Raw genomic sequence first — 72,089 nt, 5'->3', positions numbered from 1 at the left:
CTTTTCCTTGGCTTCTTTCTCCTCCACCATCTAGGGTGGTTGATCAAGTACCTACAACACATCAGATCGTGTCCGAAGCAACTCACGTGCAATGATTTTATTTTATTGTCATAATCTTAAAAAGGAAGAAAAAATAATTAAATGTTAGCCGTTCTTAGCACTTATTGGTAAGAAAATTGAGGAAGAGTTCGCGAAGCCATCCCACTTTTTCTCAGCTTCTACCCCTCCCCCCCATGTTGTGCACATCCAGAACAGCACCCTCCTTCCTTATCTCTCTCTGACCCCAGCCCAGTGGACATGTTCCTCTTAGCCCTCTCATCACACTGTATGGCAATGTGCCAGGTTCCTTTTTTGTATTATATGGAACTTGGCAAGAAAGAGGATGGATTCTTTTCCCACAGGACATGAAAGCAGAAGCAATTATTACCTATGTAATTTGGCCATAAATGTGTGCTTTCTTTCATGGGAAAGGCTGGAGTAGTTTAGCTGGTTTACCTGGGCCTAAGAAAAATATTGTGAGGTTATTTCTTCTTACACAATACATTTTCTCTCCTTCCTTTTTCTACTGCCATCATTACCCCATATAAACGAAGCAGCCTGCTATTTGCCCAAATTATTAATTTAAACAAGACAAAAGTGTGTCTCATATGTGTCTTCCTTTCAATATCCCCAGCTTAGCCTCCAAACTCTACATGTAGCAGCTGGATTCCCAGAGATCAGAGGGAGCCAGGGAAGCCGATCCTACCTAAAACTCCAGCCTCTGCAAAGGAACACACACAAGCCTGCACACACAGAGACATAGACAGCAGCCTCCTGCCACGCAGCTGTGCATGATTTATAACCAAGGCTCTCCCAGAAACATGCAGGTTGCAATTTAAAGGAGGGTTCTAAGTATCTGCAAACATTATTATCTTCTAGATGGGTGGGGAGCAGGGGTGTCTCTTGGAATTGGGCAGTGAATGCTCTGAGCTAAGCTCTTTTGCCTATAGGTTCCCAAGATGCTCACTCTTGCTGGTGGGCAGGGGGCATGGAAGAACCATTAGGGAACACCGAGATCCATTAACTATAGCAGGTGATGATATTATTATTAACTACACTGTAAATAATCTGTGGGAAAAGTGCTCCAACTTGAATGAAATATTATTCATATTTTCAATTTAGACCAAATGGTAAGGGTGATGGGTCAGATACTGCGGGTGAGCATACAAGGCTAAGATGATACTTACAAAGCCTACCAGGGCTCTGTGCCACCAGTGTCCTGTTGCACCCTCTAAACCATTTTGTACAGCTTCACTAGATTAGTCTCCGTCTCTGAAAACCCCCTTCAAGAACCTCAGTGTATTCCCCACAACCTGGAAGACAAACTTTTAGTCTGGTCTTCAGGGAGGGTAATTTTCCCTGCTTGTAGGCTTTATATCCTGCAACCTTGGTAGACTCACGTATTAGTTCTAGGAATCTTCTTTTGTAAATTTCTTGGGATTTTCTGCGTAGAAAAACATATAAATAATATGGTGAGTGTTGAGAATGGACATCCTTATCTTGTTCACAATATTAGAAAGAGAGCATTCAGTTTTTCACCATTAGGTGTGATTTTAACTGTAGGTTTTTAGAATATATTCTCTATTAGATTTATCAGTTTCATTGATCTCTGTTCCTATTTTTCTTCCTTCTTTCCTTCCACTCACTCTTGGTAATATTTTGCTCTTATTTTCCTAGATTCATAAGGTAAAAGCTTAAACGACTAATGTGAAACGTTTTTGTTTTGATATATAAGCCCTTAATCACATATATTTCCCTGTGAGCACTGCTTCTTCTCACAGATTTGGTATCTTGTATTTTCATTTTCATTTGGTTCAAGTATTTTCTAATTTCCCTTGAGACTTCCTCTTTGACCTATGGAGTATTAAGAAGTGTTTTGTTTAAGTTCTAAGTGTTCGGAGATTTTCCTGTTAGGTTTCTGTTATTAAATTCTATTCTAATTCTATGACGGTCAGAGAATATACTTTATATTATTTCAAATCTTTCAAATTTGTCGAGGTTTGTTTTATGACTCAGGATGGGATATATCTTGGTGAATTTTCTATGTGTACTTGAAAAGAATGTGTAGTCAGCTGTTTTGGGGTTGAATGTTCCATAAATATCAATTAGGTCAAGTTGGTGCATGGTCATGTTCATTTTTTCTACATTCTTGCTGATTTTCTATCTTCTAGTTGCTTTACTGAGACAGGAATGTAATAGGCTGACTATAATAGTGGATTTGTCTATTTCTCCTGTCAGTTCTTTCAGTGTTTGCTTGGTGTATTTTGGTGCTCTGTTGTTAGGTGCATACACATGTAGAATTCTCATCCTTTCTTGGTGAATTGACCTTTAATCTCTGTGTAATATCCTTCTTTATCCATGGTAATTTTGTTTGCTCTGAAGTCTGCTTCCTCTGATATTAATTAGCCATTCTAACTTTCTTTGGATTAGTGTTTACATGGTGTAAAGGTTAATTTTATGTGTCAACTTGGTTGGGCCATGGTATCAAGATATGCAGTTAAATATTATTCTGGATGTTTCTATGAGGATATTTTGATGAGATTAAAACTTAAACTAGTGAACTTCCATGTTAGAGGACTGAGGGAAGCGAAATTGAATAGCTCCATGATGCAGAAGACAAGATCTGGGAGGATGAGACCTGATGTGTTCCATAAATCTCTCTGTTGACCTCATTTCCTTCTACTTCATCTTCATCCAGAGTGGAATGGAGAGAGACTCAGATGCCTCTGGTACCTCTACTGCCTCTGTCCATCACTATGCTCCCTCCCCAACTTCCACACTCATTGGCTTTGGTGGGATAGACCAGAGGCTGGGTCCTGGAAGACTCTCCTTTGGGACTTTCCAAGACTATAAAACTCTTGCTTTCCTTATTTCATTTGCATAAAGTGAACAGATGAAGCTTGTATAAGGAACCGTCTTTCCTGTTCATTTCCCTTTCATATCTGATCTGTTGACGAAAATAATCCATAACCAATCTATAAATGAAAATTTGGGAGAGTTTTTCTGAGCTAAAATGTGAGGACCATGGCCTGGGGCCTTCCTTCCTGAAGGAAGAAAGGGCACCAAAGAAGTGGGGTATACAGAGTGGTTATATACCCCCAAACAGGATGTTTCACATATGATTGAAATGTCCCTTTTACAATAGTCACGAGACTGCTCTGTTGGCACAGCGATTGATGGACACAGCAGGTAGTGAGTCTGCTATCTTGGCGGGCATAGCAGGAAGCAAGTCTGTTGTCTGGAGCTGGGTGGTCACAGGTGAGCGCAGCAATCAGTTTCTAGCCTAAGGAAAGATGCTTAATCTTTAAGGAAATGCCAATGCTGGGAGGGGGAGGGAAGTTGCACCTTTATCTCAAGGGCCTTTGTTCTTGCCATAGGAAATGTTTTAAAGCAGATATGCAATGCGTGCTCAATGGCCACAGTCAGGTCCTTTTGGAACAAACAAAGTCAGGCCAAATTAGGTTTATACCAAATGGCTTCCTCATATACTCCAATATATCCTATTGCTTGCCATTTCTATTTGTCAGATCCCTGTTACTGTTCACAAATGCTAGTTGTGCTATTAGCATCCTTAGTTTTAGTGTTATTTCTTGCTCACTAGATTGTAGGCAATTTGAAGGAAGAAGCTTCTTCTTGTTCTCTGCTACATCACCTGTATCTAGTGTTAAAAGACAAAATTCAACCTAGTAAACTTGAAGATATATTTGGCTTATTAAATGATTCATAAATTGAGCAGCATCCATCTAGCAACTAGAAGGGTGCTCCAAGGGATTGCACAAAAAATCCCACCTTTATAGGAAGAAGGGTGGGGCAAAGGATCTATTAGCAAAAGAAAAGAAAGGATTGTTTTCAGGCCAGGACATCTTTCATGGGGGGCAGGAGGAAGGGAAAGGCAAGTGTTTTATCATGTAAATTGCCTTTTCTCCTCCTGGGAGATGGAGAGGACCCACATGAGGGATTAGCTCACTGACGCTGACCCGAAAATTCCAGACTGGTGAATCAAGATTTACATTTTTGGGAGAGATTGAAACCAGTTAGGTTAGGTATTAAATCGAGGTTTGGTATTTACAGGCTTTAATACCAGTGACGTCATTTGGGGCTTGTGGTTTACTCTTTAACATTGGAACAAGAGTCGTTTCATTGTAGTTGTTCAAAAACTGTTGGTGAAGATATGAAACATTTGCTCAAAACCAATTTGCTCCTCCTTTGGGCTCGGGGCTGCTAGGGGAGCTCATCCAAGCACACATGTCAGATCACCTGAAGTTAAATGTCATTGTCTCTGGACTTGCTCAGAGTTGCCCACTCAGTTCTTCCAAAGAGAACTGCCAGGGTCTCCTGTGAATGGATCTATCCAGTTTGCATCCAGCTTTGAGAACTAAGCTGTTTTGTACATTATATGCTGTTAGGCTCGTATCCCATCCCATCTGCCATCATGCTGATTTACCATAAGGATTAAGTCATGTTGATTTGATCTAGTGAGAGGGAAGTAGCAGGTACCCTAGATGCCCTGGTGCAACAGAAAAGCACCAGAAAATGGATTATAAATGCCATGAAAATTAAGGGTCCTGACATCTCTTTCTAGGAGTCCCATCATTTGGGGGAATATCGGTATATCCCCTCAAAGTTAAAAGCAAATTCGTTTCAGTTTAATGTCCTGTCATGAGGAGAGAGACACTAGGTGTTCTAGGCCTTTTTGTATTTGGAGGCAAATGCATCACAACTGGGTGTACTATGACAGTACTTTTACCAAGTAGTCCATAAGACAACCAACTTTGAATGGGCCCAGAGCAAGAGAAGACTCTTTTGCTGGTGCAGGCTGCAATGTAAGCAGCTCTGCTACTGACCTTCATGGTCCTGGAGACCCAAAGCTGTTTGCCGTGATCTTGAGCCATCTAATTGCTCCTTGGGGCCTGTGCCAGACTGTGAAAGAAGAAAAGACATAGAGGTTCCTCTGATATTATGCAGAACCACATCTTTGGAAAGTAACTCTCCTCTCATATAGTTATAGGTTTATATTGGACTCTAGTAGAGTCTTAATATCTGACCATAGGACACACCCAATGACCACACAACCCGAACTGATCGTCCACAACTGGGTATTTTCTGACCCACAAAATCATACAGTCAGGCATGTCCAATAACATTTCATTATCAAGTGGAAGTTATGTACAAGAGTAGGCTCAAGCAGGACCCAAAGACAATTAAATTGCATAAGCAGTTCCCTTACAGTCGCAATGTACCTACTCCTGCTGCCAAGACCATCTCTAACATTAGCGGAACCCTGGGCAAGAGGACAAATGGAGATCCACACGGCATATGTCTACGTGTGGTTAAACGTTAAATAAAATATGTACAACCATCCTACCTTGAAATATCGCCCTCTGAGGATACTTGACTGAGTAAATTCTAACAAATTACTCATGAAACTGCAAGCTGGAAGTTGGTGTTAACCTAATGGAACCACAATTCCTTAAGAAATTGGAAACATTCCTAGAAGGGAGGGGAGGTCTGTGGCCAATACTGGGCTAACGTGGGCCTCCTGCCTGTTTCACTTGAAGCAAAGTTTCCTGAAGACTACTGTTGCAGCTAAGGGGACAATTGTCAGGCAGGCTCTAGTACCGCTGCTGAAGGCAGCCTGTTGCCAGAAACAAGAGACGCTTGCAAGAAGTGCGGTGTCAGTGACTGAAGGCGTACCAACCAAAAGGAAGGAAAGGCCTCTATCCATGTGTTGAGATTAGAGAGATATACTCAGTGAGACATCAAAAGTGACAATGGGATTGCCCACTAGGCCATGATATTGCAGGAGGATCTATAGTGAAGTCTTACAGACAGAGGCTTGAACTTTACCGGACAGGCCTCCAAATTATTATTTTTGATGAAGCTATTTGAAGAGGAAGAAGAAACAGTGGTCATATTTGTCAAACACACCAAATGACTCGGTTGGATGGGAGACATCAGTTCAGGTTTAGGGATCTGAAGGCAATGAGGTATGTTGTGCCCCTCAAGTTAGATTTCTACAAACTAACCTTCTGGGTAGGAGGATAAAGAGATCCCTCCTCTAGCCACAGAAAGGACCTCAGATCAGATCTGTAGGAAGCCTTATCATGCACAGTGTTCACTAATTAACGTTCATGTATGTGGGATAGGGGCAAGTAGTTATCATAGCTGTGACCACCGGTCCTTAGTATCTAGCAGTTCTAGTGTGTGTAGTGTAGATTCAGATAACTCAAAGCATTGCCTGGAAACTGGGAGGCAAAAAATCCCACCCGCTTCTTTCAGTTAAGATAAGAAAGAGTATTGTGTAACAGACTGCACCAGAAGCAAACTCCACCCTAGGAGTCCAGAAAATAAGGTCAGGAAATGAAGGGAGTGTCAGAGTGATGAGTAGTTTTAGCTCTAGAGGTAAAAGACATTAGCAGGTACACTATTCTGCTCCTCTTGTAACAGGAAGGGCATCCGCCAAAGGATGCTCTCTTCCAGGGAACAGGAGCATACCAGGGTGATCCCTGACTCTGACAGGGAGGCTGTGTGGCAGAAGATCAGTTCTAAATCCAAATGCTACCATATTTGATCAAACTTACAGTTGCGCATTTCCCAGCTTGAGCTCCCTAGCACCTCCTGCTGATGCAGGGGAATGCCTGAATGGCTGGGTTGGATAGATACAGCCAGATTTGATGAGCTGGTGCCCCCACAGGAGAGGTCCAGAGACATAAAGGACCATAAAGTAACAGGACTATTAAAAGTGTCCCCGGGGGCTGGCCCCGTGGCCGAGTGGTTAAGTTCACGCGCTCCACTGCAGGCGGCCCAGTGTTTCGTCAGTTAGAATCCTGGGCGCAGACATGGCACTGCTCATCAAACCACACTGAGGCAGCGTCCCACGTGCCACAACTAGAAGGACCCACAACTAAGAATATACAACTGTGTACCGGGGGGCCTTTGGGGGAGAAAAAGGAAAAAAAATAAAATCTTTAAAAAAAAAAAAGTGTCCCCGGAGAGGTCGGCCTGGTGGCGCAGTGGTTAAGTTCGCATGTTCCGCTTCGGCGGCCCAGGGTTTGCTGGTTTGGATCCCAGGTGTGGACATGGCACCGCTTGGCAAGCCATGCTATGGTAGGTGTCCCACATATAAAGTAGAGGAAGATGGGCAGGGATGTTAGCTCAGGGCCAGTCTTCCTCAACAAAAAGAGGGGGATTGGCGGCAGATGTTAGCTCAGGGTTAATCTTCCTCAAAAAAAAAATAAATAAATAAAAGTGTCCTTGGAGAAGAATTCTGCCCCCACCATTATAAAAAGGAGGGAGTGTGATGCTACACAGGACGGAGGAGCCCAGTGCCACAAGTAAATATTGTGATTCGTCTTCTCCATTCCCACCTTGGGGGAGAGAATTTGCAAGGAGCTATAAATATTTTTCTGAGATGTAATGAGACACAGAAAATTTTAGTGACCAAAATTCCAAAGAGGCTGAGGAAGACCGACTAGCATGAGGAGGACAAGAGACAGGTGATTGGAGTGCAGAGGCTGGATGTCCCCCTCTGAGGGAAAAGTCACTTGTCAAGAGAAGCTGGCTTTGAAAGGAGGTAGACAGTGAGAGTAGTGCCAACAAGATGGTGGAGGTTCTGCAGTGTGATTCTTATGACGATCTCCAGATGTTCAGTGAAGTCATTAAGCTAATGAGATGATGAGCTCGAGTGGTTCATTTCAGTGGAATGCAATTAGGGCAGACCTGAATCATCAGGAGGAATTTAGTAATGGAGGAGGCATGGGGAGGGGCATACAAGAATGTAGAGAGTTCAAAAATTACTGAAGACTGAGGATGGTTTTTGATCATCCTAGACTAAAACAGTGAGTTTCAGTTTGATTAAGTTGATATCCGAGTTACATAAAGATGAACATTCCAAGAGATACTGGGCCAGAGGAACTTCCACTGGGTTACTCAGTTACAAGGGCATCATTCATCAGAGGTGCACGGGGGATTTCCATGTTGGGTAGAAAAGTTGTCTCCCTATCCAGGCTGGATGAGTCTGTAACCCCATGAATCAACCAGTCCTTCAGCAGGGACTCAGCTGATATTCTTCCTCTTCTCAGCCCTTGAGAGTTCTCCCTCCATGGGAGCAACTCCAGACAGGGCTCCTCATTGTGAGCCATGTATGGGAATTGAATCAACAACTTCCCAGGACATCTGAAACAACCACTTCTCTGTCTCTCTAATCACCCAGCCCTCATGACTCTGATTAGCAAGCCTCTCCCTTGGCCTTTTCTTCCTGTCCAGAAGACAACTTTATTTCTCCCTCAGATGCTGTGACACAAAACCTGTCTGTATCAGCTCAATCAGCTTTTTCACACATCTCCAGTTCTGAACACCCCCATTAAGACAAGTCATGTCTTGGGCAGTTAGGATGGGGGAGAAAGGAAAAATCATTTCCCTGGACAAACCCCTCTTTGTCAAAGCCAATAAGTTAACTTGTAAAAGGATGCTCAAATTCACTTGTCAACAGGGAATTAACAAATGAAACATGATACCATTTTACATATATCGAATTGACAATCAGGATTGTCAGACACCTGCAAGGCTGTGGAAAAGTGGGAACTCTCATACACTGCTGGTGGGAACATAAACACGCACAGCCTTTTTGGGGAGCAATTGGAAGTATATCAATGTAAATGTGGAGTGCACTTTGATCTTGAAACTCTACTTCTAGGACTATATCTTAACAGGAGTAAAGCTATACCTATATGCTCAAAGAAACGTGTTTAAGAGTGCCATGGCTGAAAATTGCTAGTTGCCTACCCATTGTCTATCCTCTCCTTTCTAACTATGTATTTGGTGGTAGTGACGTGCCTAACTAAAAATGGGCATTTCTAAGACTCCCTGGTAAGACAGGGAGGGCAATGAGGTGTAAGCAGAAGTCCCTGGTCAGGACTTGAGGGAAAACCCTTTCACTCTTTCTCTCTTTTCTTCTTTCTGGTGTCTGGAACTTGTACATGATGGCTAGAATTCCAGAAGCCATTTTGTGACTTTGAGGATGGGAACCACAAACTAAGGAACAGAAAAATACAAGGATCCTGGGACCCTGATGCTACCTAGAGCTACCGTTCCTGCCTTTCACTGCTTCCCTATGGAATTTTTTCTGGACACAAGAGAAAAACAAGCCCATGATTTGTTTGGGTCACCGTGGTTGGTTCTCTTTCACCGGCAGCCAAGTGCATCTCTAACAGACACAAATGTTTGCTGTAACATTCTTTAAAATAGAGGAATAATGTAAACAGTCCAAATGTCGCTAGCTTCCTCTTTCCTGAGTTTTCCAGATCCAATTTCAGTCTCAGTACATGAGAATCCTGACACTGAACCTCTTTTTTACTTGAAGAAACTTGAGCTTGGCCCCACACCAGCGCACTCCTCTCAAGCTGCTGGAGAACCAAACCTGTAGTGCAAATATTTTTAAATTTCTGGAAAAGAAGACATGAAGTAAACAAGATTCAATAATTATAAACTATATATAAAATCCCAAGTTATATCAACAAAAACTGAGAAGAGTTAGAGACAGAGAGAGAAAACACAGTGAATTATCACTGACTATGGGCAAAGAAATAGCATTCTGTTCATAGCATTGATAATTAGAGGAAAAACAGGTTCAAGCTCCTTTTTATTAATTTATAGGAAACCGCTAGTAAAATTGAAAATAGGATGTTTACCTTCAAAATCATTAGGAGGTAGAGAAGGCAAAGAAATAAGTCTATATCAGCGGTCTACAAACTTTACGGCAGGGTATGAAAAATAAGTTAAAAGATTTTAAGCAGGCAATCCAAACATACGTATATTTATTAGTTTGTGGATTGTACATTTTGAAGCACACACCAAAAAGTTAAAATCTAGAAAAATATGAGATATCCTTATCTATGAAATAAATAATCTTTTAATATCTTGCACTTCCTGATGACTTCATACATTAGCTAACCCCTCAAGGCTCAATATGCATTTAGAGTTACAGTTATTATTAACAGTGGTAGAGGCAAATCTATATTTCACATGGTCTTGAATTTTTTGCGAGTTTGAATTTTTGAGTTCAAAAATTCAAGCTAGGGACGTTTAGAAGCTAGGGACATTTATTCTGTTTACATTATTCCTCTATTTTAAGGCCACATTACAACAAACATCTGTGTCTGTAAGAAATACGCTTGGTGGCTAGCGAGAGAGATCACATCATGGCAACCTAAACAACTTTGAACTTTTGACGAGTTTCTTCTTCAGTTTAATTGGGTCATCTGTTTTGTCTTGTAATGCGTTGACGAAGAGCGTACACCAAGCATGGGAGAAGGGTCAGCTCTGCCTTTATCTTGTTCTTTGTCTTTTGTTTATTATCTTCAATCTATGAAAGTCAGGAGGTGATCTTTTTAAACAACTCAACCACTCTGTGCTGGTTAGTTCGGTGACATTCTTGCCCCCTGGACAGCAACCATCCGAAACTGACCAAAGAGTGAGTGCGCCACTCTCAACTTTTCCTCTTGGGGTATTTCACTCTCCTGTGATCATGTAACATACAGACCAAGCCAGGGTGCCAGAGAAATTCTGTTACATGTTAGAAGTGGGCTTTTTCTTTCTTATCATAAGTAAAAAGATCAATAGACATTTTCTTCTGATACCACAATGGATCATCTCACATAACACACTCTGGAGATCACTACTTTGTCTAAAAAGATAACTTTTTTTCATTTTATTTTAAAATGCACAGAAAAACATACCCAGAGGAGCTACATAAGGATGCTTATGATTGATTAAAAAAGGGGCAAAGGAACTGCAAATATTTTCCTAACGAAAACACACAGGTGGACAACATAAAAGATGATCAGCATCACTAATCTTCAGGGCAATGCAAATCAAAACCACAACGAGATGTCACCTCGTACCTGGTAGAATGGATATTACCAAAAAGATAAGAGAGAGTGCTGGCCAGGATGTGGAGGAAAGGGGATACTTGTGCACTGCTGGTGGGAAGGCAAACTGGTACAGCCACAATGAAAAACAGAACAGAGGTTCCTCAAAATGTTAAAAACAGAACTATCATACAATCCAGCAGTTCCACTTCTGGGTATCTGCCTGAAGGAAATGAAATCAGGACCTCGAAGGGAATCTGTCTGCCATCCCCCATGTTCATTGCAGCATTACTTACAATAACCAAGACATGGAAACACCTAGATGTCCACTGATGGATGAACGGAAATACACACACACACAATGGAATATTATTCAGCCAAAAAAAAGAAGGAAATTTTGTGTTTTTTGACAACATGGACGTACCTGGAGGGCTGTGTGCTAGGTGAAATAAGTCAGACAGAGAAAGGCAAATACTGTATGTTCTCACTTATATGTGGAATCTAAACAAGCTGAACTCATAGGAACAGACAGTAGATCGGTGGTTGCCAGAGCTGGGGGCTGGCGGAGATGGGAAGATGTTGGTCAAAGGGTACAAACTTCCAGGTATAAAATGAATAAGTTCTGGGAATCCAGCATACAGCATGGTGAATATAATCAGCAGTACTGTATTATACACTTGAAAGTTGTTAAGAGAGTAGATCCTAAATGTTATCATTACAAATATAAAAAAAAAAGTAGTTGTGTGAGAGGATAGAGATGTTAACTATCCTCACTGTGGTATGCATTTTGCAATATAGATATGTATCAAATCATCATGTTGTACATCTTAAACTTACATATGCTTTATGTCAATAATATCTCCATAAACTGGGGGAAAAGAATGTGTATGGTGGTTAGCTTTGTGAGGTGTCATAACAAGTGATATTTCTTCTTCTGGACAATTTTCTATGCTTCCCAAATTTTATATAATCAATATGAATTATTATCAGAAACAAAACCCTTATTTTTAAAAATTCGTGTGTCCTTTGGCTCATCAGGCAAGGTGAGCATGAACTGAGAGGATTCAAAAGGAGAGTGAGGGGGCCGGGCCGAGTGGCGCAGCAGTTAAGTTCCCACGTTCCGCTTCTCAGTGGCCCGGGGTTCGCCGGTTTGGATCCTGGGTGTGGACATGGCACAGCTTAGTATGCCATGCTGTGGTAGGCATCCCACATATAAAGTAGAGGAAGATGGGCATGGATGTTAGCTCAGGGCCATGCTTCCTCAGCAAAAAAGAGGAGGACTGGCAGTAGTTAGCTCAGGGCTAATCTTCCTCAAATGAAAAAAAAAAAGAGAGTGAGGCTGGGAGGGGGGCCGGAGGCGGGGGAGAGGAGGAGCCACTGGTTTAATCTTGTCAACAGACAGTCATGGACTCCTTGTGCTGCAGCTGGTTCTCCTGCCAGACCCTGATGCTCCAAATGAGCCTCCTTCTCGGTGAGCAGCAGAGCAGGTGGGGCAGCTCCAGGCGAGTGTGGGGGAGGCCCCCCAGCCCCGGTCTCTCCCAGATTTCTCCTGTATCCTACTCCCACAGGGCGGGCAACGGCAGCTGGGAGACCTCCGTACCCTCAGCAACTCTCTCTGGGACCCTCCGGGCACCGCAAACACCAGGCGGGGTCTCCCTGCCAATGGCAGGGAGAGACTCTCCCCACGGGCTCAGGTGTGCAACGCCAAAGTTTCCCTCTGCATTTAGGAGTAATTGCGGGGGGTTTAGGTAGGGTTCTGATGGACTTGTTTCCACCGTCGCTCCTCTGTTGTGTGCTCGCTCCTGCCCTAGATGATGTAGATCCTCTGGGGCGTCCGTTGGAGAAAGCCGCTTGCGGGTACTAGGCTGCCCGTCGGGGTCGGAGAGTTTTCACCTATTTCCACATCCTCCCGGAGGAAAGTCCGTCCGCCTTCCGATGTATAGTCGCGTGGGCAGCGGACGTCCCTAGATGCTGTCTGGATATCCTTTGTCAAGCGATAAGTGTCCAAATAATTGTAGACTCGAAGGGGAGAAACAAAGAGGACTACTCACGGCGCCATCTGCAATCTTCCCCTTCGGGGCTGATCCTTTTTATGGCTATTTGTGAAGCACAAGTCTTCTGCCACTGATAAGCCTCACCTCCCCCCACTGGACCACATACACTGTCAACACAGTCCTGGTCCTGTATACTTCTGACCCCCTGGAGCGTACCCCAATGCCACACTGCAGAGGCCCCCACCTCTGCCCCAATGCCCCCCACAGTTTATCTGGTCCTCACACAAGCCCTGCCCCACAGAGGCAGACACCCTTGCCTGCCTGTAGAGGATCAACTCACTCAGTCAATGCAGGCTGAAAAGTAGCCTGAGGCATTGCTGTTAGGTGGGGCCAGTCCCTAGGGCGGGTTGCCTGCCCTGGCTGAACTCCATTAAATCTCTGCTCTAGTGGGTGTGGCAGACCCCTGGGCTAAGAGCCCAAGGGATGCACCTCAATGGCCCCCACCGGTGTCCGTATCAGTACACCTGGACCAGCTCAGAACAATGGCCCCCACCAATGTCTCAGTCTCAGGAGAGGACCCTCCTCTACCAAGATGCACCCAGAGCCCATCAGGTGAGTCTTGTTTCACCAAAGGACAGTCAGCCTTCTCTCTGGTGATTTTAGCTAGCTGCAGTGAGTGAGTTTGTGTGTGGGCCCTTTAAGATGTGGATCTTTTCAGCTTTTGGCTGATAGCTTTTCTGGGGTGTCCTCATTGCAGTTAATAGCCAGCAAAGCCAGACAGTAAGGCCCCCATTCAGTCCTGCTGACGCAAGGATGGTTATAGCAGTATTGCCCCCACTTCGGACCTCACTCCTCCAGGGAGGGCTCGTACCTTAGGGTGGCTCCTGCCTGGCCTGCTGAGAAGCTCTGCTGCTCCCAAAGGTGGCTTTTTTCCTCTCTGGCCAGACTTACCACCTCTTCTGCTTTCATCAGGACTGTCCCTTGTCATGGGGTTCTTTTTATCCAGTTTTCAGTTTTCAATCCAGGGTGATTCTCCCCAAAATTGTTGTAACCTGGTTGTGTTCGGGGGAGAAGGTGAGTTCAACGTCTTGTCCACAGCGCCATCTTGACGAAGCTCTCTGATTTGTGGAATTTGAACCATCCCTGGGGCCCTGGTGTAAATCCCACTTGATCATGGTGTATGATCCTTTTAATGTATTGCTGTATTCAATTTGCCAATATTTTGTTGAGAATTTTTGCATCGATGTTCATCGGGTTGACTGTGAATCCTGGGGGTTTCTTCTTTGTGTTGTCCTTGTCTGGTTTTGGTATCAGGGTAATGTTGGCCTCATAGAATGAGTTAGGAAGTGTTCGGTCTTTTTCAATGTTTTGGAATAGTTTGAGAAGGATATGTCTATAATCTTTGAATGTTGGGTCGAATTCTCCAGAGAAGTCAACTGGTCCTGAACTTTTGTTTTTTGGGAGGTTTTTCATTACTGTTTCAGTCTCTTTACTTGTGATTGGTCTATTCAGATTCTCTATTTCTTCTTCATTCAGGTTTGGGAGGGTTGTATGAGTCTAACAATTTATCCATTTCTTCTAAAGTGTCCAATTTGTTGGCATACAGTTTTTTATAGTATTCTCTTAGTACCCTTTTATTTCTGTGGTATCCATTGTAGCTTCTCCTCTTTCATTTCTAATTTCATTTATCTCTGCCTTCTCTCTTTTTTTCTTAGTGAACCTGGCTAAAGGTTTGTCAATTTTGTGTAGCTTTTCAAAGAACCACCTCTTAGTTTCATTGATCCTTTATACTGATTTTTCAGTCTCTTATTTCATTTACTTCTGCATTACTTTTTAATATTTCCCTCCTTGCTGACTTTGGGCTGTTTGTTCTTCTTTTTCTAGTTCTTTTAGGTGTAGTTTAAGATTACTTAATTTTAATTTTTCTGATTTGTGGAGGTAGGCCTGTGTTTCTCAAAACTTCCCTCTTAGTACCACTTTTGCTGCATCCAATAAGAGTTGTATTTTCATTTTCATTTGTCTCCAGGTACTTTTTGATTTCTTCATGGATCCCACGGTTGTTCAGTCTCCTTAATGTTTGTGACTTTCCTGGCTTTTTTTCTTGTAGTTGATTTCTAGTTTCATAACATTGTGGTCAGAAGAGACACTTGATATGATTTCAATCTTCTTAACTTATTGAAGCTTACCTTATTTCCCAACATATGGTCTATCTTTGAGAATGTTCCATGTGCCCTTGAGAAGAATGTGTATTCTGCGATTTTGGGGTAGAATGTTCTCTATACATCTAGACTACATCGAGACTAGTGTTTCATTTAAGGCCACTGCTTCCTTGCTGACTTTCTGTCTGGATGATCTATCCATTGATATAAGTGAGGTGTTGAGGTCCCCTACTAATTTCCTGTTGCTTATAGTTCTTCTTTTAGGTCTGTTAATAGTCGCTTTATATACTTTGGTGCCCCTGTGTTAGGTGCATATGTATTTATAGGTGTTATATCCTCTTGGTGGAGTGTCGTTTTTTCATCATTATGTACCCCCCCTCTTTGTCTATCATTGGCCTTTTTTATCTTGAAGTCTCCTTTGTCTGATAGAAGTATGGCAACACCTACTTTCTTTTGTTTTCCATTAGCTTGGGGTATTTTCTTCCATTCCTTCTCTCTGAGCCTGTGTTTGTCTTTAGAGCTGAGATGTGTTTTCTGGAGGCAGCATATTGTTGGGTGTTGTTTTTAATCCAGCCAGCCAGTCTGTCTTTTGAGTGGAGAATTCAGTCCATTTAGATTTAGAGTGATTATTTATATATTTGGGCTTAATACTGCCATTTTATCACTTGTTTTCTGCTTGTTCGCTATTTGCCTTGTTTCTTGTCCCATGTATTTCTGACTAACAATTCAGTTTGGTGATTCTCTATGATGGTTTCCTCAGTTTTCTCTTTATTTATCATGTATGTCTCTGCTCTGATTTTTTTTTAGTGGTTACCATAAGATTTGTATAAAAACACCTCATAGATGAGATACTCCATTTTCTGATAGCCTCTTATTTCCTTTGTCTAAGAAGTTTCCATCCCTTTCTTTTTTCCCCATCTACATTATTGTTTTCACAATTTATCCCATTTTGTGTTGTGTTTGTGATTAAAATGAAGTGATTATAGTTACTTTTGATACTTTCCTTTCCTTAATCTTTAATGTTATAATTGTTTGCTCACCTGTTCTGATAGAGAGCTACAATTTTCAATTTTGTCTATTTATCTCCTCGTTCAAGGCTTTATAACCATTTTCTCTTGTTTATCTCAGGTATGAGGGCATTCTTGAGCATTTCTTGATGGGTGGTAGCGTCTGTGTACTAGATGTACTTGCTAGCTTTTATCTGGCAAGCTTTGAATTTCTCCTAATCATATCTGAAGGATAGTTTCACTGTATAGAGTGTTGGCTGAAAGTTTTGTCTCTTCAATTTTGCATCTATCATTCCACTCTCTCCTAGCCTGTAAAGTTTCCACTGAAAAATCTACTGAAAGCCTGAGAGGGGTTCCTTGGTGGGTTATTTTCTTCTGCTTGGTGCCCTTAGTATTTTTTTTTGTCATTGTCTCTTTCAAGTTTTTAAAATATGCCATGGAGTAGGTCTTTTCACATTTGTAATTAGGAGTTCTATTAGCTTCAATACACGTAACACCAGCTCCTTCCCCAGGTTTGGGAAGTTCTGAGCTATTATTTCTTTGAACAAGCTGTTTGCTCCTTTCTCCTTCTCTTCTCCCTCTGGAATACCTATAATCATTATGTTGAATTTCCTAATTGAGTCAGATATTTCTTGGAGAATTTCTTCCTTTCCTTCAAGCCTTGGTTCTCACTCCTCTTCCATCTGAAGAGTTGTATATTTCTGTCCTCTAAATTACTAATTCTTTGCTGCATAATATCAGCTCTGTTTTTTAAGTATTCTAGATTTTTGTTTATCTCATACATTAGGTTCTTCATCTCCAACATTTCGGATCTTTTTTTTTATAGTTTCAATCTCTTTGGTGAAGAATTCCCTCTGTTCATTAATTTTATTCCTGAGTTCATTGAACTGTCTTTCTTAGATTTCTTGTAGCTCTGTGAGTTTCTTTATGGTAACTATTTTGAATTCTCTGTCATTTAGACTGTAAATTTCTGTGACTTCAGGATTGATTTCTCAGTACTTGTCATTTTCCTTCCAGTCTGGAGCATTAACATACTTCTTCATGCTATCTGATGGGGTGACTTTTGCTGTCACATAGTGATAGTATCTGGTTGCATATTCCACCTGCTGCCATGAAGGGGCAAGAGCTGTGTTTTCTAAGCCCACCTGGACCATGTGCAATTGTATTGTCTATTGGAAGCTGTGTCAGCAGGCCTTGTCTGTGTTTGCCCACTAATAGCTTCTGCTTTATACACATAGACAGAGGCACTCTGGCAGGGATCCCCTGCACTGGCCAATCAGCCGAGACGGTGTGTAAGGTGGGAGGGAGGGGGACTTTCTTTCACATACACAATCCCACACACTCCAGCTCTGCACTCACTGTGTGCCCGCCTGGGTTGTTCAGCTTGATGACGATGCCCCTGTGTTTGCTTAGCCACCTCAATGTGGAGTGTTCCTGTGGGCTGGGGAGCAACTCCAAGAGTTAAAGTGCTCCCACAGAGGGCTGCCTTTTCTTCCTTCTCCTCTCAGAACCATGCGCTGACCACCGTGTGAGGTCCTATGCCATAGATCATTGACACTTGGGAGGGAGAGGAGATCTGCTTACCTCCTTCCACTGCCTTCCAGGGGTCCAGCACTCCCACCATCAGACATATGGTTGTGTGGATTTCACAGATGTCTATTGTGTTGTGTAAATGTCCTCCATTGTTTTATGAATGTCCTTTTCATTGTATCTCGGGGGGAGAGACTAAGGGAAGAGATAACTCTGCCATGATGCTGATGATGTCACTCCTTTGTATTAGTCTTTATTAATTATCTATGATTCACACCTCACCTACTTTCAACATTTAGAAGAAGTTCATGTGTTGCCCAGCCTATCACAGCCTCACTTTTGTGATTTGGGAAAACCCAAAAGCAAAATACTGGCAACTAGTTGATCCTGAATAGAAGGTGGAAAAATACAGATTTTCAAAAGCAAAAATATATGCCTATGATAGTCACGAGGGAGAAGTGTGCATCTGGCCTTATATAAGTTTTGGCTGCTGTGGCCAACAGTGATGCCAGATGGTCAAGAAGGGACACTATGTCGGCGCTCTAACCAGCGAGTACAAGGGTTCTTTGGAGCATAGGAAGGACTTGCCCCAGATACTGCAGGAGAATGCACACCTGCAGGAAGAGAGAGGAAGAGGGAAGCTTAGGGCACTTGGTGTAGCACCTGCCTTCCTGGAGGAGAGAGGCTGCTCTGGCTGACGGCAGCACTCTTTGCAAAGCTTGGCTCCAGAGCAGGAGGCACAGTCCCCTGGCAGTTCTCACAACCACCACTCCTCACTTAGGGCCACGTGCCCTGGGCAAAGGGGAGACACAGGCCTGAGACAACAGGTGTATGCACCCAGAAACCCAGGGAGAAAGGCAGATCAGACGGGTATCATGTGTTTGATCTGACAGCACAGCATCCACGGATAGAACTGATGCTCACAACAGATTCTGTAACTGCTCCAAAGACCCAAGTACCTGAACACTTATTTCAGCCTCACCAAGATGATTCGTGATGTTAAGAGTCTTCCAAGACTAATAAATGTCTGCAAAGGAAATTGACAACAAGAGGCTTTTTCCTTGTTTCTTTTACTTTCCTACTGATGTTAGTATAGATCACTTGGGGCCTCTTTCCCCAGTTGATCAGTCTAGTAACCCTTTGTGTGTCTTCCTGGTGTAAGGCAGTCTGTACACGCACGGCTCGATGAGAAAGTCTATTCTTGCTTCCCAAAGCCTGTCTTGTTAGGACACTAACACAGCAGTAAGTCTTCCTCCCAACTCCACCTTTAAGAGATGGCTCATTTATTTATTTTTCATTGAAAAAAATCAGACAACATCATTGTCAAAGAACGTGATTTTCAGGCCAGCCTGGTGGGGCATAGTGGTTAACTTTGTGCACTCTGCTTCTGCAGCCTGGGGATCACCAGTTCGGATCCTGGGTGTGGACCTAGCACCGCTTGTCAGGCCACACTGTCACAGCATCCCACACACAATGGAGAAAGATTGGTACAGAGGTTAGCTGCACAACAATCTTCTTTACACACAAAAAGAAAAAGGTTATATTAAAAATCACCCTGAACTCCAAAATTCCAACATAATTCCTTCAATTTTTATATACAATGGAATATTATTCAGCTATAAAAAACAGGGAAGTCTTGCCATAGGCCACAACATAGATGGACCTTGAGGGCATTATGCTAAGTGAAATAAGTCAGACCAAGAAAGACAAATACTATATGATCTCACTTATATGTGGAATGTAAATTAAAAAATTGAACTCACTGATACAAAGATCAGATTGACAAATCTGTTACAAAGACCAGGTTGCCAGAGGTGAGGCTTGGAGGTGAGTGAAATGGGTGAAGGTGGTCAAAAAGTACAAACTAGGTATAAAATAAATATGTTTGGGAATGTAATGTACAGTGTGGTGAATATAGTTAATAATACTGTGTTATGTTGGAAAGTTGCTAAGAGAGTAGATCTTTCCTTATCACAAAAAATTTTGTAGCTATGTATGGTGATACATGCTAACTAGATTTATTGTGGGGATCATTGCACAATATATACAAATATTGTGTCATTATGGTGTACACTCAAAACTAATGTAATGTTATATGTCAGTTATATCTCAATAAAAAAAGACTAAGACAAACAGAGATTCCTGAAAGCAGAGATAGAGAAGTTACTCATCACATACTAGGGATCCCCACTGAGATTTACAGCTGATTTCAGAAATCATGGAGGCCAGAGTACACTGGGATGACATATTTGAAATTTTGAGAGAAAAACAACCTGTCAATTTAAATTTTCTACCCAGCAAAATTATCCATCAAACATGAAGGAGAAATTGAGGCATACCCAAATAAACAAAAATGAGATTTTGTCACTAGCAGACCTGGCCTATAACAAATACTAAAGGGAATCACTCAGGCTGAAATGAAAGGACACTAGTCAGTAACTAGAATGCACATGAACAAATAAATTGCACCAGTAAAGGTCATTAGATAGATAAATAAAAAAGAAAATATGAATGAGTAGTTTTTTTTGTTGTTGTTCTTTGATATAGTTTTTTCTCCTAACTGGCTTAAAAGAAACTTGCATCATGCAAAAATTATAGATCTGCATTAATGAGCACACAAAGTAAAAGATGGACTTTGTATAAGAATAACAGCACAAAGCAGGATAGAACATAGCTCTATAGGATCGAAGTTTTGTTTACTATTTACATTATATTGCTATTAATCTTGTTGGGATTGTAGAAATTAGGAAATTAACTTAATCCACACAAGTAAATAAATATTATGAGGAAAACTGTGAACAACTGTAAGGAAAAAATTATGTAAATTAGATTATAGACAAATTTCTAGGAAGATACAACTATCAAAGGTAACAAGAATAAACTGAAAATCTAGGTAAACCTATGCCAAATACAGAGGCTGAATTACTAATCAAAACACTCCCTCAAAGTAAAGCCAGAATGGCTTCACCTTGAATTGTACCAGACATTTAAAGGAGAACTAATGTGAACCCTTCACAAATGCTTCCCAAAAATGTAATAACGGCACTTAGGGACTGACCAACTCATTCTATGAAGCCAGAATCACCCTGATATCAAAACAAGACAATGACATCACAAGAAAACTACAGACCAATATCCTCATGATTATACACGCAAAAATCCTCCATAAATTATTAGCAAACTGAAACCACCAGCATATAAAAAAGGATTATACAGCACGACCAAGTGGGACTCTCCTCAGACATGCAGGGTTGGTTCAACATAAGAAAATTAAGCAAGGTAATATGAGATGTTAGTCAATTAAAGGAAAAAAACCCACATGATCACCCAGGTAGAGAAAAAAATATTTGACAAAATCCACCACCTTTGCATGAAGAAACCACTCAACAAGTAGCGACTGAGAAGAACTTCTTCCACCTGATTGAAGGTATTTATGAAAAAATGGCAGCTAACATCTTATTTTATGGTGAAAAACTAAAATCTTTCTCCCTAAGGTTAAATAACAACAACACAAGAGTATCTGGTCTCATTGCTTGCATTTAATGTTATACCACAGTTACTAGCCATAACAATTAAGTGAGAAAAAGAAAAAATTCTACACATAGTAGAAAGGAAGATTTTAAACCATCTCTATTTGAAAATGGCATGATTTTATATAAAGAACATCCAAGGGAATACACAAGAAAATATCAGATCTAATAAACTAGTTCTGTAATGTTTTAGGAGACAAGGTAAATATGCAAAAATTAGTTATATTTGTATATACTAGGAACAAACACTCTAAAAATGAGTTAAGAAAGCAACTCCATTAAAATAGAATCAAAAAGGAAAAAAAAGCACTTAGCAATAAGTTTAACAAAAGAAATGTAAGACTAGTGTCCTGAAAATGCAAAACATTGTTGAAAGAAATTAAAGAGCTCCTAAATAAATGTAACAATATACTATGTTTATGGATTAGAGATTTAATATTTTAAGTTAGTAATACACCCCAAACTGAACTGCATATTCAATGGAATCCCCTTCAAAATTTCTTCTGGATTTTTTGGGCAGAAATCGAAAGCCAATGCTAAAATTTACGTGGAAATAAAGAAGACCCAGAATAACCAAAACAATCTTGGAAAAGAGGAATAAATTTGGAAGACTCACACTTCATGGTTTCAAGGTTTACTACAAAGCTAAAGTAATCAAGACAATGTAGTAATGACATGAGAATAAATCACTGGAATAAAATTAGAAGAACAGTAGTAAACCCACACAGCAATGGTCAATTGATTTTCAGCAAGGGTGCCCTGAAAACTCAGTGGGAGGAAGAACAGTGTTTCCAACAAATGGTGCTGGGAAAGCTGGATATCCACATGCAAAAGAATGAAGTTTCACCCTTACCTCAGGCTGTATACAAAAATTAACTTCAAGTTAATCAAAGACTTAAGTATAGGACCTAAAAGCATCAAACTCTTTAAAGAAAACCGGATGAAAATATTCATGACATTGGATTAGACAATAGTTTCTTAGATATGACAGCTAAATTTCAAGCAACCAGATTAAGAACAGATAAATTGCACTTCAATAAAAATTAAAAAAATTGTGCTTCAAAGGACCCTATCAAAAAAGTGAAATAGAAGCTTCCAAATGGGACAAATATTTGCAAGTTATATGTCTACTAAGGGTCTAATGTCAAGAATACATAGCCACCCTGGTGGTCTAATGATGAATATTCAGCACTTTCATTGTTGTGGCACAGATTTGTTTCCTGGTCAGGGAACCACAACAACCTTCTGTTGATTGTCTTCCTTGGTGGTTACATGTTGCTATGGTACTGAAAGCTATGCCACTGGTACTTCAAATACCAGCAGGGTCACCTGTGGTGGGTAGGTTTCAGCCAAACTTCCAGACCAAGATAGACTAGGAAGAAGGACCTGGCCACCCACTTCCAAAAATATTGGCCATGAAAACCCTATGAATAGCAGTGAAGCATTGTCTGATATACTGCTGGAAGATGAGAATCTGGCACAAAAAGACCAGGCAGGGTTCTGCTCTGCTGTACGCAGGGTCTCCAGGAGTCAGAATCCAACCAACAGCACTAACAACAAATCCTCATGTGAGCGAAATCATACATTATCTGTCTTTCTCCATTTGACTTCTTTTGCTTAGCATAATACCCTCAAGGTCCATACTTGTAGTCCCAAATGGCAAGATTTCATTCTGTTTTATGGCTGAGTAGCATTCCATTGTGTGTGTGTGTGTGTGTGTGTGTGTGTATACACCACATCTTCTTTGTCCATTCATCTATCAGTGGGCCTATTATTAGGTAGTTTCCATGTCTTGGTGATTGTAAATAATGTTGCAATGAAAATAGGGGTGCATATATCTTTTCAAATTCCTGTTTTCATATGCTTTGGATAAATACCCAGAAATGGCATAGCTGGATCATATGGTAGTTCTATTCTTACTTTCTGGAGGAATCACCATACTGTTTCCCACAGTGGCTGCACCAGCTTACATTCCCACCAATGGTCTTCGCGGGTTCCCTTTTCTCCACATCCTCTCCAACACTTGTTATTTCTCATCTTTTTAGTAATAGTCATTCTGATGGGCATGAGGTAATCTCTTATTGTGGTTTTGATTTACATTTCCCTAACAATTAATGATGTTGAACATCCTTTTATGTGCCTGTTGGCCATCTATATGTCTTCTTTGGAAAAATGTCTATACAGATCCTCTGTCCATTTTCTAATTGAGTGGTTTGTCTTTTTAATGTTTAGTTGTATGAGTTCTTTATGCATTTTGGATATTAACTCCTTATTGGATGTATGATTTGCAAATATCTTCTCCCAATTTGGGGGTTGTCTTTTTGTTTTGTTGGTGGTCTCCTTTGCTGTACAGAAGCTTTTCAGTTTGATGTAGTCCCATTTGTTTATTTTTGCTTTTGTTTCCCTTGCCTGAGGAGATATATTCAAAAAGACACTGCTAAGATCAATGTCAAAGAGCATACCGCCTATGTTTTCTTCTAGGAATTTGATGGTCACAGGTCTAACATTCAAGTTGTAGCCGCCCCTGACACAGGAAGGGTTAACAATCACTGGAAAAGGCTTGCCAACAAACTGTGACCCAGAGGTGAGAAGGCCGATCAGCCAATGACAGGTAAGACCTCCATGGGAGGCAACCTAAGACAGGCACAGTCACCTCGGGGCACAGATGGAGACACAATATCGACATCGGGAGCAGGAGGGGCTGTTGCCTAGGAGACCTTGCCTGCTCCAAGTTAAAAATATACGAGCTCAGCAATAACATGATAATATCAAAACAGAGGGTGATGGAGGGCTCCTTGAGAAATCACTAAGAATTCTTGGCATTTGCTAATTACTTCATCTAGAACACTTGTGTATGTTTAACAGCTGTAAGCTATGTGTATATTGAAATGCTGGTTATAATAAACTCACAGTGGCCATCAGCCCTCTCTGCATCTATCCTGATGTGTACATTGGATTGCGACACCGACACAAGTCTTCAATCCATTTTTAGTCTTTTGCATGGTGTACGACAGTGGTCTGATTTCCTTCTTTTGCATGAGGCTGCCCCCTAGTTGTTTTATGTGCTCCATTGCCTTATATTTCCTTTATGATCTTCTCTCTAGATTTTCTATCCATTATTAAAATTGGGTTACTGAAGGCTCCAACTATTATTGTTGAATTGTGTCTTTCTTCCTTCTAGTCCATCATTTTTTGCCTCATGTATTTTGGGGCTCTGTCTGTAGGTTCACATAAGTTTATAATTGTTGTATCTTCTTGATGTATTGTCATTATAAAATATACTTTGTATCTAGTAATAATTTTTGTCCTAAAGTTTATTTTGTCTGTTACTAGAGATTGAACTCTGCCTTCTTTTAATTCTTTAAAACACTGCCTGTCCTAGGCTGTCACACGTAGCACCCCCTTCCCCAAACGCTTCTATAGTTGGTATGCATGTGCTTGTTCATGCATTATGGCTTGACACAGGGTGGATGGTACATTGAGATTAGACTTTTTTTTAAAAAGTCTTTGGCATTTTTCCAGCAGGGAGTGTGTATGGACTGACTCACTCCCGGTACTCCTGGCCCCCAGCCACATTACTGTCTCCCCTCTCTAGGCTCCTCCTCCCTGCTCTTGCCTGAGTCCCACCCCGGCTGAGTCCAGGTTCCTGAGGGATGGATGGCATCGGCGCAATGAGGGGAAAATAAAGGGGACGTGAGACTTGGGTTGGTGTTAGCAAGTCCAACTTTACTGTGCACAAGTGTCGTGTTTATATTTTTCAGGATTAGTACAGAAATAGCTCTACAAATATTCTCAGAGAGATAAGGAAGTAAAAAACGAGCACAAGAATATTTATTAGCATTCTATTCTATAGAGCATAAGGTTAATGGTAGTCTTCTCCACAATTAACTAGTGTTTGTTGTCTCTAAGCTAAAAGAGATAGGTAAAGTTGTAATTCATGGTAAAGTTAAATCAAAGAGAGAAGGTCCAGGCCTCCGACCAGGACAGCAGTCCATCTGGTTAAATCCTGGTGGAGCCATCCCTGCCTCCCTCAATCATTTACGCCATTAGTGTAGATGGTTAATGGGAACAAAAGGCGACTCCAGGGTATCTTATCCCCAGGGCTATCTGCATTCTCAGCGGGCAGTTAAACATCTTTACATTTTCACGCCCTTTAGGGGGTGAAAGCATTCCTTTGTCTTTTAGATTGTGGAGCTAACAGTCCCTTAAGCACACTGCAGGAGAAAGTATCATTTTGTTAGTAAAGTAAAGGGCTGAAAAGCTAAGCTAAACTATATATCTTCAAGAATAAAAAATAGAAATAAGTATAGACATAACCTTGATAGAAAGCATGCATATAATTCAGAAAATATCAGGGGTGTCAGTCGGCCATACTTCACCGAGGGGCATCCCTGCACCCCTCGGCCCTTCTACTCATCAATTATTTATTATTTATTGCTTTTAGGAGAAAACCTCTATAACATTTTAACAGAAAGCAGAAGGTCAAGAATAATATGTAGATACTTCTTGATCATCCAATTAACCAACAAACTTAGAAGGACGATGCATATATATATTTAGACAAAGAACTGGAGGGAGAAGGAAACATTAACCAGATGGAGGCCATAAACCTAATTCGACATCTTATCTGGGCAGGATTCCTTTCTGCTTGTCTCAAAAGGGACTGTGTGATCCTCCATTAATTAACTGAAAAATATCTTGAAAGCTACCTGCAGGTGGTCACATTCTCTTATTATATCTAATTTTCCTGGGAGGTAGTGCCTCCCAAGCAGCCACCCAAAGGAGTGAAAACTGGAGGTTAAGAAAGGAAAAGGAATGAAGGGCAATTAGAAGCAGCACAGGTTTCAGAACTACGTGAGGGGCCGGCCAGTTATTCTTCACCAAGGGGTGACCCTGCACCCCTTGGCTTTAATCGGCTGGAACCTGTCAAACAGCCGATCAAATGATGTAGCCACGGCTCCCGGCACGCTCTCCCTCACCCAAATCAGTTTCGTAATCAAATAGTTCCCAAACAAGGAGTCCTTTCAGGAGAGGTATAGGAACATGAGAGGGAGTGGTGGCATGTGAGAATTGTTCTCCATCATCCTGTGGGTGACCAGGGGATGAGCTGCTTAGATTTTGATTCTGTATAAGAACAAGTTTTGACCACAGGTTGCATGGACCTCCTTTGGGAGATATTTCCCCATTACTAAGTGGGCTGTAGAGGGAATGTTGAAGCCAATGTCGAATATGCCCTTGTCTGAGTTGCTGCCTAGCAGTGTTTGGGAGAGGACAGACTGGACTCCAGGGGACTTGCTTGAGGCCATGCAGTGGGATGGGAGAGGGGCTGTGATGTTGGGGGCTGAGTCCTGAGCTTATTGTCAAGACTCCAGATGCTTTCCCTTGATTTGCTATATGATCTTTTAAGGTTACATAACCCATCTAGGGCTCATGTTTCACATCCATAAAATGGGTTTATATGCAGTAACCCAAGTTCCTTGAGTATGTGGGAGTGTAGCCAGACCTGCAGGCTATAGGGCCTCAAAAACTAGTTCCCAGGACAAAGTAAATACCAATATTTGCATTGGTGACGTGAGAGTTAACACTTCCCACTAAGAGCTTTGTTCTTTGCCCACAGTTTCTTCGTAAGGCAACTGACAGTTGAAGTTTTTAGAAACTGAGAGAGGAAATTTGACTCATTGAAAGGGATAGGACCAGAAGACAGTCCCTGAATCCAGGAGAATCTAGCCCAAACCTGCTGTAAAAATATGATTTCCAGGGCTAACCATAGTCTGGCCCTGAGAAGCAGGGCTGTCAGGGGAAGAGCCATTGACCCAGGGAAGCAGCAACGGCTTGGGGGAGGGTGTGTGCGAGAACCCCAAGATGGCTGTGACTGGCAAAGTGGGGCCTGTCCAACATGGTTCCAGGCAGGTCCTAAAGTGATGCTGTTTGTTCATTCATTCTACGATTATTTATTGAGTACCTACTGTGGCACTGGGGATTGAGTGCTTACTGTGCTTCAGCAAAGAAGGTACTAGGAATAGAGAGATGATCAAATTTAATTCCAACCCACAGGAGGCTTACAGTCCTCAGGGATATACTCAAACAACCATAATAGAAAAAGGAAACTGCTCTAGTGATGTTATGTACAAAATGCACTGTGAACTTAGAAGAAAGAGTCCTCCATTGGCCTGAGCACTCAGAAGATTTCAGAGACAAAGAATGATGGGGCCCCTCCGTGGCCCAGTGGTTAAGTTTGTGCACTCTGCTTCAGCAGCCCAGGGTTCTCTGGGTCAGATCCTGGTGTGCACCTGCACACAGCTCCTCAAGCCATGCTGTGGTGACATCGCACATAGAAGAACTAGAATGACTTACAACTAAGTTATACAATTATGCACTGGGGCTTTGGGGAGGAAAAAAAAAGAGGAAGACTGGTAACAGATATTAGCTCAGAGCTAATCTTCATCACCAAAAAGTATACATTAATAAAAGGAAACAATAAAAAAAGAAAACAAGCAAATAAAAAGAATGAGAGGGTAGTTGACAGGTGGCAAGAAGTTTGCTTTCAAGGACCAGTTTGAGGAGCATGTTCTGCTATGAAAATAGCACACAAAGACACAGAGGTGCAAGGAGCTCAGAATGTTCGAGATGGCAGAAGTAGTGTGTTGCCAGAAACGACAGACTCTCCTTAGGAAGAGTTTTGGTTTCATTTTAGCCTGACACCCTGGTTCTCTGTTGGGGTTGTCTCCCCAGAACTAACCTGCTAGTCGGTGGTCAGCAAACATGGATCACAGTGTCTTTATCTGCAGGCCTGGCTAGACAACAATGCTCCTCTTCTCTGTGTCGCCTGCAGCTGAGCAGGCAGCCTGACTCCTACTGTGGTCCCTGCTCAGGGGCCCGGGCCTCCAGTGGCCTCTTGGCTTCTAGGCTGGATTTGCCTCCTGCAGAGTGAGAGGTTCAGGATGTCCAGAAAAGTATAGCAATTCAGTGGAGCCAGAACACAGGGTCCTGACCATCCAGAGGATTGTTTAAGCCGCCAGGGCCTGGGCAGCTGAGACAGTGTGATCTGCTCTGAGTGTCCCTCACTATTGCACCCACAGTGTTTTAGCTCGGTCACTCTCTGTCCACCCAGTGTTCCAAAAGACCCCTCCCCAGCAGCTCCCTTCTCAGGAAGCCTGGGCAGATGGAAGGGCGCTTTCCCTCCTTCCCTGCCCCTGGAGGGTGAAGATGCTCCACACACTGAGCTCTGAATCTGCTCTGTGCTATTCAGCTTTTCCGATAAAGCTGGGAAGAAAGCACAGTGGTACCACCCAAGTACTCCCTTGGGATCTAAGAATTAAGGGAGAAATGAGCTTCCACCCTAGAACAGAAATCTGGAGTCAGGCTGTCACAGATTGGGAGAAAATACCTGTAAATCACATGTCTGACAGAGCATGGTTATTGTACTTATTTTTTTTTTTTTGGAAAATATTGTTATTGTTTCATTAAAAAATGTCATTTATTTAAGTATATAATGGGCTTATAGCAAATTACCACAAATGTAGTGGCTTAAAATGACAGCCATTTATTATCTCACAGTTCCATAAGTGAGAAGTCAGATACAGCATGGCTGGGTTCTCTGATCAGAGGCTCAAAGCTGAAATCAACATGTCAGCCGAAAGCATTCTTTCATGGGGCTTGGGGTCCTCCTCTAAGCTCACTCTTCTCGTTGGAAGAATTCAGTTCCTTGTGCTAGCATTTTCTTGCTGTGTGTCAGCCAAGTACAATTTTCGACTCCTAGAGGCCACTCTCAAGTTCTCACCGCGGGGCCCTCTCCGTCTGGGCAACAGAGAACTTCTCCCGCTTCCGGTCTCTCTGGTCTCCTCTTCTTCCACAAGCTGGAGAAAACTCTTTTTAAAGGGCTCATGCGATTACGTTCCACCAGCCCAATAATCTCCCTTTCTTAAAGTCAACTGTGCCGTGTAACATAATCTCATCACAGGAGTAAAACCCATCATATGCACAGTCCTAGGGATCAGAGTGGGACTCTTAGGAGCCATTTTATAATTTTGTATATAAATACACCCATATGTATATATAATTGTAATATGTTTGTATTTTATTTATAGTATGATATAAAATATGTAAATATCTTTTACTGCCCAAGAAGTGCAAGAACATGTAGTGTATCCTTCGCTCCGCTCTCCCCTCTATCACTCTCCTCCTAGTTGCACAGATGTGCTCAGGTCCTTGGTCAACACAACGCATTGAATGTCCTCTTAAAGTCAGTTGCTTCTTGGGAATGCCAGGCTCTGATCCCAGCTATGTGTATGACCTTAGTGAAGTAATACAAACAGTAATAATTGTTTGTTGAGTAACGCTATGGTCCAGACTCTGTGCTCAAATCTTTATATGCACACTCATTTTAGCAAGGAGTTTTCAGTGGTGATGTCAACCTTGCAGTTGCTGCTCACGTGACCTAAGGCATGGTGGGCAGCTGGTTAGGGAGGGTCACAGGCTCCGGGTCTGTGGGAGTCACCATTTCCAGGAGATCCTAGGATGCAACCAGCAATAAGCTATGCAACCAGTGTAGCATGAACCGGAGAAGTTTCTTGCATCAGAACTCCATGGGCAACTTTTGGCCAACATGGGAGGTGCACTGACTCCAAGAAATATGAGGAAAGTTTGCTAAAGTCTTTACAGTGAAGGAGAGCCGGGGGCACTCAGATGAGTGCCTATAGTATTCCGATTTGGACTTCTCTAGAGTCTTTTGTTGTAAAGGAGTTTACAATTTGTAGAGGAGTTATGTGTTGCCTCCACAACTCAAAAAGGCCTAAAAGATGTTAAGCATGTTTTAATCAGCATTGTGAGTGTTAAAGGGTCAATAGTTGTTTCTTGGCCATGTCAGGGATAGGGCAGCCCTCAGCTCCCCAGATAAGTTTTAGGAACTTAACCAAGGTGGCAGGGTCTTGTACTGTGTGTGTGGCAATGGCCCATCTCCTTTTTGTAAGCTCCTTTGTGAAGATCTTTAGGTCCTGACTGAGTGTGACAAATGACCCAGCGATCCTACTGCTGGATATATATACAAGAGAATTGAAATCAGGATCGTGAAGAGGAATCTGCACTCCAGTGTTCACTGAAGCATCATTCACAATAGCTAAGATATGGAATCAACCCAAATGTCCAGCAACAGGTAAACAGATGAAGGAAATGTGATATATTCATATAATGGAATATCGTTCAACCTTAAAAAAAAAGAAGAAAATTCTACCATTTGTGAACATGGGTGGACCTGGAAGATATTATAGGAAGTGAAATGTCAGTCACAGAAGAACAAATACTGCATGATTCCACTCACAAGGTCCCTAAAAGAGTCAAAGGTGTAGAAGTAGACAATATAATGGTGCTTACTACGGTTAAGAGGAGGAGGACATGGGGCCTTATTGTTCAATGAGTATGAAGTTACAATTATACAAGATGAGCAAGTTCCAGAGATCTTCTGCACAACATAGTGACTATAGTTATAATAATATACTGTGTACTTAAAAATTTAAGAGAGTAGATCTCATGTTAAGTGTTCATACTGCACACACACACACACACACACACACACACGCACAAAAGAACAAAGGGATACAAGGAAATTTTTGGAGGTGATGGGCATGTTTATTACCTGGATTGTGGTGATGGTAACATGAGTGTATACATATGTCCAAACTTACCAAATTGTGTTCATTAACTATGTGCTGTTTTTTTTATAACAATAATACCTTAATAAAGCTGAAAAAAGAAAAAGGAAAGAACCATCAAAAATGGAGTCAGTCTCCTCATTACAGGGCAAAGTCAAAACTCCCCAGCCCTTTCTTAACCCAAGGAAGGCACTGGCTGCTCCTCAGTGTGGGCTCTGACCGAGAATCCTAGGTGAAAGTCACACAGCAGCCTCCCTGAGTCATGTAAATGCAGCGTTAACAGGCTCCTTCAAGGTCTGGAGACATTAATAGAAACGGTGCTTGACTCCTGTTTGAGAAAGAGCAAAGAGGTAGCTGCTGAGAGGTGGGGCTTCTGGGTCTGTGAGGTGGTGGACACAGGAGCAGGTCCTGCTCAGCCTCCAGCTTGTGCCATGCCCCGGGAAGTGGCCGTGTGTGGACTGAAAGGTGATTTCTTAGAGCTGCAGTGATGGCTGGGGCTTAGCTCTCTTGGGAATTGCCACTGGGCGTGTCCAGGGAGATGAGCTTTCCTTCCCCGGCTAGGGAGGGCTTGGTGGCAGCTGCACGGGGCCTTGGCTTCCACAGCCTTGCCCAGGTCATGGCCTTCAGGGACACCTTGTCATTCTTAGCTTTCCACAGACTTAAAGAAATTCTGGAGCAGCTTCAGATCACCTTTGCTGCTTCACCTGCCCACTCCTTGTCCTTGCCAGAGAGACCCATATTCCTCACACACATGACCCTGTAACCAGTGCCTGGCTTCCAGTAACACCACCCCCACCTCAGAACCTCCTCTGCCTCAAGCCTGCTCCTCTCCCACGTCCACCACCTTGGGACAAGCACTGGGGAGCAGTGGGGACAGGAAGAGCTTTCACATGGAGGCCATGGCCAGACTGATGAGGGGTCCACTTCCTGGGTGTTACTCTCGGGAGAGGCAGCTACCACCCCAGAGTCACTATTTCCTGCACTCATGGCTGCCACAGGACTTGGGCCCTCATCTGGCTTCTGCACACAGGAGGAGTCCCTCAGCTGACAGAATCCCCACCTCAGTCTCCTCACATGGAACAGGGACAGGGCTGGCCTGGACTCCTCTTCCTCAAGACATTAGTGATCCTAAGATGCCTGGAATCCTGTGGATGCATGATGGAGGGAGTTGAAGCTCAGGGAGGGTGAGTGTGGACCTCTGACCCCTCCAGTTGCTGATGTGTTAGCACTGTGTCCTGGGACCAGCTGGGCCATGTGGTCATGACTAGTTTGGAGAAATCAGTCCCATGCAGCAAATCTTATCATCTTCCCATGGAACCATCCCAGGGTGTCTGCCCTGCACCCCAGGGCATGCCCCAAAGGGCAGCATGGTGAAAGCTCTAGTGAAACTGCCCCCTGGACTGGACCAGCAGCTGAAAGGAATGCGATATAGACAGGAACAGATGGAAGGAGGAGCCTTGAGTTTGGGAGGAGGCTGACCTGGGTGGCCCAAGGTAGAAACAGACACTATGCTGGCTCCACTGATGTAGGTCTTGAAGGTCACCCCTCTGGGCCACCTCGAGGGGAGCTGAAGGGACTGGGATGCTTTCAGCCTGAAGAAGCAGTGCCCACAACACCTCCGCCATGAAGCCTTTCCTGATTCCACCAAGCAGAAGTGACCTCTCCCTCCTCTGAACTTTTTTGTATCTTTTTTTCTACATAACGCTTTCTGGTATTAAGCCTTGTAATGGGGTAGCTCCATATTGGATTTTTCCACATCAATGTGAATGTGACTCCCCAGTGCTTGGTCTGCCTCTTACTCCTTCATGTGTCCCCAAGGGCCTTGTTCCTAGGAGGTGATTGGCAGAGTGGGTTAATTAATAAATAGGAAGAACGTATCTCGCAGGGAGCTGCCCCTGAAGCCACGGTATGAGATAGTCTCTGCCCCAGTGAGGGCAAGGAATGAATTTAACTTAAACAAGAGGGAGACAGACCAGATACAAGGAAGAACTTACTGATTCAGTAAGCTGATTACACTGTCAGGCAGTGGCAAACCCAAGTAAATCCTACACCTGCTTGAAATCAAGAGATCATTCTCCTATCAAGGTGAGAGCAGGTTGGCTTCTGTGGTACTTACGGTGGTCCAGTTCTGGGCTGGGACAAAAAACAGAGTTGGAACAGAAGTCTCCTCCAGTTGTCTGGGGTTGACCAGAGGCCCAGGGTTAGTGGCCATGAGGCCACTCAGCGCTCAGGAGGAGGGCCTAATGCAGTTTAACAGCACAGAGCAACTGAGCGAGGCTGGGGTTGTCAGGCCACCGGCCCTAAGAAGGGAAGAAACATGTACCTAGGACTTCCTGTGTGACCGAGGCTGCGCCAGGTGCTTAGGACACTTTATCTCATTTCACCCATGCAGCAACGCTGTGAGGTAAGCGTTGTGAGCCCTCTTTTCAGGAGAGGAAACTATGGCTTAGAAAGTTCAGTGAATTAACCCAAAGTCAACATGACTACCTTTGAAATTTGAACAGAGGTCTATTCTAATTTTACTACACCAGTTGCCTTCCTAGAATCATCCTAGTCTTCCTAGGATAGACTGGATGGACTCAGTTTAAAAAGGAGGATTTCTCATCTCTTTTCAATAAGAAGACATTCACGGTTCTGGTTTCCAATGCCCTAGGTGTCTGCAGCAGTGAGGCCAAGAGTTCTGGAGCACATGGTTCTGGAGTTCAGGATTCTGGAGCCTGTGTTCCTCTGAAGGGGATCCGAGGAGGTTCTGTGCTGCTTCATGTGATCAAGGAGCAGGGAGCCGAGCTGGAGGAGATCTCATGTACTTTGGTCCTGAATCAAACTAGAGTCATGCTGCAAGTCCGCAGTGGGTGAGAAGAGGCTCCAACCTGGGTCAGCCTCTAGGACAAGTACAAGCAGAGGATCCATGTGCCCAATACGACGTCCCTGTGGACTGAGACCTTGACCTGTAAGGACAGTGGGCACTACCATGATCCAGCTTAGCTGGAGGAATAGAATTTAACCAGATTTTCTACCTCATAGTCGATGGTGACAGCTGTAGACATATTTTGGGGACCCCTCTCCCTGGTCTAAAGGTGAATCTAGAAGCAGACGGCATAGGCTTTAAGTCAGTACACCAAAAATCCATGCTGTGCTGTGAAGCAGCCAGGCAGGCCATCTTCAACCTGGGCCAACATGACCTGCAACCCTTCATCTCAAGACTGAAGATGGCAGCTGGAGAAACCAGCAACAGGAAAAGATAGAAGGTACCCAGCTCCTACATCCACAGCTGCATTTCTTAGAGATTGAGGGAGCAAATAACGACCCTGGTTCTTGCCTCCCTCCACACATATATAACGTCAGCATCTCTGAACTTGTTTGATGCATAACCAAGGAATTCTTGTCTATGTTACCCTTAATGCATAATCTAGAGAAAAACCAGATGTACCCTAACCCCTTTTTTGACATATATGAAACCTAGTTGTAAGTTTTTTCCTCTTCCCTGAAAGTACACTGTTTTGTTAAAGAGATAGAAGCTGCTCTGAAACTCACACACCTCGGAGCAGGTCCTCAGAATTCCCTAGATTCAAATTCCTCACTTTGATTATCAAATAGACCCCTCGAATTAACCTTCACCCAGACTCTTTATTTCAGTTGACCCAGCCCGCATGTCCTGTCCACTCCACACCCCTCCCCACGCTGCTTCCCAGCTCAGGCATGCCTAGGTCTTGCAGGGTTGAGTGCACCTCAGCCGGCTTCTACAGTCACGGCTGCCCTTCCTGTCCTCCCTCGCTGCATCCTGATGAACTTGGCCAACAGTCTTTCCTCTCCGAGTCTGTGTCTGTGTCTATCTCTCTCTGTTTCCTTCTCTCTGTCTCTCTCTCTGTCTCTGTCTCTGCTCTCTCTCTCTCTCTCTCTCTCTCTCTCTCTCTCTCTCTCGCTCTCACACCCCCCCAGCCCCCCCGCCCCCCCACATTGTGGCTTGCTGCAAGATCCTATCTTGCTGTTTTGCCTGCCAGAAGCTGTGGATTTCCTGTTCTTCCTCTTTGCATTTCTACTGTATCAAATCCTAATCTCTCAAGGTACAGGTTTGGTAAAAGCCATGTATTCATTGTATTCAGACAACCCAAGGAGAAAAAGTCTGTCAGTAATTTTCAAAATGTTGCTCCATTAGTGTTTTAAAAAAAAGAAAAATGAAAAACTGCTTAAAGCTTTAAAATTACATCAACCTTTAAAAATTGCATTTGGACTAGTCTCCAAGGAAGAACACCATTACCAAAGAAAGTTTTGTTCAGTGAAGAAATAATATAGTGACCATTTCTTACGTGCCCACCATGAAGATTCTGTCAGGGGTGCTATATTTACCATTTATAATTTTTTTAAAAGACTCCACAACTCAAGTTATATTTATAGTTAAGAATATGTCCAAAGTCAGGCAGCTTTGGTAGAGCCAAGAACCAGACTCAGATCTTTGTAACTCTAAAGTCAAGTGCTTTCCATTACAGACTAAAAATACCAAATATCTTTAAAAGAGAGGAAAAAATATCACCCATTAAGACTGATTGACTCACACAGACAATGCCCTGCAACAGATCTGCAGATAAGCTGGAAACACTATCTGATTATGGATATATATTTACCATCAATACATGGTTAGATTTACTAATGTGTTTTGTCTATTTCTTTGCTCAAAATTTCTACTTTCCCTACTCCCTTCTGCCTGTTCTTTCTTCGAAGTATTTTGGTTTTGCACCATGCGCTTGATTCCTTCCCCAATCTCTTCAAACAGTTAGTGCACACACGTGCCCTGAGCAGGGGGAGGCTCCCCACAGTTCAGTTCCGTGTTTGCCCTGCTGGGCCCTACAGGCTTCACCCATTTTTAAGGTGGTTTCTGGGCTCAGAGTTCCAGTGCGTAGTGAGAATCACACCCACACCCTGAACAGGGCAGGCTTGGATTCCAGTTTCTCACAGATTCCTCTCATGGTCCAGGGCAGGTGGCAGCCCCTGAGCTGATGTGCCGGACAGAAGACGGGAAATTTTTCAGCCTGTATTCACCTGAACCCTTCTTGCAGCATCTCTACAGGCACAAAGCCACACTTTGACTCGTCCCCACCGAGGGATGTATTACATGGGCCTCTGAGGTTTGTATCTGGTCCTAATAACCCCTCAGGACACCAGAACTTCCAGCCCCACTCCTCCCTTTAGCATCCTTTAGTTCCCTCTTGTTTCTGTAACTGGAGTTTTCTGAACATGAGATACATTATTAAACATTTTTATTATGTTTTCGTCAGGCATCATTGTCTGGTCAGAGTGTGAAGAGGGGCTCTGACTCACTTTAAGGGCCCTGTTGTCTGGCAGCTTCCTAAGCGCCTTTTCCACACCTGTGGTCTCTGTGGCCCACAAACTACCCACACCTGGGGCCGAGGCAGCCGTGGCTTCAGGCAGAGACCGGAAGCCCACTGAGAATGCAAACTCTGTGTCCATATTTCTACTTCCAAAATAGGCAAGAGCCATATTTTGTTGATAGAAAAAAGAGATTTCTGTGCTCCAGAACCAACGACTGTAGATGCAGAGAATAAAGTTCTTTCAGCAAGTTACAAACAAAAAACACACCAGGTAAGACACGAGAGTGGTTTTATACATATTTCTGAAATGAAGTAAGCATTAAAGAAATGTGTTAAGGATGAGAGTGATGAAAACTTGGGAAAGATGTGATAGGCTATTGCCTCTGGGCTTGACTGCAGAGGGCTGTGGGGCAGGGTGGGAGCAAGCCAGTGATAGGAACTCCAGATAGGATGAGCAAGAACACAAAAGTGAGGGAGCCTGGGTCCCACTTACCACTTCTCTGGAGGGGAGTGCCTCCTCACAGGGAGCCGTGCTTAGTAGAAATCTGGGCATGGTGTGTTTATACAGAAAAGGGCTCTAGAACAGCCAGAAGATCTCTCAGCCTGGGTTCCATATTGGGGAGATTCAGAGGTTCTCACGAGCTCCTCTGGGGGAGACAAAATTCCGAGAGGGGTCACAGGCCAAAAGGCAAGTGAGGTCAGGATAAGGGAAGTCCGAGTGCAGGGACCTCACCATGGGAGGCTGTGACAGGGACCAAGGACATCAGCAGCATCACTCACACTGGCCTGAGACAAACAGGAAGAGCCCCATGAGCAGCAGACGCAGCAGAGGCAGATAGTGAGACCCAGAGACCAGAGCACAGTTCGCTGGCAAAGGCCCACAAGGATGACAGAGAACAGCAAAGAGCTGGCGCTCTCTCCACCTCCACAAGGCAGGGAGAGAGAGGGGGCAGCAAAGAGGGTGAAGCTTGGAGGCAACAGGAAAGGCCTCCCGTGGCTTCTCCTGCGTGGAAATCAAGCAGTTGGGTTCTCTGGGTGTGACAGTGTTTAGGCTGATTCTTTCTCTCACGGGGCATTTTCATAGGTTCCTTGGATATCCCTCCTCTGCCATGCTGGAGATCTCTCACCTACCTTGTCACAGGTAATGCACTCTCAGGATGGTCACTTAAATCTTTCTATTTGGCCCCTGGTGTTGGCTGGTCCATTTCCACACAGACTCTCTCCATTGGAGCTCTATTGCCTCTCCAGATGGACCTGTTGTCAAAGCTCTTTTACGCTCCTACCTCTGGTTGGTGAAAAGTGTGTTCATTTGACTCACCGATCCCGATGCAATTTCTTCCCTCTTGGCAGCCAATGCTTTACTATGGGTTGTTTCAGCAGCATTTCTCCCCTTGGGTTTATCAGGTTTAAAGCAGACCCCTGTCCAGTGCATCCCCAAGCTGCACACGTCTAGCCCTCTGAAGGGCCTCATTGAAGCCCCTTCCACCGTGTTCGAGGTGAGGGGCAGGCACCCATTGGGTTAGGGGGACGCACAGCAGCACAGCTCTCTCTAGGGAAATTCTCTTCCCCCTTATCCCCAAATCCTAACCTTTTTACATCTGTCATTTGGGTAAGAGACCGTTAACATTTCAAACCAGTTTCCAGACCCTTCTTTGAAAATTCTGCATATGGGAAGGCATTTGCCCAAGAAGTTTTATACGGCCTCCAAGTGCTCTGGGGGTTGTGAAGGATCTGAGCATGTGTGGAGGGCAAGCAGGTGTGATTCCAGCTGTGTGATGAGGGGTTGGGGTGTGAGTGGTGGAGAGAGTTGATAGATTGGCTGCTTTCCCTTCTCTAAAATGGAGATTCTGTATCATTTTCTCCTTATATGAATTTGAACAAACTGTTACATCTCTACAAGCCTAAGTTTCTTCAGCTGTGAAGTGCCCTCCATTCCCAGCAGGGCGCTCTGGAATGAAATGAAATAATGGATGAAAAATTTGATCCACAAATGCAAGTATAATTATTGTGTCACCTCTTGGCCCAGAACCAATGCCCATTCCCCAGATCCTGGTTGACTCCATCCACCACACCAGGCTATGGCAATGTCACCCAGAATGCAGGGCCACGGGAGCTGTAGAGGACCTGAACGCAATCTGGGAGAGCAAGAGCCTCCTCAGGGAGCTGGAGCAGAATGGGACACCACATCAGCCCCTGACACTTGAGCCCCAGCTGTGAGGCTGTCCCTGAGCCAGCCCGACATCAGCATCACCTGTGTGGGCAGCAACCATGTGGACCAGAACACTGCCACCAACGGCACTGGGGAAGTCTATTGATCAAGAAAGTGCCCAGCAGGGTGAGTGTGCCCAGCTCCTGAGACACTCCTTTCCCAGGAGATTGGGGGTGCGGTAGGTTGGCGCTCATCACCCCCAGGAAATGTGATATCCAACATCTCCAGCCCTTGGGACAATACCAGATGAGATGAATCAGAGACAGCAAAGGTGGCATGTGACCCAGGAAATTATGGGAGATCAGCAGAATCAGGGCTTTTAGGAAGAGCAAAGAAGAGCTATGTCAGGCACTGATGTTTCTCTCTGCCGTGGTCTAAATCCATCTTGAAGGGCCATTGAGTGGACTAAGAATCATCTCTGTAATAAACAACCTGAAGATGGAAACTTGAAGATAAAGCCAGGTTTTGACCCAATATTAGAGGAGAGCTTTCTGTCGTCAGAGTCATTCAAAAATGGAATAGATGCTTTGGGACACAGTGAGGTCCCTGTCACTGGTGGAATGTAACCACAGGCAAAGTGGTTAACAGGTGGGTTGTTATAAAGTGGAGGATGGAACAGGACTCCACAGTGAGTTTGCTTCCAACATGGACATTCCTGGATTCTAGGAAACTCTCTGTGGCAAAAGCACATAGGATTATTGCAAACCCCAATGTCCCAGTTTCCCAGAACCACCAGGTGGAGTGGAGGGCCTGCACTGAGCCAGCCCACCACAGGGAGTGTGGACAGTCCCAGGACCCATCACCCAGAATCCTCTCCCTCTGCTCCATTTCTGACCCGACGGGGACTACAGCTCTGTTTCCCCCATTGCTGTGGACGTTGCTGGCAAAAGGCCTCTCTCCTCAGGCTCCTTGGGAAGCCGGGAGTTCAGCTCACAAGAAGGGTTTGCAGTAGAAGGGAAGAGAGAGGTGCTCAAGCAGCCAGACAACTGCACTGGGGCCTTCTGTCTTTTCTTGTTCTTTGTCAAGTTTTCTAAATCATAAATGGACACTTTCTACGTTCTGCCAAGTTTAAAAACATATTTGTTGGCATGAAAATGTGTTATTTTTTAAGGTTTGAAGGAATCTACCTGTAATAGCATGTGGCTCTTATACCCTTAAGGAGAAAATACTTAAATAAGTTTTACAATATTTTCTGTACTGATTTTTTGCAGTTTATACACGCATGTAAGTCAATTTTAGTATTCCATATTTTTTAGAAATTGTTGATTTCATGAAGATTTTTAAATTGAATAGACATCAATTACATATTACATTCTCTTAGTTTTTCTAGTTGTTATTGTGGCTCTGCTGCTGTAAATATGAGAGGATCTCACCGAATGGCCTGTGATAAATCAGGTGAAGATTCCAGCCCTGAGAGCTACGGAATCCCATTGCTCAGTTCATGACTTTTCTTTCTGGGTCTGTTTGCTAAAGTGGTTTGGTGGTTCAGCTGGTGGTGTGCGGTGTGTTGAGGGGGTGTCCTCTCCCTCCACTCCCTTCACTACAACTGAGAAATGAGAGAAATACGTGTGAGTATTTCTTTGTTTTTTTTTTTTGTCTTTTGGAGACTAAATAAAACATCACACACCTGGATCACAGGAGAGGTACAGAGATTCAAGATCAGAGAGAAAGGCAAGACTTAATCTCACAAATGAACATGACCAAAGAAAAATATGTCAATCTGGGGAGGGTTAATAAGAAATGCAGCATAAAGAGAGGTGAGCGACAGAGACAAATGAAGTTCTGTCAGGTGGGCAGGAGAATCCCATGCCCTGAGCAGGTAAATCCCACCCTGGAGATGAAGAGCTCAGATTAGAAAGCCATTGGCATCCACACTAGCAGTGTCTACTCACCTGTCCTGACTCAGGGCTCCCCGAGCAGCCCAGTGACACCTTCCTTTCCTGTGTAGCCTATCTTTGGGAGAGGACACACCGCTCAGGCTAACAGGACCATCCAGCCCAGTTAGCAAGTGTGCCTCTTACTACAAATTAATAAATCAGCATTCTGGTGGTGCCTATCAGTGTCTTTTGACATTTGTTAGCAAGATTTTGCATCTCCAACACAAATCACACAGGACAATGGATGAAATGGAGCTTCTGGGCTCAGGCTCAGAGTCTTTGTGTCAGATTTTGAACCTTGGTGAGCACATCAAAGTAATTCCAACCTGTGGGGTCTCATCATTCACTCATTCTTTCACTCAACCAACATTACCTGCACTGTGTGCTGAGCACACAGTGAGAACTGTCTTGGAAGACAAACTCAGTCTCTCCTTGCCATGTGCATTCCCATTTGAATTTAATGAAGGCTTCATGTAGACCAACGTTTTAGTTCTCTATCCTGATCATGCATCACAATGACCTATTGAGTTTTTAAAAATACAGATGATCACCAGTTTGGGGTAGGGTCCAAGCTTCTGTTTTTAAAATCTCTTCCATTGATCTGAGGAACAGCCAGGTTGGTGAGCTGGGTCATGGGGAGTGTCCATTTGAATCACTTAGACCACAATTTTCGCTTTGCCTGCCCTGTGTAGAGAGATCCAGAGATATTTGGGATTATTTCAATAAAGATTCTGAAGGCATCAATTCAACACAATAGAAAATGAAAATGAACATAAATACTTTAATGACTTTCCAAGATGATGTGCTTCTGGTTGGCACATATGTGGCGTTATCTGTCTGAAACACAGCTCTGCTCATGTCACTGCCCTACTCAAAAATTGTAATAGATGACCTTTTTTCTGATAAGTGTTATAGAGACTCTGATGCTACAGAAAAAGAGATTCCAAAAGTAACCACTGTTAACTTCATGACATATCAGCTTTTAGACTTCCTTTATGCCAACATAAACATATGTTTGTATATATTTATAATACAGGATAACATACATATTGACTGATAACTCATTTAATATCTCAGGGACAATTTCCCACTTAAATATATAAAGACGCAATTTATCCTTCTTATTATGTCTATAGTACTCCACTATATGCGGATAGACTACCTTATTTAACCAGTGTACAGCTGTCAAGAGTGGGGGCTTTAGAATCCAACTCCAAAATTTAACCCCAGCTCTGCCACTTCCTAGTTATGTGACCTGGAGCAAGTTCATTAACATATCAGTGTTGCAGTTTCCTGGGAAGAATAATGGTATTTGCATAATAGGATTTGCAGTTTACACTTTGAGGCCTCCATTCCCATTGTCTTTAAACTACAGCCCAGATTAAACGGCCCCTGACTCACAGCCTTTTGAAGAACAATGAAGAAAAACAGAGCTTGGAGGAGGGAGGATGGCGCCTGGAGGAGTTGGCAGCTTTAAATAGGGAGGTCAGGGGAGGAGATAACCTTTGTACAAAGACCTGAAGGAGGTCAGGAAGTGAGACAGGCAGACACGTGGAGGAAGAGAATTCTAGGCAGAGCAAAGGCCCTGAGGCAGGAGCATGCATGGTACATTGAAGGAAGGACAAAAAGCCCAGTGTCCTAAAGTGTATTAAGGGAGGAGGAGAGTGTGAGAGATGAGGTCTGATGGTACAGAGCCTTGCAGATAAACTGGACCCAAGGGGAGTTCTGAGCTAAGGAGTAATGCGATGCTACTTAGGTTTTGTAAAGACCACTCTGGATGATATTTCAAAAATAGATATTAAGGGGTTAAGAAAAAAGTAGGGAGACTGAGGTTACTGCAATAATACAGGTGAGAAATGGACCTGGGGCCAGGGAGGAGGTGAGATGTATTTTGTTATGAATATATGTATCAATATATATGGATATATAAATATTTGAATACATGTACTGAATGAAAAGATACCAGTATTTGCTGATAGACTGTGGGGTATGAGAAAAAGAATGAAGTCAAGTATGACACCAAGGTTTTGTGGCTAGAGCAAATGGAAGGATTGAGGTGACATTTTTGGGATGGAAAACTGAATGGGCAGCATACAGTCTGAATTGGGGAGTCTCAATTTAGATGAGTCAAGCTGGAGATGCCTGTTATACATGCGAGTGGAGATGGCCAGGAAACAGTTGGAAATTTATGGTGTGGAGTCCAGGGGAGGGATCACATCTGTGAGTCCCTTTTGCCACATAAGGTCATAAAGTCACAGGTTCTGGGGACTAGTGCGTGGCCATAACATCAGAAAGAGAATGAGTGCAGGTAGTAAAGAGAGGTGGTCTGGGTTGTCTGGGTATGAGCCCTGGGATATCGCAGAACTTGGAGGTTGGAGAGATGGGAAAGAAACTGATAAAGGAAACTAAGGAGCAACCACTGAGTAGGAGGAAAAGAATGGCGAGTGGGGAACGCAAGGTAAAGACAGTCTTTCGAGGAAGTATAGGTCCATTGCTGCTGAGAGGTCACAGGAGATGAGGGCTAAGAATTGACCACTGGAGTTAACAACCCGGAGTTTCCTGAGAACCCGGACAAGAGCAGATTCAATGGAGTGGTGGAGTCAATTCATGACAAGAGAAAATTCCAGTGAGGAGATGTCATCATTTTCTCTCTCAGCTTTCTGCTCAGCTTGAGGGAAAAGAGGTCAGACACAGACTTTTTATGGATCCCCCTACTCCTCCCTTATCCATGCGCCATCCAGCAGGTCCTTAACATTGCTTCATAATGCTCAAGCCTGTAGCTCAGAACTTTGCTTTCTGAGGACATGGATGAAGCAGCTGAGCTGAGCTGAGCTGGGAGGGAAACAAAGAGACCCAGGAATCTAGGCCAAGAGACAAGGTACCACAGTTTATAGTACCAGTGGGTCCATCTCTGACACAAGAGCTGGGATTCAAGGCAGAAGGCAGATGCTTTGAGGAGGCAAGGACTCGCATGGAGGGGAGAAGCTCCCGCACACCACAGTGCACGCTGACTCAGGTCCTCAGACAACATGAGGCTGGAGCTGGAGCAGGGAAGTCCCCACTTCAGATCTCTGGGCCAGGGAGAGTCATGAGAGCTCATCAGCGGGGTCATGGGAGGTCATCATGTCCATTCTTGCTTCCACATGGACTCACCACCAGAAGGACCTGCAGCAGCCTCTGTGCTCTTGGTCTCAGCCTACTGAACCCCTGTGGGAGGTTGGGTGGCCCAGATCCTTCACACAGAGAGGTGCTTGTCTTCTTGGTCCTGACCTCCTACAGGCCCAACACCCTCCTGAGGGAGCCCCAGGTTAGTCCAGCACGGAAGACTCATGGCTAATCCAGGACAGACTGTGGCAGTGGCCTTAGTTATGTCCAAGGCATTTGAAAAAGTCAGATGTAGGAGAGACCATTTCCAAACCTTTGGAACCAGACAGGATCCATGGAACACATGACTTGGAAGGAGGTTTTAGGCAGGATGGTAGTATTTCAATAGGCAGGGTTGGGAGCAAGGAACAGGGAGAGGGAACTCTCATTCTAGACAGAGGGATGTCAGTGAACAAAGAGAGGTTGCCCTGGTCTGAGGCCAGCATGATTGTGGGGGACTGAGAGTCAGCAGAAGAGTTTGGAGAGGGCTGATTCAGACCTTCCCACAAGCTTCACCCCTCACAACCCACTGCAGCCCCATTGGGGTGGGTCAGAGGACACTGCACATCCATTCTAACCACCAAGGGCCCCTATCCAAGACAGGAGAACTAAAGCTGTTTTCCTAAGAATGCACCTTCCAACTTTGGGCCTCTGGAATCATTCTCTGGAAACAGAAGAATAGAAAGGGCCTGAAAGCACAGGCGGTCAAGAACAAGGGCTCTGGCTAGTACATAATGTACATTAGACACTCCCTCCAACACTCCCACACACACACTGCTCAACATCCCCAAGGGAGCTCTATGCAAGGTACAAAGGAAGCCGCAGGCTGCTGCCTTTGTGGGCTCCCACCCATCCATGCTGCCTCCATTGACCCTCAACTCAGCAATCAGCACCAAGGGCCTCACTCTCTCCTTTGTGGCATGGTCAACACCTCTACACAGTTCCCATGCTTGTGCTCGTGTTCTCAGAAAGACATACAGAAATGGTTGTGGAGATTAACACATGCACAGTCAGGAGGGTCCCCTTCGGGAAGCTTCACGAGGAGAGCGGTCAGGAGCCGAGTCAATGACAGAGGAAGAACCGATCTCCTGCAGGCATGGGGATCATGGAGTGCAGCTTGGAGAGGCTTCAGAGAAAGTGACAGGGCCACATGTGCCCAGGGAGTTGAGGACACAAGGGTCAGAGTAACACAGACCAGGGGCAGCTGGAGCTGGACCAGAGGTGGAAGAGGCAGGTGTCTGCAGGGATCAAGCTCAGCGTGGAGGTGTCCTAGGAATGCTGATTCTCCTGCTTTCTCCAAGTAAATTATCTTCATGATCTGGCCTGACTTCTGGACCTCACTGCAGACAGTAGTGAGAGTCTCCTTTGCTTCTAGATGTCATTCACCAATATCCTAGGAATGCAAGACAGCGAGTTCCTAGAACAGCTGAGGGATAGAGAGGCCCCAGAGGGACCAACATGGAACCAATACTACTGATATGAACTGCATGGGAATTCCCCCAGAGTCTCCACTGCTACACTGGCCCCCATTGTAAATTTTCTTAGTAAATCCAGTGACTATCTAGAAAGAGTTAAAGAGACAGCAGGGCCAGAAATGCCCAGACCCAGGCACAGAGGGACCTGGGAGAGCCCTGTTTGGCACTGCTCCAAGCTCTCGTCTTCTTCCTGACCCCTCAAGACTCCTGCTGGCTCAGCTCTGCATAGTGGATGTCACCATGATGGTTCCTGTGTTCCTCCTGCAATTCTATACCTGAGTCATGCACAGAGTGGAGCTTGAATCTGGGCCTTGGAAACCTGTAACCTCCCCCACTGCTATGAACTCCAAGGCCATGTCTACAAACCATGCCCTCCACAGGGACATTCCCTGAGCAGTAAAATGCAGGAGAAAGGGAGCCAAGGACCCAGGAGGGATGGGAAGTATCTAAGCCAGAAAGGAGAAGTGCAACCTGCCTCTTCCAGCCTCCATCTTCTTCTCACGTGTCTTCCAAAGGCAGAGTCCAGCCCCGAGGAAGAACAGCACGGCCACGGTGATCCTTCGGATGGCTTGCAGGGGGCCTGCAGTGACCTGTCCATGCGAATCTGTTTCCCTCACACAGAGAGAGTGGAGAAGTTTAAGGCAAGAGAGAACTTGAGATACCCATTGCCAAGGAGAGATAGAGAGAGCAGGTGGAGAAGTCTGAAGGTCCAGGTTCAGAAGCCGAAGAGAGAGGAGCATGAAGATTCATTCATTCAACCAGTTCCCGAGTTCCTCCTTCATGCCAGGGATATTGAGATGAACCAGACTTGGTCCACGCCCTTGGAGCTCATCACCCAGCAGGGAATACAGAGAATAACAAAGTCTGCCAGCCAGAGGGATCACAGTGCAATAGAGGTTTACACCTTGCACATAGGTCTTCAGGGAAGGCCTCCCAGAGGAGGTGATGGGTAACCTGAGTCTTGAGGAAGGAATAGGAGTTTACCAGATACTCATGACGGGCAGGACATTCCAGGAGGGAGATGCACCATATTGAGGACATGACCATGTTAAAAAGCCAGCTCCTGGGAGTTGTCAGCACCCCACTGTGGCAGACAGGAGAGGGAGAGGACAGGGAGGAGCCGGGCAAGGAAGGTCAGAGGCAGGCAGGAGTCTGTTCTCAGAGGGTCTAGTGGGTCACGCTGAGTGTTGAACTTTATCTGAGGCTCCAGTATGGGGGTGAGGGGAGGGTCACAGGGAGTTTTCTGTGATGCTGACACATCATATCCCTCCAGCAGCTCATGGAGGAAAGGGTAGAGTGACGAGGCTGCACTCAGGGGTACCAGGTCATCCGTTCATTCAATGGAACACTGTGAACAAACTGCCAGAAGCTGAGCTTGGTACAGGGATTCAGAGGAGAAGAAGAGAGGTCCCTGCCCTCAAGGTGCTCCAGGCTCTGGAGGATACAGGTACATAAACAGAGCATTGCCGCTCAGTGGGGGCCCAGGGACCTTCCTTAAAGGTGATGCCTGAGGACAGGATGGCTACAGCCCCTGCAGGGCCCTGAGCAAAATGAGGATGAGGAGCCCTGTGTTCAAAGATTGTCAGAAATTTCAAGATGGCCACCGCAGAGCTTTAAACCCAGCACAGAGCTCTGTGTGACAACATGGGACACATGCTACTGAACTCAGCCGTGCGTGAGGGAAATCCTTCAATAGGAATAAGGCAAGAAATGAAGGAAAAGGTGGGAGGAATGATGGGGGATGAAACAGCACCTCCAGAGGCTCACAACCTTGAGTAGCAGAAGGCATTCAGGACTCCAAGCAAGCAGGTCGGTGTGAGTGTGTCAGTGACCAAAACATGAGCAGAGGAGCATCAGAGCCCTGAATCCTACAGAGAGTCCCTGGAGGTCAAACCCTTCAGGCGACACAGACAAATGACACAATCCAGGTTCTTTCCCGAAGACCACTCTGCATTCCCTGTGGAGGACGGGTTGGGTGGGAGAGGTGCTGGACAGCTGCTGCCCACCAGCAGGGGCAAGAGGTGAGAGGCATAGACATGACAGTCATTTAAAGGGAGAAACAAGTTGGATGTGCCTCCCAGACTCCTTCAGGGGGTGACAAGGTGGGGGTGGTGCTGATAAACATGGTGGGGAGAAAAGCCCAGAATCCTCAGACCCCAGAGCTCCCTGAGCTCCGACAGTGCCCCTCCCCTCCAGCAGGTTGTACTCACCATAGTCACAGAATTCCCCAAGGAATGTGGTGACAGTTTTCTCATCCTCGGAGTTGCTGACCACACAGGTGAGGCTGGCATTGGGCTGGCTCAGAGGCAGGCTCACAGCCAGGGTCCAGGAGTTGTAGGCTGGTTCCAGCTCCCTTGGGAGGTCCTTGCTTTCCCAGGTCACATGCAGCTCCTCTGTGACCCCTGCAGCCCTGCACTCCAGCGTGATGTTGCACCAGCCTCCTGTGGTGGACACTGACTTGACCAGGATCTGGGGAAGGGGCACGGGCTCTAGGGTGGGAGGGACAAGAGAATGGAACCTCACGTGAGTGGAAAACATTACAATTTACACATTCTCATCCACTATCTCACTGAAGCTCTGTCTTCCTCCCTCTAGGAAGGTGAGACATTTTATAGATGAAATAGAATTTACCCAAAGCTAAATATGTTGCAAGAGACAAGAAGGAAGGGAGCCACTGAGTTAAGCCTTATGTGACTGCACTAGACTGAGCAAGGCTTAAAGTGTCCCTCAAGAAAATAAAGCTGCCACTCTACCTCCCCAAGGCCCATTATTTTTAAAAAATGAGTCTTTCCTAGAAGGAGAAGAAGTCAGGAATGAAGGACTTGTCCTGGTCCTGGGCCCTCGCCCTGCTTCTCCTGCTGAGATGATGCCTGGACTACACAGCCCACGGTGAAGAAGGACGTCTGGCCAGTTCTGGGAGTCCAGAGGCAGACTCCACGCACCCCAAAGTGGAGACATTTGTGGGAGATGCAGTGGTAGCCACTAAGAATGACACCCCCGAGTGTGGTTAGAACGTGCCACTGGACTTGTGGTACACAGAGGAAGATAAGTGACAGGTTTACAAGCCAGTCATAGAAATCCCATGGGGCCCTAAAGCTGTCAAAGCCACTCTCCATAGGAGGGTATTTCTCTATGCAGAGGAGCTGTAGGGTAAGAAAGAGGTGCTAAATGAGGTCTTCAGAAGTGTGGCAGGCTAGACTTGCTCCTACGTCTATGGAGGCTCTTGGGGCTGGATTTCGTGAGTGAGGCTGGCCTCGACTGGGGCTGAGGAAGATCACAGGGCATAGGGGAGATGAACAACAAAAGAATTTCTGAATTACGGCAGGCAGAATAGTGCCTCCCTGCCAGAGATGTCCACATCCCAATCCTCAGGACCTGTGAATATGTTAGGTTAGTGACAAAGAGGAATTCAGGTAATAGATAGAATTAAAGTTGCTAATCAGCTGACATTAAAATAGTGAGATTATTCTGGATTCTGTATGATACCAATGTAATCACAAGGACCCTTAAAAGTAAAAGAAGCAAGGAGAATTCAGAAGGATGCAATGTGAGGAGGACTTATACCACCATTGCTGGCTTTGAAGACAGAGGAAGGCAGGCAGCCACCAGGAGGTGGAAAAGGCAAGAAAATGTTTCTCCCCTGGCTCCTCCAGAAAGGAACACAGCCCTGCCAACACCCTGACTTTAGCCAAGAGAGACCCGTGTCTGAATTCTGACCTACAGCACAGAAAGATAATAAATTTGTGTTGATTTAAGCCTCTAAATTTGTAGCACAGTAGTCCACCCTTATCAGTGGTTTCGCGTTCTGCAGTTTCAGTTGTCCATGGTCAACCACGGACTGAAAATATTACATGGAAAACTCTAGAAATAAACAGGTCATGTTTTAAATTGCGAGCTATTCTGAGCAGCATGTCGAAATATCTCATCATCCCACTCCACCCAGCCTGGGATGTGAATCACCACTTTGTCCAGTGTACCCACACTGTGTACACTACCCGCCCACTAGTCACTTAGAAACTGTCTCAGTTATCAGATGACTATGGCATTATTGCAGTGCTTGTATTCAAGTAACCCTTATTTTACTTAATAATAGCCCCACAAAGCAAGAACAGTGATGCTAGCAATTCGGATGTGCCAAAGAGAAGCTGAAAAGTGAAAAGGTGAAAATTCTTGACTTAATAAAGAAAGAAAAAACATTGTATGCCAAGGTTGCTAAGATCTATGGTAAATTTTATTACGGTATGTTGCTATAATTGTTCTATTTTATTATTATGTATTATTGTTGATCTCTTACAGTGCCCAATTTATAAATGAAACTATCATAGGTATGTAAGTATAGGAAAAATATCATATGTAAGAATTCTGTACTATCCACAGTTTTATGCATCCACTAGGGGTCCTGGAACATATCCCTCATGGATAAGGGGTGACTACTGTAATATGCTATAGCAGCAATAGAAAACTAATACACAAATCAAGAAAACTTAATCCTATAAAGAAAAATAAGTGTTATGGCAGAAATTAAATTTCTGCAAATTTCCATTTTCCTCTGCCAAAACACTGAAGTGACTTCATCCCTGGTGTGAATCTCAGCTCTGCTCTTCATTTGTGCTGAACCCACTTACCCTAATTTCAAGGGAGAAAATAGAGCCTGAAGGCTGCCGTCAGGAAGGAGTCCTGCAAAATGGTGCCCACGCAACACTCCTAGGCACAAAAGAAGGCGGTAGCCATGGGATTGAGGTGGGGGGGTGTCACGTACCATAGACAGTGAGGTCGAAAATCTTGTTAGATCCCATTCCCCCAGGAAAGTTGGCTCTAGCCCGGTACTGCCCACTGTCCTCACGGGTCAAGTTCTCAATCCTCAGGGACGTCATATTGGGCACATGGACCCTCTGCATGTACTTGTCCTGTAGGTTGACCCAGGTTGGAGTCTTTTCTGACCCATTATGGACTTTCAGCATGACTGTGTATTTAATGGCGGGGCCAAAGGCCCAAACGATCTCCTCCAGCTCAGTTCCTGACTGCTTGAACACATGAAACCACACAGAACCTCCTCGGATCCCCTTCAGAGAAACGTAGGATCCAGACTCCTGAACTCCAGCATGATGTGCTCCAGAACTCTTGACCCCAGTGCTGCAGACACCTAGGGCATTGGAAACAGGAATGTGAATGTTTTTAGATCAAGAATAAAAGAGAGAACCACAGGACCCATCTTTTTTTTGTGTGTGTGGTGAGGAAGATTGACCTTGAGCTAAGAATAGTTGCCAATCTTCCTCTCTTTTTGCTTGAGGAAGATTGCCACTGAGCTAACATCTGTGCTAATCTTGCTTTACTTTTTATGTGGGATGTTGCCGTAGCATGGCTTGATGAGCAGTGTGTAGGTCCGCACACAGGATCTGAACCCACGAACTCTGGGCTGTTGAAGTGGAGCGCAAGAACCTTCATTCCAGCATTCCTCCCTGTCTATGTAGGTGAGGTCTCTGAATATTTCTTTGAACAGGTTGGAACAGCCTCCTGATTCCCTCATTACTTAATAAGTGAAGTAAAAGTGTTCTTTAACACCTCAGTCAGTCGTGGCATTAGAGTTAATTGCATGTTGAAATATGCAATTTTGGGTACAACGGACACTAACTGTAAGTGCTCTATTTAACCTGGGGCTCAAGGGAACAGCCCCTTTCCAATGGGGAAATGTGCAGGTGGACGAACTGAGAGACAGCATTTCAGTCTCCATGGCGGCACCTTCCTAAGTGATTTTCACAGTAATTCTGACTGAATTATGTTTGTCTATTTTCCCCCAGTGTTGGTAAGAGGGGGTCAGCACAGGGAAACAGAGAAAGAAGCTGATATTTTCTGCTCCACAGACAGAAACTGAGAAGCTATGGTCGAGGTTCTCAGCCAGCTGCTTCTGAACAGCACAACTGCAGTGAGCTTTCCTGAGCAGGATTTGCAGACCGAGTTCCACACACTGTGGGGAAGGAGATGATGTCTTTCCAGGTGGTCTGAAGACCCCTCTCAGGAGCAAAGACAACAGAACCTATGGAGAAAATGCTATATAATTTAACATATTTCTCCACTTAAATAATATTGAAGAAGTGGAGAAAGCCTACATTTTACTGCTAACGCTCAGTTATCTGGTTAAAGGGGTCTAATGCAAAACTCATCAGGAATTCAAGACAACCTGTGTGTAAATTCTCTCTAGTCCACTAAATTTCATATAATTCCCCGCAACTTCATATAGTGGCTTGGAAATTAGAACAAAAAAATTCAAAAATGAAAGCTTTCACCTGAATTCCAATTCACTAGTTGTTATTTTCCCATTAGTTCTTTATTTAGTGTTGTTTTACATAAACATAAAATCTCTGATAAAGTCATAGATGAGATATTTGGCCGTCCTTAGCACAGTCTTTCTTTCAGTTCCCTTTTTGCTTAACCCTCCCCTGTCTCTACCTCTCTCTCCTCAATTTCCTCCCCAAGTTCACCCTCTCCTGGAACCCACCTTAGCAGTCTGCTGTTTCCTTCCACATTTTCTCCATATATAAACATGTGGGTATGTAGACACCCTTAAATTATGAAGGTTCTTGTTCATATTCAAAATGAGAATTTCATTGCATTCAGTCTCCTGCATTTTGCTCATGGAAATTCAGGCATCTAACTTCATGGAAATGGGAAATGTCATCCAGATAACTGGTACATTTGTTTTTTTATCTTCCATATTATTCAGTTTGTTCTATCGTTTCTGAACTAATGGGTACCCCCTTCGTTTCCAGAGTTTTTCTCTAAAACAGTGCTTTGTCAGTCTGGGAGTGGAGGGAGATGCAACCCATAAGCATGAAAAAGGCATCCTCCTAGAAGATTCACTTTATGCGAAGATAAATGCTTCTTAACATTTAAGGTGAAAACTAACACTGTAGTGGAATGCAAAATTCACAAGTAATTTGAAGTTAAATGTGAAACTCCCAGGGACTCTCTCCTTGGTGCTTGGAGCTGAGCCCAAAACCCAGGTGGGGAGAGCTTGTTCACTCTCCTTTTTCAGAGAAGCCCAGACTGGAGTTGATTCCTCCAGCCCAGACATGGCTGTGCCAGGTCAGACCCGTCCTCCACATGACAGCTGCAGAGGCTGGCAGGTCCCCTCTGACTTCCAGGCCAGGGGTGCCCCATTCCCACCAGGGAACACTGTCCCCAGGAGCAGCTTCTTTGTCTGTCTCCCTCCCTCTCCCCAGGCAGCTCCAGGCTTTCCTGGCTTCCCTGTCATTGTAGCAGAAGTGGCCTCACCTCCCTGTTGATGGTCCCTTGATGTGGCCAAGGCCGCCCTAGCTCAGGGTTCCCAGACTCCCCACAACCAAAATGCCATCGGTTCTTTCTGTTCACTCCTGGACTCGAAACCAAATGCAGTGCGTTTGCTAAATTAAAGACTTGTTTTGTCTTTTTGTCCACCAAAGACAGCAGACAGGGGAGAGAGACCCTATCCCCTGCTCCACCCCGCTGCCCTCCCTCCCAGGAGCCCAGACCACTCACTGAAGAGGAGGCTGCTGAAGCCCAGGAGCCAGGAGGCCCAGCAGAGGAGGGGAGTCTTCTGAGCAGGGCCCCATCGCAGGCTCCCTGCCAGCCTGTTCCGCTGCAGAGGAAACATCTAGGAGGCAGAGACAAAAGCAGAGGAAAAGCTTCACTCAGACAAGCCGCTTATGCTCTTCCCTCCCCAGGGGCGGAGCTAAGTATTAGTTCTGGCATGGAAGCCCAATAGTTAGAGCCATTCAGATCTTTCCCACCATCCCCAGCACCTACAGTAGGACATCACTCGTAATTACAGAATAAATCATAAACAGCCTCACTCTATCCTATGCCAGGCACTGTGTTGGAGAGACCCCTCCCTGTGGCAAAATCAGCTCAGTGATCTCACCCTTTACATCCCACGCACCCGTCAAACCCTTACCTTCTTTTCTGGTCAACACCCTGCCCCAGACAACCCTATCCAGCAAGACTAGCCCGTGGTCAGCTCAGAGGTCACTCTAGCATATCCAGCCTGGGCTAAGCCTTTCATGTCCTCTTTTCCCATCCTATTTAATGAGTCAAATTTCATTCAGATTTTCCACAAATTCCAACTGTCACTTGCCTAGGTGAGAAGCTCTGAGCAAAAAAGCAAAGCTCTTTGTGTGAAGTGTCAAATCCCCACACCCCAATGCACATGTTGCCGTTTGCCTATTGCTTGCACCTACATGGCTTTCTCAGCGGCCACTAGTGCTAGTGATGCTCCCCACACAGGGCATAGACTAACCTCTACAGAAACTGACAGGCTCTTAGCTGCATCACAACAGGCTTTTCCTCTAAGCCTCTGCCAGCCCTGCTCCCGCTATCACAGAGCGGCAGGGACAGAGACCTGCACATCCTCCTGGCCACAGCCTCCGCTGCCTCGGACTCACCACCCCTACTGAGGGTCAGGCCCCGGACTCTTCCCCGAGAGTGGATACTCTGCAACATCTGAGAACTCTTGCCTCCTGCACCCTAGGGGAGCAGCCCCATCTTCCTAATCCCCAGGCAGTGCCTCCTTCTCCTCCCCACGGAAGCTTCCCCCTCAGCTGCCCAGGTAGAACACCCCAAGGCTGGAGCGCAGGACTAGCCCCATGACCATGCACTCAAGGTAGTGAGGGCACTGAGTACTAAACCCATTTCATGAATGTGAAACCCAAGTCCTAAGGGGTTGTACAACTTTTGAAAGGTCACACAGCAAATCAAGGGTCAGGGTCTGAATTCTTAACAACAAACTCTGGAAAAAAGTCCCCAAAGTCACAGCTGCTGTCCAATCCTACTGTGTGACCTCAAGCAAGCCACCTGATTCCAGTCTGTGTGTCCTCTAAACTGCTCTGCAGCATCCCAGACAAGATAATATTCAACACTGGCTTGAATCCTCACAACCCCACCTAGTAATGAGGACTTTACTTCAAAAGGCAGTCCATGAGTCCTATGGTCTGAAACTTCTTGTATGGAGTCAAAATCTGGGCAGCTCCTCCACTGGTCACTCTCAGGGTCATGGGGAGCAAGTCTCCTAGATCCCCTTCCTCTATGTACCTACACCTCTTGTGAGAGCTCTCTTCATGTGAGAACTGTTGAGTTACAAAAAGCAATTGCTTAAGGGGGTTAGGGAGGAGGAGCCTAGAGATAGGGAACCAGCAATGCAGGTGCAGGCCAGGGACACTGCAGAGAACCAGACTGTAGACTTTTTCATGCTGGGAAAACCACAGGGAATTTTTAGAAATCCAGATATCTAACCTAATTTCTACATCCCAGCCATCCTCTGCCAAGGTGTAACACACAAACAGGCATACACACCAGCTGCAAAACCTTTGGTAAGAGTGTGCTACACACAACTACCTGATGCCAGGAACGTTTCCAGAATTAAAGGAGGGCACACCTGGATCTACAGCAGCATGACGTGTGTGTCAGGAAGGGCCAGGTAGGAGAAAAATGTAGAGTTCAGTGAGCTGAGCACACAGGAAGAACAAGAGGCCTGAGAGGTGACCATGAGAATGTAAGTTCCTAGGAAGTCACAGAAATTGTAGGGAATTCTTTAGACCTCCAAGGGAGTTGGTGGGTGATCATGTCTATTTTATTTGAATTCCAAAGGGCAAGGCACCCTAGTTGAGAGAGGGTCATGTGAAGGATACATTTATTGAATACCTCTTCTATGCCAGAGACTTTCCATGTGTTCTTTCAACTAATCCACAATATATGTTTAATTAAATCCCCAAAACATCATATTATCTAAGCATTACATGCACTAATGAAAGAGTATCCTGAAAGTTCAAAGAGATTAAATAACTTGTTCAAGGTCATATTTTACATAAATGGCAAAGTGCTCACAAGCTGATATCATCCCAGCCATGGATATGCTCTAGGGGAAAAGGAACATGTAGATTCTGAGAAATTCAAGTCATGACTGTGAAAGACCCTGGAAACAGAGAGATTGGTTGCTTTACAATGTGAAAGGAAAGTATATTCCCAGGAGGAGGGCTAGGTGTTTAGGTAAAGGAAACTTTGGAGGAGAGGATCTGAATTATGTTTTTTTCCTGACCATTATTTCTGGGTAAGAGCAAAGAGCCACCTGCGCAGCCATGAATAGTTTTCAGGAGAGCAGCAGGACAGCCCCAGAGTTGAACTGGAGAGAGGAGGAGACAGGAGTAGGTACCATCAGGTCATCACTAGCCGCTTTTTTCTTCCTTCTCTCTTCCTCTATAATTCAACTAATTATTTGCTGATAAAAAACATTATAATTAATATTTTTATTAAAAACAATACAACTAAAACTTTAAAAAGTCACAAGATAATGTTCTGTTTTAATAGGTCATTCAGCCAGAAGTATGTAAATACTGAGAAATTTTAACCACAATTAGAAAACAATTAATAATTTACAATGTATGATATAATGTGGTGAGTAGAGGCCAGCCCAGTGGCTTAGTGCTTAGGCTCACAAGCTCTGCTTTGGAGGTCTGGGGTTTATGGGATCAGATACCAGGAACTGACTTACATGCCTCTTTAATCAAGCCATGCAGTGGAGGCGTCCCACATGAAAAGAGAGGAAGACTGGCAAAGGTGCTAGCTCAGGGACAATCTTCCTCATCAAAAAAATAAATAAATAAATAAATAAATAAATAAATAAATAAATAAAATGAAGAGTAGAAAATTTCAGAGTAAAGATCTTCAAAAATTCTTCTCGACACAGTGAGAAAACTTGTCTACTTTTTAGAGAACTTTTCAGAATCCTAGAAATCAAATAATGGCTTGCAGTAACCTGAGAAGCATTTATTCAAGAAAAATGGTTTAACTTCAATAAGAGCAGGGAGTTTTCATTGTGTTTTAACTTTCCATAGTCACTTCTCTGCTCTGCAGCAGTGCTGTTCACTTGAAAAATAAATGCCTGTATTCTTGGTGGACACTGGCAGCCTTGCAGCCACTAGAGAGAACCCTTTAAAAGCCTCATTCCCAGTAAATTATTGTGAGTTGACATATCTGGTGGTACGCCTGAAGACCCTACTTATAACAGAGTCTGTATCCCACTTAACTTAGAGATCTCCCACTGTGAACATCCTCTTACCCAGCAGAATTTGAAAAAGCAATTACAGGCAATTGTTTAACTTCAAGGCTGCCTGAGGTAGTGGATAACAATCGATGCAAATAGACTAATTAAAGCTTGATAAGGGAAAGCTAGGAAGTGAGATATCCATAGAGGCTTGAAAAGCCCTGACATATTCCTGGAATTTAGAAGTCTAAGCACATGCATATGGCTGTGGGCATGCTCAGAAAAAGACTGAGAAGGCCTTCATCCTCACCTATAGCTAACAGTGGGGCTCTATGCCAACAGGAATTGAATTCTAATGGCACAGTTGTCAAATGCCTGCATGAGTATGGAAGACAACACCAACATGCCCAGAGAGACCTTCCCTCAGCAGACTGGGAGACTGATTGTGTCCAGGCATTTAAGGAAATCTCTGCACAGTGTAAGCTGACTACTAGGCTAAATGAGCAGAAACATTAGTAGTCGCACACAGCAAAGAATGCAAATGAGAAGAATTAGTTCAGAAATGGAACCTAACAAACAAGGAAAACTACAACATACAGCAACAACGAGAAACCCTAGAAATGGATAAAATCAGATTTTCAGAGATGCCATATTATACAGTTTTAAATGACCAGTTTTCAACAAAGAAATTATAAGGTATGCAGAGAAACAAGAATACATGATACATTTACACTGGGAAAAATATCCCAGGAGAGGCATAATCGTTGGACTTCCTTGACAAAGACTTTAAATCAGGTTTTTAATATTCTCAAAGAACTAAAGGAAATCATGTATGAAGAACTAAAGAAAAGTATAAGATCAATGTATAAAATAAAGAATATCAATAAAGATATAGAAATTGTAACAAAGAACCAAGTAGAAATTCTGGAGTTGAAGAATATGATAACTGAAGTGAAAAATTCACTGTAAGAGCTCAACAGCAAATACAAGCAGACAAAAATAATCAGTGAACTTGAAGATATGCAAATTTAGATCATCCAATCTGATGAATAGGAAAAAGAAATAATGAATCACAATAAAAAGATATTCAGAGACTAGGTCAAGAAGGTGGTATAGGCAGACTCTGAATTCATCTCCTCCGATGAACACAACCAGGTTACAACTATTTTTGGAAAAATTACCCTGGATAGAAAACTGAAAACTGGATAAAAAGAATCCCCACAACAAGGGACAGTCCTGACTAAGGCAGAAGAGGCAGAAATTCCAGCTGGAGAGAAAAAAGCCACCTTCAGGAGCAGCAGAGTTTCTCAGGCAGCCAGCGGGAGTCACCCTAAGGTGCGCAGCCCTCCCTGGAGGAGTGAGGTCCTGAGCAGGGGCTGATACTGCTACAAGCATCCTTCAGACTTAGCACAACTGAGACGAAGGTCTTACTATCTGGCTTTGATGGCCATTAACTGCAGCGGGGAATACCCCCAGAAAAGCTATCAGACGAAAGCCAAAAAGATCTGGATCTCAAAGGGCCCATGCACAAAATCACCCATCTCAGCAACCTAAAGTCACCAGAGAGAAGGCTGACAATCTTTTGGTGAAAAAAGACTCACCTGGTAGACTCTGGGTGCATCTCAGTGAGAGGAGAGACCTCTCTGGAGACTGAGACATTGGTGGTGGCCATTGTTGTGACAAAGTCCAGGTCACAATCCAGTGCTGACACAGACCCCAGCAGACGCCACTGAGGTTCTTCCCCTGGCCTGTTAGCCCAGGGGTCTGCCAAACCAACTAGAGTGCAGATTTAATCTAGTTCAGGCAGGGCAGACAGCCTGCCCTAGGGACAATCCCCACCCAACAGCAAGCTCTCAGGCTACTTGTTGGCCTGCATTTACTGGGTGCCTTGATTCTCTACAGTCAGGTGAGTATGTCTACCTCTGATGGGCAGGACCTGTGTGAGAATGAGGTGAACTGTGGGGGGCATTGGTGGAGAGGTGGGGGCCTCTGCAGTGGGGCATCAGGGTACACTCCAGGGGGTTGGGAAGTGTGCATGGACCAGGACTGTGTTGATGGTGTGTGTGGTCCTCTGGGGGGTGGGGCTTATCAGCAGAAGAAGACGTGTGCTTCACAAGTAGCCATAAAAAGGATCAGCCCCACCTTCTAAATCTTGAAACAATTGAGTGCTCCATGCCTAGGGTCAGCTCCACTCAGCTGCACTGCTAAGAGTACTGACAAAGGCCTTGTAGGCCTGAGGGCTAGAGCAACTGTAAGCCCTTGAACCTAGCAACCAGCTACTCTGGATACCTACCCAATTAAGAGGAAAACTGCAACAGAAGTGTGCTGTTAGACCTTGTAGCCAATGGTGCTGAGGCTCCCCAAACAAGATGTACAAACAGCTGGCCAGGAAAGGAAAGACTAGGCTCCCTGGGTACCTGCATTGAGAGCAACCCTGCCACAGCAGAAGGACACAAGTAGCACACAAAGCAGTCACTCCTAGGTTATTTGGACTGGTGACAAGGGGGAAGGACACTGTTGGGCCTCAAAAGGCATCTCTTATGTAAGGTCACTTCTCCAAGATCAGGAGACATTGTCAACTCACCTAATACATAGATATAGGCACAGAGAAAGAGGCATAATGAAGATACAAAGAAATACATTCCAAGCAAGGGAACAGGACAAAACCCAAGAAAAAGGACTAAATGAAACAGAAATAGGCAACCTACTTGAGAAAGAGTTCAAACAAACACTCATAAGGATGCTCACAGATATTGAGAGAAGACTGGATGAACACAGTGAGCTCATCAACAAAGAACTGGAAAATATAAAAAAGAACCAATCAGAAATGAAGAATACAATACTGGAAAAGAAAAATTCACTAGAGGGACTCAATAGCAGAGTAGATGATACAGAAGAATGGATCAGAGAGCTAGATGAAAGACTAGAGGAAATCATCCAAGCAGAACAGAAAAAAGAAAAAAAGAATTAGACGGAATGAGAACAGTATAAGGTAACTCTGGGACAATATCAAGCACACTAACATTCGTATTGTATGTGTCCCAGAAGGAGAAGAGAGAGACAAAGGGGCAGAAAATTTATTTGAAGAAATGGTAGCTGAAAATTTTCCTAACCTAAGGAAGGAAACAGACATCCAAGTACAGGAAGCACAGAGAGCTCCAAACAAAATAAGCCCAAAGAGGCCCACACCAAGGTATATTATAATTAAAATGTCCAAAATTAAAGATAAAGAGAGAATCCAAAAAGGGGCAAGAAAAAGGCAACAAATGACATACAAGTGAAAACCCATAAGGCTATCAGTGGACTTCTCAGCCCAAACCCTACAAGTGAGAAGAGAATGGCAAGAAATATTTAAAGTGCTAAAAGAAAAAACTTACAGCCAAGAATACTCTATCCAGCAAGGTTATCATTCAGAATGGAAAGAGAGATAAAGAGCTTCCCAGAGAAGCAAAAATTAAGAGTTTATCACCAAAAAATCGGTTCTACAAGAAATGCTGAAGGGACTTATTTAAGTGGGAAAGGGATGAACATAAATAGGGATAAAAAAAGTTATCACCCCCCCAAAAAAAAGCAGGCAATAAAATCACTAGTACAGGTAAAAATATAGTAAAAGTAGCAGATCAACCACCTGTGAAGATAATATGAAGGTTAAAAGACAAAAGTATTAAAAGTACCTATTTCAATGATAACAGGGCAATGGATAGAAACACACAAAACAAGAGATTAGATATGATTACAAAAACATAAAATGTGGGAGGAGGGGAGTGAAAAACTAGAGCTTTTAAAAAGAAGTCAAGTTAAAGAGTCTATCAACTCAATATAGACTGTTATATACATAGAATATTATATAGGATCCTCATGGTAATCACAAATTAGAAACCTATAATAAGTAAGCAAGTAAGTAAGACAAAAGAAATCAAACATATTACTAAAGAAAGCAATCAAACCACAAGGGAAGAGAGCAAGAGAAAGAGAAAGAAAAAGAGAAGAAATACTAAAACACCCAGAAAAGAAAGTAGCAAAATGACAATAAATACATATTTATCAAAAGCTACTTTAAATGTCAAGGTACTAAATGTTCCATTTAAGAGGCATAGGGTAGCCAATTGGATAAAAAAACAAGACCATATATACGCTGCATACAAGAGGCACACCTCAGACCTGAAAACACTCTCAAACTGAAAACGAAAGGATGGGAAAAGACATTCCATGTAAATGGCAAAGAAAAGAAAGTGGGAGTGCAATACTCATATCAGAAAAAATAGACTTTAAAACAAAAACTGTAACAAGATACTAAGAAGGGCACTACATAATGATAAAGGGAACAATCCAACAAGAGAATATAACACTTGTACATATCTATGCACCCAATATACGAGCACCTAACTATATAAAGCAATTATTAGCAGACATAAAAATAGAAATATACAGTAACACAATAATAGTAGGGGACTTTAACACTTCACTTGCATTAATGGGTCGATCATCCAAACAGAAAGTAAACAAGTAAATAGTGGAATTAAAGGAAAAATTTGGCCAGATGGACTTAATAGAACACTCCATCCAAAATCAGAATAAACATTCATCTCAAGTGTGCATGGAACATTCTCAAAGATAGACCATATGTTGGGAAACAAGAGAAGGATCAATAAATTTAAGAAGATTGAAATCATATCAAGCATCTTTTGCAACCATAATGCTTTCAATCTAGAAATTAATTACAAGATAAAAGCTGGGAAAGTGACAAATACGTGGAGACAAAACAACAGGCTACTGAACAATGAGTGGATCAATGAAGAAATTAAAGCAGATATCAAATAATATCTGGAGGCAAATGAAAATGAAAACACACCATACCAACTCACATGGGATGCAGCAAAAGCAGTCCTAAGAGGGAAATTCATAGCAATACAGGCTCACCTTAACAAACAAGAAAAATCTCAAATAAGTAATCTTAAACTACACCTAACAGAAATATAAAAAGAACAAATGAAACCCAAAGTTAGCGGAAGGAGGAAAACAATAAAAATTAGAGCAGAAGTAAGTGAAATAGAAACCAAAACACAGTAGAAAGGATCAATGAAACTAACAGCTGGTTCTTTGAGAAGATAAACAAAATTGACAAACCCTTAACCAGGCTCAGTAAGAAAAAAGAGAGAAGATTCAAATAAATAAAATTAAAAATTAATGAGGAGAAGCTACAAGAGATACCACAGAAATACAAAGGATTATAAGAGAATACTATGAAAAATTATATGCCAACAAATTGGACAATCTAGAAGAAATGGATAAATTCTTAGGTAATGTAACCTCCTAAACTGAATCAAGAAGAAATAGGAAATTTCAATAGACCAATCACAAGTAAAGAGATTGAAACTGTAATCAAAAACTTCCCCCAAAATAAGAGTACAACATCAGACATCTTCTTTGGAGAATTCCACCAAAGATTCAAAGATTTAAAACTTATCTTTCTCAAACTATTCCAAAAAGCTGATGAAGACTGAACACTTCATAACTTATTCTACAAGGCCAACATCACCCTGATCCCAAAACCAGGCAAGGACAGCACAAAGAAGGAAAATTACAGGCCAATACCAGCAGTGAATATAGATGCAAAAATCCTCAACAAAATATTGGCAAATCGAATACAGAAATACATTAAAAGGATTATACACCATGATCAAGTGGGATGCATACCAGAGACTCAGGTATGGTTCAACATCTGCAAATCAATCAACGTGATACACCACATTAACAAAATGAGGAATAAAAACCACATGATAATCTCAATAGGTGCAGGGAAAGCATTTGACAAGATTCAACATCCATTTGTGGTAAAGACCTTCAATAAAAGGAGTGTAGAAGGAAAATACCTCAGCATGATAAAGGTCGTATATGACAAACCCACAGCCAAAATCACGTTCAATGGGGGAAAATTGAAAGCCATCCCTCTGAGAACAGGAACGAGGCAATGGTGCCCACTTACACCACTCTTATTCAACATAGTACTGGAGGTTTTGGCTAGAGCAATTAGACAAGAAAAAGAAATAAAAGGTACCCAAATTGGCAATGAAGAAGTGAAACTCGTATTCTATGCAGCTGACATGATTTTATATATAGAAAACCCTAAGAATCTATCAGGAAACTATTAGAAATAATAAAAAATAACAGCAAAGTTGCAGGGTACAAAATCAACTTACAAAAATCAGTTGCATTTCTATACTCTAATAACTAACTAACAGAAAGAGAATCAAAAATACAATCCCATTTACAATAGCAACAAAAAGAACAAAATATCTAGGAATAAATTTAATTAAGGAGGTGAAAGATCTATACAGTGAAAACTATAAAACATTATTGAAAGACGTCAATGATGACATAAACAAATGGAACGATATTCCATGCACATGGATTGGAAGAATAAACATAGTTAAAATGTCCATGCTACCTAAAGCAATCTATAGATTCAATGCAATCCCAGTCAGAATCCCAAGGACATTCTTCACAGAAATAGAATAAAGAATCCTAAAATTCATATAGGGCAAGAAAAGACCCTGAATAGCTAAAGCAATCCTGAGAAAAAAGAGCAAACCTGGAGACATCACAATCCCAGTCTTCAAAATATGCTACAAATCTATAGTGATCAAAACAGCCTTGATCTGGTACAAAAACAGACACACAGGTCAATGGAATGGATTTGAAAGCCCAGAAATAAAACCACACATCTACAGACAGCTAATATTCTATAAAGGAGCCAAGAACATACAATGGAGAAAGCAAAGTCGTATATCTGATAAGGGGTTAATCTCCATAATATATTAGCAACTCATACAGCTCAACAACAAAAAGGAAACAACCCAATCAAAAAATGGGCAGAGGATATGAACAGACATTTTTCCAAAGAAGATATACAGAAGGCCAACTGGCACATGAAAAGCTGTTCAACATCACTAATAATTAGGGAAATGCAAATCAAAACTACAATGAGATATCATCTTACACCTGTTAGAATGGCTATAATTACCAAGACAAAAAACAACAAATGTTGGAGAGGATGTGGAGAAAAGGGAACACTCATACACTGCTGGTGAAAATGCAAACTGGTGCAGCCACTATGGAAAACAGTATGGAGATTTCTCAAAAAATTAAAAATAGAAATACCATACAATCTAGGTATCCCACTACAGGGTATTTATCCAAAGAACTTGAAATCAACAATTCAAAGATACTTATGCACCCCTATATTCATTGCAGCATTATTCACAATAGCCAAGATGTGGAAGTAACCAAAGTGTCCATCAACAGATGATTGGATAAAGAAGATGTGGCGTATATATATATATATATATATATATATATATATACACACACACAATGGAATACTACTCAGCCATAAAAAAGATAAAATCTTCCCATTTGCAACAATGTAGATGGACTTTGAGGGTATGATGTTAAGTGAAATAAGCCAGACAGAGAAACGCAAACATCACATTATTTCACTCATATGTGGAAGATAAACAAACACATGGACAAAGAGAACAGATTAGTGGTTACCAGAGGGGAAGGGGGCTGGGGTTGGACATACGGGGTAAAGGGGCACATATACATGGTGACTGAGAAATAATAATGTACAACTGAAATTTCACAATGTTATAAATTATTATGACCTCAATAAACTAAGAATAAAAGAAGGCCTTAAGCACAAACACACACACAAAGGGATATCTTGCCATATGTGACAACATAGATGGACTTTGACAGAATTATGCTAAGTAAAATAATCAGACAGAGAAAGACAAATACTGTATGCTCTCACAAATATGTGGATTGTAAAGAAAAATGAACTAATCAATGCAAACAACAGTTTGGTGGTTGCAGAGGTGGGGGCTGGGGGTTGGGAGAAATGGGTGAGGGTGGTCAAAAGAGACAAACGAAGTATAAAATACATGTGTCTGGGGATTTAATGGACCATGTGGTGCAAATGCTTAATAAGCCTGTATCATATGCATATTTGAAAGTCGTTAAGAGAGAAGATCTTAAAAGTTCTCATCACACACAAAAAATATGTAACGATGTGTGGTGATGGATGTTAACTAGATTTATTGTGGTGATAATTTCACAATATATACAAATATCATGTCATTATGTTGTATCCCTGAAACTAACATACTTTTATATGTCAATTATATCTCAATTAAAAAAAGACAGGAGCCGGCCTGGTGGCACAGCAGTTAAGTTCACATGTTCCACTTCAGCAGCCTGGCGTTTGCCAGTTCGGATCCCGGGTTTGGACATGGCACCGCTTGGCAAGCCATGCTGTGGTAGGTGTCCCACGTATAAAGTAGAGGAAGATGGGCACGGATGTTAGCTCAGGCCCAGTCTTCCTCAGCAAAAAAAAAAGAGGAGGATTGGCAGTAGTTAGCTCAGGGCTAATCTTTCTCAAAAACAAACAAACAAAAAAACAAAAATAAAGCATTTTGTACTTCAAAGGACGCTATCAAAAAAGTGGAATACAATGTAGAGAATGGGACAAAATATTTGCAAATAAGATACATGATAAGGGTTTAGTATCCAGAGTACATAGCTAGGCTGGTGGTCTAGTGATTAAGATTCAGCACTCTCACCGTCATGCCCCAGATTTGTTTCCTGGTGAGGGAACCACATCACCCTTCTGTTGGTTGTCATACTGTGGTGGTTACGTGTTGCTGTGATACTGAAAGCTATGCCACCAATATTTCAAATACCAGCAGGCTCACCCAGGGTGGCCAGGTTCACTAGAACTTCCAGACCAAGATAGACTAGGAAGAATGACCTGGCCACCCACTTCCAAATATATTGGCCATGAAAAACCCTATGAATAGCAGTGAAACATTGTCTGATATAGTGCTGGAAGATGAGAGGATGGCACAAAAAGACTAGGCAGGGTTCCACACTGCTGTACACAGGTTTCTAGGAGTCAGAATCTACTTGACAGCACTAACAACAATTCCAGAATACATAACAGATTCTAACATCTTAACAATAAAAAGACAAAAATCTGGGCCAGCCTAGTGGCATAGTGGTTAAGTTTGTGTGCTGTGCTTTGGTAGCCCAGTGTTCGCAGGTTCGGATCCTGGGTGTGGACCTAGACGCAGCTCATCAAGCCAAGCTGTGGTGGCATCCTATGTACAAAATAGAGGAAGATTGGCTCAGATGATAGCTCAGGCCTACTCTTCCTCAAGCAAAAAGAGGGAGATTGGCTACAGATTTAGCTCAAGCATTTGAGAAATGCAAATCAAAGCTACATTGAGGTAACACGCCATACTCACTAGATAGAATCTTTTCGTATTTTTGAATCAAAAAGTTGGACAATAACAAATGTTGATGAGGATGTTGAGACACTGAATCATCACTCACCACTGGTGGAAACATAAAATAGTGCAGCCAATTTGGAAAACAGATTATCATTCTTGCAAAATGTTCATCCGACAGCTACCATATGACTCACATTCTACTCCTGGGTATACTTCCAAGAAAACTGAAAACACATGCACACAAAAACTTGGCATTGTTTCTAAGTGCAAATAACTGAAATATTTATCAGCTGAAAAATGGATAAACAAAATGTTGTATATCTATTCAACCAAATATTTAATGATTTTCTACCTTCTGCTTGTTTGGAGTTTGTTTTGTTATTCATTTTCTAGTTTCTTAAGTTGTAAATTTTGGTTATTGATTTAAGGTCTTTCTTTGCTTTTTATATAGGAATTTATAGCTATAAATTTTCCTTTAAGTACTGCTTTCAATATATCCCATAAGTTTGGGTATGTTGTTTCCAGTTTTTCCATCTCAAAATAGTTTCTAATTCCCTTGTGATGTTTTCTTTTATGCTTTGATTATTGAAACTGTGTTATTTAATCTCCAGGTGTTTGTGAGCTTGCCAAATTTCCTTTGCTGATTTCTAATTTTATTTCATTGAGGTTGGAGAATCTACTTCATATAATTTCAATCTTTTTAAATTTACTGAAGTTTGTTTTATGGCCTAACAAATTGTGTTTTCAGAAGAATGTTCCATGCTTACTTGAGAAGAATGTGTAAACTGCTAAATAGTGAGCCTTTCAATAGATGGAGGGTAGACTGTTCAATAGATGTCTATCAGGTCTAATTCTTTTTGTTTTATTGAGCTAACGTGATTTATAACATTATATAGATTTCAGGTGTACATCAGTATAATTTGACTTCTGTATACACTACATCATGTTCACTGCCAAAAGTCTACTTGTCATCTTTCACTGTACAAATGGCCCCCTTTACCCATTTTGCCTTCCCCCATCCCCTTTCCCCTCTGGTAACCACCCTTCTATTTTCTGTATCTATGTGTTTGTTGTTGTTTTTCTTCCACATGTGAGTGAAATCACACATTATCTGTGTTTCTCCATCTGACTTATTTTACTGAGCATAATACCCTCAAGGTCCATCCACGTTGTTTCAAATGGGAAGATTTAACCTCTTTTATGGCTGAGTAGTATTCCTTTGTATATATATACCACATCATAATCTGTTCATCCATCAGTGGGCACTTAGGTTGTCTCCACATCTTGGAGATTGTAAATAATGTTGCAATGAACATAGGGATGCATATATCTTTTCAAATTCGTGTTTTTGTATGCTTTGGATAAATACCCAGAACTGGTATAGCTGGATCATATGATAATCCTACTCTTAACTTTTGGGGAACCACCATGCTGTTTAATTTATAGGGAATCAGTCATCATAGTGGCTGCACCAGTTTACATTCCCACCAACAGGGTTCGAAGGTTCCCTTTTCTCCACATCCTCTCCAGCACTTACTATTTCTCATCTTTTTAGTAACAGTCATTCTGATGGGCACAAGTTAATAACTTATTGTGGTTTTGATTTTCATTTCCCTAATAACTAGTGATGTTGAACATCTTCTCACGTGCCTGTTGGCCATCTGTATGCCTTTTTTTGAAAAATGTCTATGTGGATCTTTGGTCCATTTTCTAACCAGGTTGTTTTTTTGGTTGTTGAGTTGTATGAGTTCCTTATACATTTTTAATATTAACTCCTGATTGGATGTATGATTTGAAAATATCTTCTCCTAATTGGTAAATTGTATCTTAATTTTGCTGATGGTTTCCTTTGCTGTGCAGAAGTTTTTTAATTTGGTGTGGTCCCATTTGTGTATTTTTTCTTTTCTTTCACTTGACTGAGGAGATATATTCAAAAAGATACTACTATGACCAATGTCAAAAAGCATATTGCCTATGTTTTCTTCCAGGAATTTATTTTTTTTTTTGGAGGAAGATTAGCCCTGAGCTGTCTGCTGCCAATCCTCTTCTTTTTGCTTTTTGCTTTTTGCTGAAGCATATTGGCCTTGAGCTAACATCTGTGCCCATCTTCCTATACTTTATATGTGGGATGGCTTTCACAGCATGGCTTGGTAAGTGGTGTATAGGTCTCCACTGGGATCCCAACTGGTGAACCCCGAGTCACCAAAACAGAATGTGTGAACTTAACCAATGCACCATCAGGCTGGCCCCCTAGGAATTTTAAGGTCACAGGTCTGGCATTTAAGTCGTTAATCCATTTTGAGTTAGTTTTTGTGTATGGTGTAATACAGTGATATAGTTTCATTCTCTTGCATGTGGCTGTCCACGAATTGTTTTATATGCACTATTGCCTTCTCTTTCCTTGATGATCTTCTCTCCAGATTTTCTATCCATTACTAAAATTATGATATCAAAGTCTCCAAGTATTATTATTGAATTGGGTATTTCTAACTTCTATTCTTTCATTTTTTTCTCCTATATTTTGGGGCTCTGCAGGTTCGTAAAAGTTTAGAGTTGCTATATCTTCTTGATGTATTGTCATTATAAAGTATACCTCTTTTTGTCTAGTAAGAATTTTTGTCCTAAAATCTATTTTGTCTGAAATTAGTACATCCACTCCTGTTGTTTTAGCTATTGTTTGCATGGCATATCTTTTGCCATCTTTTTGTTTTCATTCTCTTTTTATCCTTGAATCTAAAGCATGTCCCCTATTGACAGCAAATAGATGGATCTTGGGTTTTATTTTATTTATTCTGCCAATCTCTGCCTTTGAATTAGAACTATTAATCTATTTACATTGAGTGTATTATTGATAACATAAAATTCAGCTTTGCCACTTGTAAGATTTACATCTGCCGTTTTTCTATTAATTATCTATATGTCTTATGTACTTTTTGTTTTGCTATTCTGCCGTTGGTATTTTCTTTCTGTTAAAAAGTAATTTCCACCATCTAAGCCCACCTCTGAAAATAACACTGATGTCACACCCAGAACCCTAGCTGCAAGAGAGCCTTGGAAATGTGCGTTAGCTGTCCTGCTCCTGCAGTATAGGAATCCCACTGAGCGCCTGCATACCATATCCACCACCATTTCTTCACCACCCTGCTAAAATTCCATGGGTCAATTCATAAACACTCTGCCCAGTCTCCTAAAAGCACATTTCCTGCTGATGCTCAGTCTGACTGACTTAGTAAATTATAAACCTTGGATCAATCTAACTGTCCTCCACCTCTGCTCAACACTCACCCTGCCTGACAAAATCACTAACCTCCCTGACAACATCCTTATAAACTCACAATATCTAGCCTCAAGCAATCTTTAACACCACTCAGTAACCAGTCATGTGTATGACAGCCATTTAAATAGAAATAATATAAACTTACAATAGCTTATATATTTAAACAAATAATAGAAATTTATAATATCTAGCACTTAGTGAGTTCTTGCTAGCTGACATACAATGTTATAAGAATTCTGAGTGAGTTAACTCATTTAATCCTCATAAATACTCAGTGAGATAGGTATCATTATCTTCACTTTCTAGATTGGAAAACTGAGACATTGAAAGACTGAGTCATTTGTTCAAGTCCATATAGCTGGGAAGTATTAGAATCAGGATTCAAATACAGATAGTTTGGCTCCAGTGCTCACCTTTTCATCATTCTACTGACCGCCTCTCACATTCAAAAACATCCATCAGCTATGGATCAAATTGTGTCCCCTCAAATTCATATATTGAAGCTTTAATTGCCATGTGATGGTATTTGGGGATGGGGCTTTGTGAGGATTTTAGGTTTTGATGAGGTCCATGAGGGTTGGGCCCTCATGGTGAGATTACTGCTATGAGACACATTCTCTCTCTCTCTCCCCCACATGAGGACACAAGGGAAAGGTGACCATTTTTAATCCAGGAAGTTATTGAAAGCCAGGAAGTGATCTCTCACCAGAGCCCAATCATGCTAGTACTCTGATCTGTGACTTCCAGCCTCCAGAAGTATGGGCAAATTAATTTATGTTGGTTAAGCCAACTTCTATATTATTTTGTTTATTTTGTAATGGCAGATGAACAGACTAAGACACCATCCTACTTTATCACTCTTGTCAAATGACAGGGCCTCCCATTTCTCAGGGAAAAATAGACAGCAGAAAGGGATGATTTCAACTTCCTATCACCAGAATTTTAACTGACTTGCATTTATTTATGTCTGTCCTAACTTTCTCTCCTGTTACCATAGAAAACATTCAGCTCCTAGTGTCTAAAGTTAGTACCTTCACTGCACTTCAAGTCCTTTCTCCTCCCACCCCTTTGGGACCTTGGCTTTCTAATATATTTCCTCTTTCTTTGCTGTGTTCCACTTATCCATCTCTGCCCACTCCCTCCTGAAGCCCTTAAATAGTCTCAGAATTCTCTTTTCTTAACATCTCTCTTAACTTCACACTCTAACTGTTCTCCTATTTCTCCCTCTTTCACATCACAGTCATGCTTCTGCACTTTCTTCAAGACACTTCCTCCTTGCCTTCCTCTCCTAGTATTCAGAACATTATCAAGTGAGCTCTCCAGTAGTTGACATTATTGACCTCTCTCTACTTCTTCAAACACTCTCTTTTTAGGGTTTCCTTGATGTCACGCTACCCTGGATCTCCTCTTTCCCAACTGCTAGCCTCTTCAGGCTCTTTCACTGGCTCCTTTTCCTCTACATCCATTCTTATCGCAAATGTTGATGCTTCCAAGGGTTTTGTTATAGCCCCCTTTTCATCTCATTTTTCATTCTCTCACTAGGACATCTACTCTGCGGACTCTAATTATAATTCGCATATTGCTAATGTCCAAATCTATATCAATACCCCACACCACCTGCCTAGCGTCAGACCCTGCATTCAACTTGACTAGACATCTCCACTGGGGCTCACTCTCAACATGTCCAATGCTTCATCCATTAGCTTAATTTACAACTTATTTATGTGTTCCCACTCTCAGTCAGTGATCCACTCCAGGAACCTGGACCTTTTCCTTGGCTCCTTCCTGTCCTTCCACCTCCTAGGGTGGTTGATCAAGTACCTACAACATATCAGGTCCCATGCTAAGCACGTCACATGCAATGATTTTATTTTATTTTCACAATCTCAAGACTGAAAAGGGAAATAGTGAAACTTTAACTTTTTCTAGCACTTATTGGTAGGGATATTGAATCAGGATTCCCTAACTACAGCAGGTGGCAATATTATTATTAACTACTCTCTAAACAATCTGTGGGAGAAGTGCCCAACTTGAATTAAAAAATGTTTCATATTTTCATTTGAGACCACACAGTAAGGGGGATGGATCAGGGACTGGAGGTGAGTACACATCTTAACACCTACAGAGCCTAAAGGGGCTCCTGCCACCAGTGCACTGCCCCACCCTCTAATCCATTCTGCAGAGCTTGATTAGATTAATCTTCATCTCTGCACACTCCTTCAAGAACCTCAATACACTCCCCACAACCCAGAATCCAAACTTCTTAACCTGATCTTATGTTTTTCATTAATATTTTGAAGTATGAAATTTTTTCTGTTGGATATCTTTCTTGTAATCCTGCTAAACTCAATTATTAGTTCTAGAGGGTTTTCTACATAGACAAGCATGTTGTCTACAAATAATGGTAGGTTTCCCCTGCCTCCTTCCCAATTTGTAGACGTTTTATTTTGTTTTCTTGACACAATGTGCTGGCTAGGACTTTCAATACAATGTTGAATAGAACTGCTGAAACTGGATATCTTTTCTTATTTCCAATATGAGGGAAAAGGCATTCAGTTTTTCCCCAGTAAGACTGACTTAACTGTAGGTTTTGGGAATATACCCTTTTTCTGATTTATCAGTTTCATTGGTCTCTGTTATTATCTTTATTGTTTCCTTCTTACTGCTTGCGCTGGGTGCTTTTAATTTCCAAGTTTCACAAGATGAGAGCTTATCCCTATCAAAATTCCAACAGCATTTTTCACAGAAATAGAACAAAGAATGCTAAAATGTATATGGAACAACAAAAGACCCTTAATAGAAAAAGGAATCCTGAGAAAAACGACCAAAGCTGGAGATATCACATTCCCTGATTACAAGATATACTACAAAGCTGCAGTAACCAAAACAGCATGGCATTGGCAGAAAAACAGACAAACGGAACAGAATTGAGAGCCCATAAATAAACCCACACACCTAGGGACAGCTAATTTTTGACAATGGAGACAAGAACATACAATGGAGAAAGGAAAGTCTTTTCAACAAACAGAGTTGGGAAAATTGGACAGCCACGTGCAAAATAATGAAAGCAGATCATTATCTTACACCATACACAAAAACTAACTCAAAATAAATTAAAGAATTGAATGTTAGACCTGAAACCATGAAACTTTTGGAAGAAAACATAGGCAGTACTCTCTTTGACATCGGTCTTAGCAGCATATTTTCAAATATCGTGTCTGACTGGGCAAGGGAAACAATAGAAAAAATAAACAAATGGGACTACATCAAATTAAAAACCTTCTGCACAGCAAAGGAAACCATCAACAAAACAAAAAGACAAACCAACAATTGGGAGAAGATATTTGCAAACCGTGTATCAGATAAGGGGTTAATATCCAAAATATACAAACAACTCATACATCTCAACAAAAAACCCCCTAACAACCCAATTAAAAAAGGGCCAAAAGATCTGAATAGACATTTCTCCAAAGAAGATATACAGATGGCCAACAGGCACACGAAAAGATATTCAACATCATTAGCTATCAGGGAAATGCAAATCAAAACTACAATGAGATATCACCTCACTCTTGTCAAAATGACTATAATCAACAAGATAGGAGACAGCAAGTGTCAGAGAGGATGTGGAGAGAAGGGAACTCTCATACACTGCTGGTGGGAGTGCAAACTGATGCAGCCACTATGGAAAACAGTATGAAG

At 42.9% G+C, this 72,089-nt stretch overlaps 1 protein-coding gene across 4 annotated transcripts; it reads right to left on the bottom strand.

Moving 5' to 3' along the window:
* Positions 1-40,627: 40,627 nt before the first annotated feature.
* On the bottom strand, positions 40,628-57,478 carry LOC103559222 (T-lymphocyte surface antigen Ly-9-like). 4 transcript variants are annotated; one of them, XM_070608504.1, is made up of 7 exons: positions 57,419-57,464; positions 52,322-52,436; positions 49,566-49,949; positions 47,017-47,295; positions 45,282-45,410; positions 44,527-44,724; positions 40,628-40,871 (listed from the first exon to the last, which is right to left on the bottom strand). In XM_070608504.1, the coding sequence occupies exons 2-6, from the start codon at positions 52,434-52,436 to the stop codon at positions 44,714-44,716; spliced, it is 918 nt and encodes a 305-aa protein (XP_070464605.1). In that variant the 5' UTR covers positions 57,419-57,464; the 3' UTR covers positions 40,628-40,871; positions 44,527-44,713. The 4 variants fall into 4 exon arrangements, with proteins under 4 accessions (XP_070464605.1, XP_008530882.2, XP_070464607.1 ...); XM_008532660.2 differs by lacking the exon at positions 44,527-44,724; XM_070608506.1 differs by lacking the exons at positions 44,527-44,724; positions 45,282-45,410 and having other exon boundaries at positions 57,419-57,478.
* Positions 57,479-72,089: the final 14,611 nt, after the last annotated feature.

The sequence above is a fragment of the Equus przewalskii genome, unplaced genomic scaffold (assembly GCF_037783145.1).
Source record: "Equus przewalskii isolate Varuska unplaced genomic scaffold, EquPr2 ChrUn-8, whole genome shotgun sequence".
NCBI lineage: Eukaryota > Metazoa > Chordata > Mammalia > Perissodactyla > Equidae > Equus > Equus przewalskii.
Note: the sequence above shows the minus strand (reverse complement) of the source record. Positions and strands in the feature narration are given on the sequence as shown.

Bases quoted from the DNA above. Each gene is read 5' to 3' on its own strand.
- LOC103559222 (XM_008532660.2), bottom strand. From the start codon at position 52,436: ATGTTTCCTCTGCAGCGGAACAGGCTGGCAGGGAGCCTGCGATGGGGC. The intron at 47,296-49,565 runs GTACGTGACACC...CTCCCACCCTAG, and splicing joins TTTCGACCTCACTGTCTATG to AGCCCGTGCCCCTTCCCCAG. The intron at 45,411-47,016 runs GTGAGTACAACC...TGAGGGAAACAG, and splicing joins TGGGGAATTCTGTGACTATG to ATTCGCATGGACAGGTCACT.